Genomic DNA, 72,089 nt, shown 5'->3' on the forward strand with positions numbered 1-72,089 from the left:
GAGTGTCAAACTCAATTTCATTGAGGGATGCATCATGGTTGACTTCGGAGGGGGCTAATGGGGACATGGTCGACTGGGTGAGGCCAACTGGGCATGGCCAACTGGGTGAGCATTGCCAGCTTGACAACACTCCCCAAACTGCTGGCATGTTTCCCCTTCCCATTGGGTAGACTGGGCTGAAGCCACACTGGCCCTATGTTTCCTTTTCGCATGGGGTAGACCGTGCCAAAGCCATGCTGGCCTGATGTTTCCTCTTCATATTGGGTAGACCAGGCCGAAGCGATGCAGACTGGCCCCTTACATTTTCCAGGCTGGCCTGGCAGGCAGACTCCGACTACACTGCTCACCAGATCCGGCTCACGAGCCTTTTATTTGACATCCCTGATCTTGACCATACTTAGATTTGGGGCCAAACAAGGCAAATGTATACCTAAATTTATATGAAGTACTCTGAGTATTTCAGAATGTGCTATCATTTTATATCTGTTTCATGTGCCTCCCCAAAAACCTGTTTGATTGGCCACACTTATTGGCGTATATATCTCGTAACTGAAATTTGAAGAAAGTTTCATGTTGTAAGTATATTATTGATATGTAGGTGCAAACATGAAGTAGCTATACAAATATGCTGGAATGTTTTTTCCCTACATCAATGTCATTCTAAATGCCTTCAGAAGAAATTGAACCTTGAAAAGGCAAGTGTTTGTTCCCCTAATTTTTATAAAAATGGAGTCACATAAAATGCAGTCATGCAGGATATGAAAGAAAAAATTGTTAAACATTCTGGTAATCTTAAAAATTAATGCAAAAATGATGGGCAACTTTGGAGGAGATGACCTATATGAGGCTCTGTGATGAGGTAATTTTCCAAGCATTCACCAGTCTAGCCTAAAATAGGAGATCAAATGGAAGGAATTACTTTATTATAGATAATGCTGCCATTTCCAGATAGTTGTGCTTCAGTTAAACCTATTGAACCAAGATGCTCTGTGCATTTCTGTCTAGAAAATTACTCTGTTGAAAGATATGCTATAGGAAAAAGCAAAATGACTAGACTGCAGACATTTTAGGCCCATTAACAAAGATGCAGTCAGCTGCAAATCAGATTCAGATCATGCTTTTTTGAAAAGTTTGTTTTTAAAGCAGTGGCTTGTCAGCTTTGGAAATATTTCTCTCTGGGGTGCAGAAAGAAATGAAATAATGATCCCAGAATACTGAAGAAATATGATTGGTAGCTTTGTAAGTAAGTACACTTTTGTTAGTAATTTTCACCCTTTTGACACCACCTTCATCTTTATTTTTTTATTTATTTATTTATTTATTTATTTATTTATTTATTTATTTATTTATTATTAAAACTGTATACCACCCACTCTTGAAAGACTCAGGGCGGCTTACAAATACGAAGGGGGGGGATATAAAAACAAAAACAACAATTACAAATTCAAGAACATTCATAACTTAGGATGGGGCTGGATAATTCAACAGCCCCAGGCTTGCTGGAACAGCCAGGTCTTGGTCGCTTGACGGAAGGCCGGAAGGGTAGTAAGGGTCCAGATCTCAATGGGGAGATCGTTCCATAGGGCCGGAGCAACTACAGAGAAGGCCCTCCCCCGGGGGGGTCGCCAGCCGACATTGGCCGGCAGATGGAATCCGGAGGAGGCCTAGTCTGTGCGATCTAATAGGCCTTTGGGAGGTGATTGGCAGGAGGCGGTCTCTCAGGTATATACATAGTCCTCAACTTATGTTCACTTGCTTAGTTCAAAGTTACAATGAGCCTCCTTAGGGCAACGTATGTAGTGGTTCCAAAGTTCTTACATCACCTCTCCCACTCATACGCCTACATTTTGAGTGCTCAGCAACTGACCCACATTTTTGGCTGTTTGCAGTGTGATGTTTTTGCTGAAAACTGGCAATTACTTCTGTTTTTTGGCAAAAATGGCCCATGGCAAACAATGGATTTGCTTTACCATGGTGTTCACTTTACAACCATCCCCCAAAAGATAATAAAATTGGGTCAGTCAGGTGGGTGACTGTCATGACTTACAACTGTAATGGGCAGGCTCTATTACAGTTGTAAGTTGAGGACCACCTGTGACGTCGACATCTCCAATGATGTTTCCCTACTTCTACTACTAAATCTTTTTTCCCTATTTTGTTCTATGCAGAGGTAATTATTGACAGCTAGGCTAATCAGTTATGGTTGTATAGCATTATCTGCAAGGCCTACTTAGCACAGAATGATTAACTACCTGCTCTTAGCCATGAGGTCACATAACTACAGCAAAAATGTGCAAATTATATTATGACTTATGTAATATGCAAATTCAGCCAAATGTAAGGCACTAAAGAGCTATCTACTTTTTATTATTATTCTGCTAACAGCTATAGAATGTCTTTCATGTTCAGAGTTTTCTGGAGTCCTGCTCAGTAGACCGAAACATAAAACTGTGATGCCAAAGGACAAGTTTTTCAGCAACTAGAGAAATAAGGAATTGTTTGATTGAAAGTATGCAGGAGTTTGCTGTTCAGAGCAACAAACTCTACAAAGAGTCATCTGAACAAAAAAATAAACTTGAAATATCACCACTGCATTGATTCAGAACAAGCGACGGAATACTAAAGGTGAATGTAAAGGCAAGCTTATATAATTTTAACTCTAGTGGCACAATTGTACTTCAGTTGTACTTTAGTAAAACTTGTTTATTAGCCAAATGTATCTGATCTCAGAAGCCTGCATGACAAGTTCATTACATATCAATTTAATTAGCTAATTTACATTTAATTTACATTTCAATTAATGTCTTTAGCAACAAACATTGCATTAATAGAGTAATTGCCTGTTAGGCAATATGTAATATGTAAAAGAATAAATAGCCACATTCTGAGGAAGCATTCCTATTTTCTACATTTTATTACCATAAATAACCTAAATAATTATTGCTCTTAAGGGGCTATGTCCCAGTTCCCTTCTGGGCCTAATTACAAAGACTTAGTACCTCATTAAGCAAAATGGTTTTGAAGTCACAAAAAAGCATTACTGTAATCGTGACTCATTAGTTTCAACAAAAGAAGGGTGAGAAACAGCAAAGCAGCAGTTTGGGATATATTAATTTTTGTGGAAGATAAGCAGAATCCTATTTATGAGGTGGTACTTAGGAGTTGTGTAGGTGTTTTCATCATAAGCTTTTTAAAAAACAACAACAAAGACTGTGCAACTGAGATTATTAAATTTTTAAAAAAATTGAAGGAAATGAATTTTTATTTATTCGTTTTAAATACCTGTCCTTCTCACAAAAGCGTGAAATCCACTGACATTCTGACATGGCAGTCTGTCATGTCCCAATAATCTTTTTTTTTCTGATGAAAACTGCAGTTAATTTGTTTAAGAGTTGAATTACAGAAGTTCGAAATGCATCAGAGGTCAAATTCATAGTACGTGAGAATCATGCAATTCAGGACTGTACTAGTCAGCCACAGACTTAAGAGACACAAGGTCAAAGCAGGGCTTTGTGGCAAAGTTGATTCTATAACTGACTTTTTTTTTCCAGGTGGACCTCTTCATGAGACAAAAGTGAAAGCAAGAGAAATAAGCAAAAGGGTGTCCTCTATTGTGATTGGGGCAGGAATAGTGAATTGCAGACAGAGAGAGGTTTTCATACTCAACTATCATACAGAAAGTTAGAAAATGAAGACAGGGAATAACAAGGGAAGGTCAAAAGGCATTCCCTTAAGGGAGGAGGGACAGTGAGTGCTGCCAAAGCTGGAGACTGCTGTGTTAGTTAAATCTAAATGGCTAAATAAGTTGTCAAGTTTGAAACTAAGAGTGGAGCAGCTGAGAGTAAACAGAGAACAGTTAACAGTGATTCAGGCTATTTCATGCAGAAGAAGTGAGAGTGAACATTGTGAAAAGAGTCTTGAGGTTTACCTGAAATTTGTGGCTGGGAGCACCCACAGGTGTTCTTGTCATTTGTGTGACTTCTCTTGCTGAAAACAAAGAAGCATGAGAAATTGGCTATTCCTACAGCAACATTGTCAAAATGTGAGACCTTGCGTAAGAAAAGACAGTGGCAGCACATCTGGAAATGACAGCAAGGATTAGACATTGAGGTGACATTGAGCTTTGGAAAGGGAGGAAAATTGGAAAGGGAGGAAATGAACAGGAACAAGTCAATGCAGTTTGGGGGCAGTGCTTTTTTTGAGTGACTTGCTAATATCTTCTTCTTAGGGATGAGTGTAGCTAGCCCAAACTGGCATACCAGTTTGGTGTACCATATTAGAATTCTTTAAATTCCATATCAAACAACTCCTTATAAACAATAGCAGATGTTATATTGCAGTCTTTGTTTCCAACACTTCCTGCTGTTTCCATCTTCAAAGTATTCACATTCAAGTGTTCTTCCCAACATTTCTGCCACCTTTCTTCAGTATATGAGCAGGTTTTAGTCTCTATTGCTTGTCTGCAGCTTTGCTACGAGTTTGGTAAGTTTTCCTTATTCTCTGAGCAATCATCTCCTTTTTCTAGATCAGTGTTTTTCAAACTTGGCAACTTAAAACATGTGTGAATTTCAATTACCCATAACTGGCTGAGAAATTCTGGGAGTTGAAGTCCACACATCTTTAAGTTACCAAGCTTAAAAAACACGGTTGTATACCATACCCAGGCCTCTCTCAAAATGCTTCTCTGTTCCTTTCAGCTAATCATCAGTACTCACTATCAATCACTGTTCTTTTCTTTAACTAAAAAAACATGCCCAGAACTTTTGACCATTTCAGATCTTTTACTGTAATATCTATAGATCTAAATATCTTTCACTGAAATTCCCAATCTAGTTTATTGATTCCATGACCAATCCAAATTTATTTTCCTGTCTGATCATTAATCATAAACACAAAGATAGGTTCTCTCTTTGATCGTTTTTCATTATGGCAATTTACTGCCATCTTTCCATAGCAACCATGTGTGCGTGCCTTCAACTTAGTGTTGGCCCCCAACCATTCCCTGTACAAGTCCCTGCACTTTTCTTGGCAGATGTGGTTTGCCATTGCCTTATTTTTAGGGCTAAGAGAGAGTGGTTAGCTCAAAGTGACCCAGCTGGTTTTGTGTCTAAAGCAGGAGTGGAATTTAGTCTCCTCTTTCTAGTCTGATGCCTCAAACCTGGGGTGTCAAACTTGTGGCCCATGGCCCGGATGCGTCACGCACTGGCCATGCCCATCCCGTTTTAGTGAAGGGGAAAAAGTTGTGATTCATCATGTGATGATGTGACAATGCAAGCTTGACTCCCTCCTCCCTTAAACTCTACACCAAATTGGCTTTCATATAACAACTGTTGCCAAAGTAGAAGCAACAGTCATGAACTCAAGGAGTCACAATAGTGTTTGCATGATATGCTAAGTAACCAAGTTTTAACCAGGTTTTGAGGACTACTGTAAAAACTGATCTCCAAAACCTTTAATATTTATTCAAGTCAGCCTATAGCAAAAGCTGGTATAGCAAAGGCTTGGGCATTAACGTTATAACTTCCCTTAGAAATCATCATAAATTCAAAAGGTTTACTATTCATAAATAAGCAAATCAAATACTGTTTCTTCATAAATATGTGCCCAAACCATTTCACCGGTGTTATTCTCAATTTCTTAATTTTTCTCCTACCTTTGTCCTCGATTCTTTTTTTCCCTGGTGGTTGTTAGCGGTAATACTGACTGTGCGGTGACAGAGATTCAAAACAAAACATGGAAAACAAAACCATCATTTTATTGTTGAATCATTACAGACAAGGTTTTTTTCCAAAATAAAGTCTATAATCTGGAGGTTACTTGTTTTATTGTCATTATACTTAGTATACCGTAGCCAGCCTGATAGGTTTTTTTCTGCTTTCAAATACAAAATAGCACATACATAAGAAATGAAAAACCTCCAATTTATTCTACAAAACTGTTCATCAAGTAATATAGGGAATTGAGGAAAAGATTAAGAGCTTACATTTTTCATTTGACTTACTTCACATAAAATTTTATTGAGCATAAAATGATGGAAGGCAAAGAAGCAAGGATATTTCTGTTTTATCTCTGTCTGAGGCCTATAAATCTTCTTGAAGTATCATTAATTATAACAGCATCTTTCATGATGCTATTGTAAAAAGTCCGCCTGCCTCTACATTACAGCCCCACTGTTTCCATATGTTTATAACATGAGTAAAAAACAATCATATCAGGCTAAACTTTGCTAACTCAGAAAATCTGCAGGAAAGAATTTTTTTTATATAAAGACAGACTATGTTATTAAATAGCAATAATAATCAAACTTACAATTTAAACAAAAGTTCTTTCATTTTTTTCAATGCAAAGCAGGCTCACTTTTGATGGTATATTTAGTAGCTTTACCATCTTATCATTTACCTTGGAATACACTTAAGAAATCTTGTTTGCAAGGTAAAGGTAAGATTAAAATCTATCATAAATAATATTTAACCTGGAGCTTTTTTGGTGGGGGAGGGAGGCTTTGAGTCAGTATTTGACTTCTGGCAACTGCCTGAAAAGCCCCTGCAGTTTTTTTGGCAAGGTTTTTCAGTAATGGTTTGCCACTGCCTAATTCCTAACTCCTAGGACTGAAAGTTGGTTAGGTGCAGTCTCTGAAACCTCTTTAAGTCCCTAACATAGATATTATCTTCCATAGTTTTTATAGGGTGGTAATTATTAGGCATTAGGATGCCAATTTTCTCTTAATTATTAAATATAAAGCATCTTCCTTCCTCCCTCCCTCACTCTCAATCTGTTACAACTTTGGTTTCTTACAAAACAAAACAATGTATAAAAAGATGTATATTATCTGTTAGGACTTCTTATAATAGTATCTATTAAAGGACTCAAAACAGCACAGAACAGGAAATAGAGCATTCCCAACGACTGGAGTTACCAGAGATTTAGAACAAAGTTAACATGTATATCTTAAAGGTTTCCCTAAATACTCCCTTTACTTGAATAGTTACTGTATACTTTATGGCAGAATAAAACAAAGCTTTGTGGCAAAGTAGCTGAGGGGTCATAAATTTGCTGAGAAACAAATGAAACAGTCAAACCCTCTCTGTCAAGAAACTTACAGAAGAGAATTATATGTTTCCATGATGAAATACTCCAATAATCTGCCTAAAGTCTTAAGAAATTAAGCAGTATTCTGTTGGAACACATTTCTGGCCCATCTAGTCCAGCAGACTATTCTCACAATGACCAACCACTAGTCTTCCAGCAGAAGATTGCCCTTCAGAGGCAATCACATTGTCATCAAATCTAATTATCCATTGAGCCTTATGTTTTCCATGAATTTGTTTAACCTTTTTGGAAACTAGAGCTAGACATCAGCACCATATATTGTGGTACTGAATTCCAAAGCTGAATTATGTGCAGCATAAAGAAAAGACTTCCTTTGTCTATCCTGATTATTCGAAGACTCAATTTCATTGGTGATCTCTGGTTCTACTATTTTGGAAAGGGAAAAATAGTTTCTCCTCGCCTATCAAAATGAAGCATAATTCTGTACATATCAATCATGACACCTTTCATTTGTCTCCGTTCTAGACTAAAAGGGCCCAAATTTTTATAACTTTATCTCATAGGAAAGCTGTAACGTATTTATGTTATGAGGATATTGAAAAGATAAACCAAAATTCCTTTATGTAAGAGGCATGTGTACTTTTTTCAAGTGAAGGATGGAATAAGACTTATGTAAGCATATTGGGGACCATACTCTGAAAAGGAAGCAGGGAACAAAACAAATTTGATCAATTTTTGGATCAGAACAGAGACAAAAGTATAAGATTTCCTTGCGTTTAGATTCAAATATGAAACATGGGCCTAAATTAATTAATCATACTCATTATTTCACTGATATTTTCCTTTATTTCCTATGATATAAATCAAAGACCAGGACAGAATGAATGATCACTTGCTTCTTTGGATCCTCAGTTTGCACACTTCTAAATTAGTCTTTGGAGAACACGACTCCTGACATCAATCATTGATCACTTGATCATAGATTTCTATAGGCAACTTTTATAGCTATCAGCATTATCTTTTTTCTTCAACAATTTGACAAATAAATTAGTAATTGCTCAGTGAAAAAAGTTAGTAAACGGTCCTGCAAAGTAGGAGGACTCAAGTGGCAGAGCTTTCTGAGGCGTCATTACAGGTAATCCTCAACTTACAACCACAATTGAGTCCAAAATTTATGTTGTTAAGTGAAAAATATGTTAAGTGAGTTTTGTCCCATTTTACAACATTTCTTGCCATATTTGTTAAGTAAATCACAGCAGTTGTTAAATTAGTAACATGGTTATTAAGTGAATCTGGCTTCCTCATTGTCTTTGTTTGTCGGAAGGTTGCAAAAGGGGACCTTGGGACATAGCAACAGTCATAAATATGAACCAGCTGTCATATGTAAATCACTTGACCAAAGAGATGCTCTCCCTTATGAGCAATCACATTAATATTACACATGTCAAATAATAATCAATCATTTGCTAGCTTTTATTTTCTGCTCCACATGTATTTTCAAAAAACTTTAAAAAGCCTTTATATTTCTATAAAAGGGATAAACAAAATACCAAATGCATTCTTTTCTTCACCCTCTTCCCAATATTACTATGTATCTGACAAGGGTTAGGGTTGTAAGGGTTAGGCTTAGATGTAAATGAGTAACAATGGCTTGCAAACAGTACCTTTCATTAACATATTTCAGAACATTTGATTATTTAAACAACTTATATTCATTCCTTTGTTCTGCTTATGGTACAATAGTTTACCATATCAATACCCAGCCCATGTGAGCAGCAGCAGATGGGCGTGGGAACAAATGAGCGGCTCACTCGCTCCCCGCCCATCCGCTCGCTCACAAGCTACAGTACCCAGCCCATGCGAGTGGCAGCGGATGGGCGGGGGAACGAATGAGCGGCTCACTCGCTCCCCGCCCATCCGCTCACTCACACGCTACAGTACCCAGCCCATGCGAGTGGCAGCGGATGGGCGGGGGAACGAATGAGCGGCTCACTCGCTCCCCACCCATCCGCCCGCTCACTCGCTACAGTACCCAGCCCATGCGAGTAGCAGCGGATGGGCGGGGGAGCGAGCGAGCTGCGAGTGCCAAAATAAAACGGGTTTTTTTGAGAACGGCCCGGGACGCGGGAAAAATTATGAAAAGGCGTGCCTGTCCCGCCAAATGCGGGATGTCTGGTCACCCTACATATCAATCAACTCTACTGTCAGAAGTCAGGGTAGCTTGGCCTTGCTTAAAATAAAGACTACCATAGATGGTTTGTCAAGATCATTTCTTACCTAAGGCATGAGCAGATTTTACTTTATATGATTACTTTTATAAATATTTTTATAAAAATATTTGTAATTCTTTTCAAAATCCACAGGTAGTCTTTAATCTGGGCTATCATTACACTTTGATAATTTGATTCATTTTGCTCCTTCTATATGCAATTATAATCTTTTTGCAAATTACATTTTCCCTGCCTGTTGGATTGATACATTTTGAAATTTTTGGCTACTTCCCTTGACTAAATACATTTTACAAACTGTAATTTGGTTACTGTGAAATGTACTATTAATTGGGTAATTAATTAATCAGGAATAAACAGATGAAATGCCATTCCACATAAGATAAATTGTCCATCATTGGAAGGCATTAAGACCTAGACAGAAGCACAGCAAAATACAAATAATAAAGATGCAGGTTAACAAATTGAAATAATGTTACTTCTTGCCATGGTGTCTAATTAAAATGGATATTCACATTTTTAAAAATGTCATAACACTGGATATAGTGAGCTATCGATATAATACTTGAAGAAGTATCACGTAATATGATACAATTAATACTGAAGACATGACTTAATAATTGTGCTTTGAAAATAGATTTGAGAATATTACTTTATCATAGACTATATATGACTCGGTACAATACAGGCAGTTCTCAACTTCCATCTTTCTTTTAGTGACCATCCAAAGTTACAATGGCACTGAAAAAACTGACTTATGACCATTTTTTCACAGTTACGACTGTTGTTGTTTGTCATGTAATCAAAATTTAGAAGCTTGCAAATGTTTCATATTTATTATGATTGAAGTGTCCTGGCATTTTGTGATCACCTATTGCAACTTTTGGAATCGGAAAGTTTTAAATTGGAACTGAGCATGCCTGGCTGTGGAATTCTGGGAGTTGAAGTCTACAAGTCTAAAAAATCTGAAAAATTTGTGTCAGTGCTTCACCAGCCATAAACCTCACCACACATCACTGTCAAGCCCAGACTTCTTTCTGACATTTCAGAATTCAGGAGATGGAGCATTTGACTGAAGATACAGGAAGGAAAATGGGAAAATGGATATTATAAAACATATCTTAGATATTTTATTGGATAGGTCCAATTTCTCTTTGAACACATTCATGGAAGGAAAGTCTATCCTCTCCTTGTAATTTTTTCTTAAAATTCAATTGGAATATATCTCCATGTAATTTCAATGTGTTATTACATAATAACACCCTGTAAAATAAGGACTAGGTCTTACCTTTCTTGCACAGGATATTCCCATGAGGTATCCTATCTGAACCAGTGACGTGCGGTGAGGTTTATGGCTGGTGAAGCACTGACACAAATTTTTCAACTTTTTTTAGATTTGTGGACTTCAACTCCCAGAATTCCACAGCCAGGCATGCTCAGTTCCAATTTAAAGAGACAGCATTTGTTTTTCTCCTTTGCGAAATAAGTTTCCTTCTTTCTTTTTCTTCTCCCTTCCCCTCCTTCCTCCCTCTCTCCCTCCCTCCCCCCTCTCAAACACACACACACACACACAAACGTTGGATTGGAGGGAGTCAGGGAGACCACAGGAGGAGGCCGGAAGCCAACCGAAGAGCCATACTGGAGCACACCACACTTTCCCCCAGCCCCGGAAGAATCCAGCCCAGCTTCACTGCTTACAGGTTTGAAAAGACACCGTGGCTCTGCCTGCAATCAAACTACACTTGGGGAGGGAGAGCACTTCCCTCCAGCCTTTGTCCAAAGCCCCGCACCAGGAGGATGAAGTTTGAATTCCTCCCCCTCCCTCCGACCCACATGTACCTTTTCCAGCTGTTTTAGAGAGGATTTCAACTCTGCTCTTGCCTGTCATCATGAAAAGAAAAAAAATGTAAAAGGAAAAAGGTGAGAGCTGAAGTCAGACTGAGCTAGTTGCTGCCTCACCGTGGATGACTCTGCTTAACTGTTTAAAAAAGCCTCTAAAAAAGCACCCACTATAGGGGGAGGCAGGAGACGTGCCTCACCTATGTCAGGATTTTTTAGGCTTCTAACCCTTGCTTAACTCTGCTCAAGTGATCATAAAATGCCTAAAGTCAGACTAGATGAGGCACATCATTCTCCTGCCTCCTCCTGTAGAGAGCGCTTTTTAGAGGCTTTTTTAAACAGTTAAGCACTAAGCAGAGTCATCCACGGTGACTCTGGCAGCAACTAGCTCAGCCTGACCTCAGCTCTTGCCTTTTTCCTTTTACATTTTTTTTTCTTTTCATGATGACACTGGTGAGGCTCTGCTTCTGATCTGAACAGTGTCCAGCAGCCACCACAGCCAATTATTATGCAACAATATCCGGCAGAGTTTATGCAAACAGTTTCAGACAAAGAAATGTATGGACAGGTGGTGGAAGCTCTAACAGCTTTTGGGGACTGATATAATTCTTATAATCACCAACATGAAATTTTATTTCATTTCACAACTTAGAGGCCACCGACTGCACCAGACTCTTAAATTTACTGCTCTGTAAATTTAAAAGCAAAAAACAAGATTAAAGGAATGAAGATCATAGGCATCTGGACAAAAGACAAGAGCAAACAAAAAATTATGCAAGGGCTCAACATCCAATTAGCCCAATGCCTAGAAGAATAGCCAGTTTTTCAGTGTTTTTCTGAACACCATCAGAGTGGGAGCTATACAAATCATGGCTGCCATTCTAGATGCCAGAGACTATGACAGAAAAGGCAGTTCCCAATTTCTGCTACATGACATTGTTTAATAGAAGAAGCATGAAGCATGGATAACTCTGCCTACCTATATTTTTATATAATGGGCAGAACTGCAGGAAATAGGCAGTCCCTAAAAAAAAAGACCAGGCTCTGTGACATGAAGACTTTATAGGTATAATCAGCAACTTGAATTACATCTGGAAGCCAATTTGTCCAGAATAATTGAGTCTGGTGATGGATTTCCAAGGAGGAGATCTATCACTACCTTTTTTAAAGACGCAGGAACGGCCACCTCCTTCAAGGAAGCTGACTGTTCTGCATGGAGCTCATCACACTTCAATCTCTTGGGGGCTTCTTTAATAACACCAGAAGGATATGGATCTAATAATCAGTTGGCTGTCCACTTCATCAGGAGTAACATACATTGGAATTGGAATTGGAATTTATTCGATTTTTAAGCCACCCTATTCCCCGAAGGGACTCAGGGCGGCTGAACAAAAGCCAAGGGAAGGGGAACAAATACAAAAAAGTAAGACAAAAACAGGACAACGATACAAACGATTTAAAAAACACAACCAGCACAGCAAATTCGAGTAGGGGGGAAACTCAACCCCAGGCTTGCTGGGACAGCCAGGTCTTAAGGGCTGTCTGGAAGGCCTGAAGGGTGGCGAGGGTCCGAATCTCCATTGGGAGCTCGTTCCAAAGGGCCGGAGCAGCCACAGAGAAGGCCCTCCTCCGGGTGGTCGACAGCCGGCACTGGGCGGCAGATGGAATTCGGAGGAGGCCTAATCTGTGGATCTACTGGGTCTATGGGAGGTAATTGGCAGGAGGCGGTCTCTCAAGTACCCAGGTCCAATACCATGTAGGGCTTTATAAGTGACGACTAGCACCTTGAAGTGTATCTGGAGACCAAGAGGTAGCCAGTGCAGCTCGCAGAGGATAGGTGAACGTGGGTGTACCGAGGCGCACCCACAATCCCTCGCGCGGCTGCATTCTGGACCAGCTGAAGTCTCTGAACACTCTTCAAGGGCTGCCCCATGTAGAGCGCATTGCAGTTGTCCAGTCTTGAGGTCACAAGGGCATGAGTGACTGTTGTAAGATCCTCCCGGTTCAGGTAGGGACCCAATTGGTGCACCAGGCGGACCTGGGCAAATGCCCCCCTGGTCACAGCCGACAAATGGTGATCTAAGGTCAGCTGTGGGTCCAGGAGGACTCCCAAATTGCGAACCCTGTCTGAGGGGCGTATAATTTCACCCCCCAGCCTGAGAGATGGAATACCTAGCCAATTTGTGGAAGGAAAAAACACAAGCCACTCGGTCTTGTCAGGATTGAGAGCCAGCCTGTTCACCCCCATCCAGACCCTCACATCCTCCAGGCACTGACACATCATGTCAACCGCTTCACTGAGCTGGCACGGGGTGGACAGATACAATTGAATATTGTCCGCATACTGGTGGTACTTTATCCCGTGCCATTGGATGATCTCTCCCAGCGGCTTCATGTAAATGTTAAACAGGAGGGGGGACAGGACCGAGCCCTGCGGCACCCCATAATTAAGGGGCCTAGGGGTCGACCTCTGTCCTCCAACCAACACCGACTGCGACCTGTCCGAGAGGTAGGAGGAGAACCACCGAAAAACGGTGCCTCCCACCCCCACCTCTTGCAACCGCCGCAGCAGGATACCATGGTCGATGGTATCGAAGGCCGCTGAGAGGTCCAGGAGCACCAGAACGGAGGCCTGGCCCCCGTCTCTGGCTCTCCAGAGATCATCAGCCAGTGCGACCAAAGCAGTTTCCGTGCTGTAGCCAGGCCTGAAACCAGATTGGAAGGCGTCTAGATAATCGGTTTCTTCCAAGGACCGCCGGAGCTGAGAGGCCACCACTTTCTCAACAACCTTCCCAACAAAGGGGAGGTTGGAGACTGGACGGTAGTTATTTAAAACGGCTGGATCCAAGGACGGTCTCTTCAGTAGGGGTCTCTACAAACTCAGTCACCCCACACAACTGTGCCCCAAGTATCTCCAATGGAATAGCCCAATCAGAATGCACTTCTGAGTGGATTTGAACAACTTTATCTAACAAAAAACCTAGAATATTCTTCATAATGTCTGTAGAAGTTCATATCAAGCCTCCAAGTTACCTTGAACCAGATTTAAGTGTGACCACTGATATACATCAGGTCTTTGATAGTTTGTACAGGTCCATGGCCAACTCCCAAGCTGCCTGGATACAACACAATCTGGTGGCAAGTTAAAATAGCCAGGTACCTGTGGCACAGCACCATGAGAGTGCTCAATGATCTATGAAAATCTTCTGAAAGTGAACATAGAATAACATAGTTAGAAAGGACTTTGGACATCAACCCCTTGCTCAAGCAGGAGACCCTATATCAGTGATGGCTAACCTTTTCTGTCATCACATGCCAAAAGTACGCATGACCCCCCCATGTGTATCCTGCACTCATGCATGCATGACATGCTGCACATGCATGCATGATCTGCCCCTAGTCCCCCACACATGTGCCCCACTCCCGTCCAATTTTGGCTTCTAGGTTGGTGCAGGAGGCCTTCCAGGCTCAAAACAAGGTGCAGGGAAAGCTGTGCAAGGCCCCAAAATGCATTGTGAGCACCCGCTGCGTATGCGTGCCACCCCCCCACACATGCAGGCATGCATCCCCTGCATGTGCCCTGCCCCTGTGCATGCACGGCAGACCCGAAGACCAGCTGGCCGGTGGGAGGTGTGTGTGCATGCGCAGTGTAGCTGGGCTAGGGTGATGGCTGGTCTCTGCGTGCCACCTGTGGCATGTGTGCCATAAGTTCCATCAAGGCTATATATCATTTCAGACAAATAGTGGTCCAGTCTCTTTTTGAAAGGCTCCAGTGATAGAGACCCTACTTCTGAAGGCAAACTATTCCATTGGTTGATTACTCTCACCATTCCTTCCATTGAACTCTAGATGATGCCAAACTTCAAAGTTGAGCAGGTACAACTTCAAGACCCCCTTCCTACCAATCCTACCTAAGTGCTGGTTATATACACCAGATCAGGCACCTCATCCAATTAAGTCCTACTTCCATCTCTACCACCACTCACATGGGCTTTTTTATTATTATTATTTTTATTTTGTTACTTAAACAACACATGCCCACACCAGTGGGAAAAGAAAAAATCAAAAAGTCAAAACACAGAGAAGACAAAAGAACAAAAAACAAGGCAGGGGAAAAAAAAAGGAAAACAAAAGAAGAAAAAAGAAAAAAAAGAAACACAGGTATATATTATAAAAAAGTATCAGCTGGTTACAACATGTTTTGGTGCATCTCTTCCATTAATTCATATTAATTCAAATATCTTAACTCAAATGTTTACCATATTGACATCATTATACCTCCACTTTTAGTTGACTACAGTTATTTAAACATCCTTCATCCTTAACTATGCCAAAGATTTAATCCATAACCACATGCTAGCATTTCATTTACTTGTTTGTAAATCCTCTATTAACATCAAATCCTCATATCCTGTTTTAGCTGAACATCCATAATATTTAATACCAAAATTCCATCTTCCATGCATATAGTTTATTATCATTCTCCCTTCTTTATGTAATTATATCGTATATCGTAACATTTCCCCCATATTAGTTAACATCTACCTGTATATAGTTTTATTTTATTTTTTAATAGTGATAATTATTGTGATTAATAACCTTTGTATATGGTCCAAAAATATTTCCAACCTTCCCTTCTCATATCCAATTATTATTTATCATATCAACTCCACATTATATACATTACTATCAATATCAATTATTATTCAGCTATGTCTATTACAAATAAGAATAATTAGGTTTAGCTAATTTTGAATTGTATTCTTCCATCTATCAGCCTGTGTCTCTCCAATAACAAAGCCTCCTTAATCCAATTACCATTCGTGGATCAAATTCTACAAACGTCTTTATAAGCAAGTCCAAACAGGAATATCTTCGCACCTTTTTGCTTATGATGCCTCTCATATAATGTCCTAGGCATTGTCCTACGCTTGTTGCACTTTTCAGCTTGTCTTTAATTCTCAGTGGTGGTATTGGAAATTTTGCAAATGATGTTTCATAAAGTATAAATTCTTTAATGCTTCTCATTCCTCCTGCACTCTGTCTTTTGAAATAAATCTTCTGTATAGCTGCCCCCCTTTCAAATGTTGCATCTCTTTCTCCCTCTGAAGTAAACCAGACGCCCGAAGTGTCAGCAAGTTGAGAATCTTTAAACCAGATGCCCGGAATGTCAGCAAATTGAGAAACTTCATTTCTGACATTCTTCATTTGTATTTCAGGAACACTCAAACATTCAACATTCTCACTTTTTTCTTCATATTTTGATGTTAAAACCAACAAATAGTCCAGCTTTTTTTCAAATCTATCATATGTATCAAGCAACTTTTGTAACGCGGAGAAAATCATTTGAAATGAATCATTTGAAGCTTGTATAGACGCCATGTTTGTGACGCAGCTATTTTCCCTTTAGAAGCTTTAAGATATTTGCAAGTAAGAACACGCTGGGAGCTGTGCAATCTTATCTGATCTTAGACCAACACAGCCAAGCAATAAAAGTGTCAAATTGTAAGGAGCCAAATTATAGTAAATTGGTTTACAGCCCGCTTAAGGAGAGTCAGAGGAGATGTTGGAGTAATCTTTCCTTTATCCATGTAAGTAGCATTTAAAACATTTAAGTAATAGGGTAACCACCGGCCATAAACCCTTAAAAAAAAAAAAACCAATTCGCCGCTAGATTCTTCTGTTCTTTGGTTTCAATTAGCTTAAATTTTTATGCGGACCGTATTTCTTTGAGTAATAAAATCAGCTTACCAGTTGAAAACACTCTCACCATCCTTAGGGGCAACCTGCAGTTTCGGTTAGCTTACAGCTAATCCAGAAGAAACTGGCAAAGGAGGTTAAATTCCAAGCCCCCCAGAGACTTTGCGAACGTCTCTGAGGTCACTGGATCTCCTCCAACCTTTCACTGTCTCTCCGGGACAGCTTGGGTCCGAAAACGAACCGTCCAATTTCCTTCGGAATAGGGGAATTTCAGGAATAGCCTGAAACTCCGTCTTCTCACTGCTAAGCCCCGCCTTCTTCCCACTCACATGGGCTTTTAGGCCCAGAGACTTAAAGGGTTTTCTGTGTGGCATGCTGACTTCGCCCATTAGCCCCCACCACCACCAAAAGCAGCTAACAAAGATCTAACAAAATTTAAAAACCGTTTGTTGAACACCATAATGAAAAGCAATCCTTAATATTCCCTCTTTTTAAAACAGGAAGATGTTTTCATGAGGAAGTTAACATTCTAACTGCATATTGGCTGGCAGAGGGGTGGTCGCAGGAAAGAGACAATGGGCAATGTACAATTTACCCAAGCAATGTTGATTAAATTGCTATTAAGACCATGCAAAACTATAAATGAAACAAGTCATGTCGATGAGCCAAAAACAGTCATCTAGTCTGCTTTTTAAGACTGCTGTTAGCTCTAATTCTATTTCTTCATCTACGTTTTTTGTCAGTGTTGAAAGAAAAGTCCATCTGGGTTCAGTTCCAAGTAAGGAGAAAGACATGGGAAACAGGGAGGCTTTGGAAAGATGGTTTAAGAGTGGACAGGACCACATGGGTTTTTGGGATCTTAAGAGTTTCCTGTTTTTGTGTAAGGGCAGGTATACTGATTGGTTGTCAGACTCCCATGGGCCCATGAAGGGGCAGCTTTGTAGGTTGTCTTGAGTCCCAGTCTTGGTTGAATCTTGCTAGGTGATGATGTAATGAAGAGGGTTTTGGGCAATTCCTATTATGGCTGAGGGCTAATCCTACTTTTGTTGGATCTTGGGTGAGGTTATTTTCTTATGAATAGACCTAGCCATCTCTTTATCTCTTAAGTGCTGACATCTATTGTGGGCTCATGAGGGTGGGGCTATTAAGAGTGAGTCTGCTTCCAGCCCCCCAAAAATCATGTTTCTCCATTTCTCATCCAGGGAAACATAATATTCTGTCTTTTTAAATATTTCCTAGAATATTTCATTCTTCTAGAAGGGTGGATGTTAACTTTAGAAAGTACCCCTGACTTTCTATAATACTTGGGGGGAGGGGAGAAATTCGGTGATTCCAATGTTGTATGCATTGAAGCTTCAATTTAATGTTTAATTACATTTCACCTGAATTACGATAAGGTCTCCAACTAGGATTGCTACCTTGGCATAAACAAGCTTCTGGTTACTCAGTTTAGTTCAACTATATTCTGCAGTGTTTATTTTCTAATGAAGGAACTGTGTTCATCTTTGAAGACATTATAGTCTGCCAATTAAAAGATAAAGCTGGGAAGTGTTAAGAGTCTCTTCTGACAACACTTACAACACTTGAACCACAATATTCCTTCACTTAGTCTTTTAAAGAGGCATCAGTTGTCTCAATTGTAATTTAAAACTTTTCCACTGATTTCTCTATTAATTAGCCAATTAGAAGGCTGATGACTAAACAAGCCAAACCATTTTTAAAAAGCCTACATATTTTAGGAGGCTGAATCACAGAAACAGTCATTTGGATATCTTTTTTTATATAATTCTGGACACTTTCAGAATTATACTTTCAAATACTCCATCCAGTGTATCAAAATGGGAAGAGGCTTCTTTTCCTTCCTCATCTGCCAAATTAAAAGCCATTCAAACCACAAAACGTCCTTATCCGGCCACTGGACCTAGGTAGGCGGCAATAACGCCTGCCATTGGAGCCGGAAGTGACGACACTTGGCCCTCTTCAGTTTTCTCGGCCCTCTAAACCTGCCCGTGGATACGTTAGCCACGCCTTCTCGCTCCTACTACAGTCAGGGGCCCTATTAGCGTTCCGGCGCTATGGCAACAGAGTCTGTCTGGAGCGTCCCGGGCCTAGCCAAGCAACGCGTCCTATGAAGGGCCGGAACAGGAGGGTCCCGCCCGTCCGCCCCTCATTCCCTCTTCAGCCTGCTCTTGTCATCTGGCAGCCGAGAGTCAAGGCGGCCCCATGGCGCCCTGCAAGGGTTTCGTTTGCGTTCTGGAGCTGCATATCCGCACGGTGAGGAAGCCTGGGGAGGAAGGGGGGGGGGGCCTGGACGGAAGCTCCTAAAGGCGCCTCGGAGGGCCTGCTCGCTTTTACCGGGGCGCTTGGTCTCTACGGGCGACGGGCCTGGTGGGCAGGGCTTAGTGAGGGGGGGGGGAGATTCGAAAAATGGGAGAACACGGCCTTTTCGACCGTCAATCTAATAAAGCTAACACGGCCTGACCGAAGCGATGTGGATGGGAAAGCCTGGAAGGATTGTCCTTCTTGTCGAGAAGAGACCGACTCGAGGCTTGGCTCCTCTTTCAAGAGCAGCGCTTTGATTTAAAGGCCGGTGGAGGAGGAGGCAGCAGCCTCCGGGAGTCTTTTCTTTCCGCCTTGTTTTTATTCCCTCTCTCCCCGGCATTTACTAAGCAGCCGATGATTCTTCCACAGAGAGAACGACGCTCTTTAACTTCATGATTCCCTTGGTTGCCGTAATAGAGTCTCTGCAAAATAAAAATAAAAATCAGGACCACCACTAAGCCTTCAGTGAACATCTGGATTTTTACAGCCAAGTTCTGGCGCTTTTGTTAGAATCTGTGTCCGTTAAAAAAATTGGCTCTCCCCCCCCCCCCATCCTTCTTTCCTCAGGGGTGAACTAACGGTTAGACTACATCCGGGGAACTCTCTTGTTTCTGGCCAGTTACAGTCTTAAAATACAAATATCAGTGGGTAAAATTGAGTGCTGTTCAGGTGTATTTTCATTTCTATATTTGAAAGCCTTTCAGCATTTATTTTATCTTTCATGGACTTCAAAACACACACACACACACACACACAAACACACACACACACACACACACACACACACACACACTGTTCACATGTGCATTTCATGTGAACAGTGTTTGTGTGTGGTTTGTGTGTGTGTGTTTTGCACTACCGGTAGAAATGCTCTACCGTTCAGTTTAGTAGGTTGTAATCTTCACTATATCAAATCAGATTCACATACTCATGCTGAGTGTATTACAGTATCACTTTCCAAAGCAGAAAGACTTGTTTCTAAATGTATCCAAACATTTAGAGGGGGGGGGGAAGTAAAGTCTGTTTCGAATAGCTGAGTTTCTGCTGATTGCATGGATTACTATTCATGTGGTTTTCTTGACATAATAAAGAAGTAGTGCCATTCTCTTTGACCAGGAATTTCCCCCCAATTTCTCAGTCTAGCCTATAGATTTTAGATTTCCTGTTTCGATTCAGATTGTAACCAAGCCTGCCTTGTTTAGTTTCCATGCACAGACATAGTCAAATGCTATTGATGAGATACCAGCACACATATAAAAGATGAAAAAATTTCATTCTGAAATAATGTTTTGTGAAATTATCTACACTTAATACTGCATAGAAAGACCAAGAGAGCCAGTTTAGTGTAGTGGTTAAGGCACCAAACTGGAAACTGGGAAGATTGTGAGTACTGGAGAGACTGAGTACTGCCTTGGACCTGTCGTTCTCAGTCCTAGGAAAAAGGTAGTAAGTAGTAAGCCACTTCTGAAATCTTGTCAAAAAAGTACAGGGACTAATTTAGGCAGTTGTCAGAAGTCAACCGTGACTCAAAGGCAAAGGAAAAAAAAGACCAAGCATGAAACATTCGAGTGTAAATTTGAAAGTCACTGAATTCTATAAGTGTATCTTATAGATTAGTTCTTGAGTATTATTGCAATTCAGATGTACAAAATAAAACACTTGAAAAAGCAGCATTTCCTCACCAAATCATTCCAGATTGAGTAAATATTTTCCCACAGTTTTTTTTAAAAAAATTCATTGCTTTATTTTAACTTTGATTTTTCATTTGATTGTTGTTCTTTTATGTCGCCCAGTAATGGCTTAGAAATCTTATTCTCCTAATGCAGTATTTCTTAACATTTTTCTTCCCAGGATCCTTTCCCTTTTAAAAATGCTGAGGACCCCAAAGGAGCTTTGTTTGTATATGGGTTATATTTATCAATATTTTCTGTATTAAAAATTAAAAATAGCTGTTACTACTGTTTTTCATGATTGTTTGAGGGGATTTTAATATTGTATTCTTTTTTTAACATAGGCTGATAACTAATTTTGATTTCCAATAAAAGAGAATTTGATAACTAGACAGATTATTTGGGTATTAAAGTTTCTTTACCATGTGGAATGGGAAAAAGGAATGATTACCTTTAAGATTAGTTGTTCTGTTTGCTTCACCTAACTAAAACAAATGAAACAGGATATTTGTACCAATACCCCCTGTGGGGAGGTAAATGAGTAATGAATGTCCTATCTCTATTTTGGAAGATTGTATATGAGGTCTACGTGACACAGGAAGGCCAGGTACTTTGGGATGATCGGTATGTTGGCTAAAAGTATAAAAGACTGTAAACTGCCTTTCGGGGTTCAGATTTTGCTTGATCAATCGCTACTGAACCTTTGCGCAAATAAACCTCTCCCTCTGACAAAGAGCTGGTCTTGTCTCATTTTCTGCTACACCAGGACCCCTGAAAGGGGTCCCTCAAGACCTCCTCAGACCACCCTTTGAGAATCACTGGCCTAATGGTTTATATTTGAATTATAAAATTAATGCATACTAACTTCAGTAACTAAAATCATTGCTGTTCAGAAGTTGGTACTATGCTTGGTTTCTCTCTTCTATAAAGTGGGGATACTTCCTTTTTTTGTTAAGTTTTATATATTGTATAAAAATGAGAACTATCCACCCCTCCAACAACTTAGCAAGGCTAAGCTGATACATAAAATATCTACAAATATTAGAGAAATTGGTTCTCAAATTGTGGTCTTTATCTTTCTAGTTTTTTATTTATCATATCTGCTTATCTCCATAATTGTCAAGACATAGAATGGTAAATCCACAACATGTGCCAGTAAATCAGAAATTGGAACATTCATGGTAAAACAAGGAGATGACATATTGAAATAGCTCAATTTCAAGCAGAGCAAGAAACAGTAAACATAAGTAATAATCTTTGGTTGATAATCCCTGTTTAATTCCCAAATACACTATCTTCAGCACTTCCTTAAGACTACCAAGAGAGGGTTAATATAGCTTCAAGTGAGAACCATTCCAAGCATAGAGGTGATTACAGAAAACAATGACTTATTTTGCAAAAGTGGGGAACCACCCATGATTTATCCCAGTATGAATGAGTAAGTAAGCCATAATATGGTTTGTTTGGTTTGACATAGTGGATTGGCTTATTCAAGAAATAAAGGAATGTTGCATAACTTCTTTCACACCAAATTTAATAGAGTACTAAGGACCAGGCTCCAAATGGGTGGATTTAGACATCCACAAGATCCACAGCTTTCATCAAAATGCTGAGAGCTGTGTTCTGCATTGTGATTACAAGCTTTTTTTCATTGAATACTTGGGTTCACCATGATGACATTCTGCTATCACAAAGCTAGTGTCACGGTGTAATACTTAAGTTGTCATTTAACCAATGAGAGTGGAAGTGGGACTGCGCTTTTTGGGAAGTGGTTTCAGGTTTTTAATAGACAGCTAGTAGCTTGTACAGATGTCCAGATACTGATTTCCCACATTTACTCTTGAAATTATTATTACAGATTGCTAATGTTACCTATATCAGCAAGCATTTATCCATCCACTCACCTTCGATTAAGATATATACATTCATTTCAAAGAAGTAATAAACCAAATTTTTTTTTAGCAAAAAGCAATAAATGAACACATCAGAAATAGCAGTGTTCTGCAAACAGTGGAAGAAAATTTCAGATTCCCCCAACTTTTGCCTTTGACTTTGAAATAGCTATTCTTGACCAAGGAATGTTCAAAGGAGGATGCATAGATTGCTTAAAACCATTTCATTGCAATTTATTTAAAAGTTCAGTTATTTTTTCTATAACTTGGATTATAATTACATGGGTTTATCACAGTGTTAGTTTATAGGTACCTGGAATATTTGCATTATCATTACTATTGTTTTTTCTAACCGTGCTCATCAATTTTACTGTGCATTTCATGGTGGACTATGGGGTTTAAGTGTTACATACTTAATATTCATTAGTCATAATTATTATGAATAATTGCTCTTTCAGGTAACATGCCCAGGTGTTGCACTGAAATCCAGAGAAGATGTCTATGTCAGTGCATGTATTTTTGGACAGCATAAAAAAACTTCATGTGTTCGTGCAATATTTCCCCTGATGTTTAATGAGAAATTAATGTTTGAAAAAGTAGGTACTTATAATATCATGGCTAACATTTAACATATAATTCATATCCAAGCATTTTGTTTGCTACATTCTTATACATATTTCTGTAATATTTCATTTTCAGCTCACTTTATTTTTGAATTAATGCTTATGTAAGTATTAATATTTATATATTATAGGTTTGCCTGTATTTTTTATTTTAAAGGTATAGATTTTTTTTTAAATAGCTGAGGATATTGTTTATGGAAGAATTGCAGTATGAATTATTCAGGAATATAGATATTGACTACATACATTCTATTTGTAAAAATAATAATTCATTTCTACAGTCACTTGGTTAATAGAACAGTTCAGTCCCTGAATGGCATAGTATGAACTATTGAAAAGAACTTTTTAAAAAAGAAAACTTTTGTCAATATACATATAGCAAAACTTTATAGATATGGCTTTATAGACACTCTGTGCATTATGCTTTATGTTTACTAAATAATATTTTTCTGGTAATCTTCATTTATTTATTGTTCCTTACATTGCAATGTATATTTTTGTATGAATAAAATTTTCCATCAACATGGAACCATCAACTATAGATGTGGCTATTGCATATAAATGGATAGCGTCAACATCAGAGGCCATAGGGAAACTATTGAACATGGGATTGTTTGTGTTTGGATTTAAATTGTGAATTTTAAAGTAAAAGTTCTTTAAAAATCTGTTCTGTGAAACTTACATTTTTTCCAATTTGTGTAATCCCTCCTATGTTAGTATATTAATAAATTCAGCAGGCTTCATTTTGTCATGGTAGCTGTAGTAAATAAAGCATTCCCTCACTTTGTCAGCACAGCACAGAATTGCAAATCTTGACATAACTGCATCATGATCTTAACAGACCTTTCAGCCTTGCTTTTTGGGTTCATACTGGGTTCATAATTAAGGTCAAACCTTAATTATGGTATCTTAAACTTATTCTCACTGAACAAGTCCCACTCAGTTTATTGGAACTAATTCTGAGTTGGTTATACTGGCCTAGAAATTCATGTTCTTAAACTTAGCAGGACTTACTTCTAAGTAGATATATATTGAATGAAATTTAACTCTCTGACAGTATAAATATAAGTGATGTCCCATCATTTACTAGAATGAAAGAAAATAACTGCTCACTTTCTAACAAGGTGGTTATGTTTTTCCAGGTTGAAATTAAGAGACTCTATTATTTATGTCAATTTTTAATTTAAGAGTCAAAGACAATACCAATACAGTTCAGAAGTCAACAGAAAAAAATAGCTGCTGCTTAGAAAAAAGATTCTGTTGCAGTGACAAGTTGTTGATGTTGACTGTTTATTCTCTTAAAGAACTTACTACTCTAATTATTATAGTGATCATATTTATTAAATATCCTCAGGATTGTTTAGCAGAATTGTTCCATTTCATTTTCTAAAACTTTCATTTTAGGTATATACTGATGTAGTTGACCCAGGAGAACTTGTTGAACTTTTGAAAGTAGGTTTTTGGATTTTGGTTTTTTGATTACTTTTTATTTCATGTACAAATTATTTTACAGTATACAACATCAAAAATCAATTGGAGATTTCAGAAGATGTTGAGTCATAGTCCATAAATGCACCAGAAATTTCTCTGAAATAATGGAAATTCAAATTAAATTATTAAAAATAAGAAAAATGATTTCATTGGAATATCTCAATGTTTTTAGATGATTATATATACCGCTAGATCTATTTTGTATATTTTCTAAGAACATCTGCTACTTTTAAATAATTGAAGCTTTCATGATTTTAAAGGTTTGTCAGAGGCCCCCTTCAATTTCTTCAGTATTCTTAAATAACAAAAGGATAATTAGAAAGAGAATGATAGGATTTAAGACAATTATAGCATATTCAGTTTCATTATTTTTTTTATTTGTTAAGGTCCTCATCAGTTTGTTTTTTAGCAAAGGGCATAAAAAATAGGTCTGAGTCTAGTTAGTATTAAATTAGAAGACTTTCTGCAGATACTATGTAGTTTGCTTTGAGTATCATTAGGACTGAAATATTGGGTACAGGTGTACTAATTAAATACTTAGCTCTTCATCCTACTCCCTCAGAAGTAAGTTTCACTAAGTTTTCAAACTGATACACAAAATCATAGTCGAAGTAAAATTATTAGACCTGATTTGAGCTGGAAAAAACTTGAAAGCAATAACATTTACCTACCACCTGAAATATGCTACATTTATGTATTAAAAACAGCTAAACTGAGAAATTAGCTCCATGTTCTTACTGAATAGTGATGAGAAAAACTATATTATTATTTAGAATGTGGTATACATCTATATACTGAGCAAACTGCTTGAGCTCCACTCAGTGCAGAACATTCTCCAACTCCAGTCATGATTCTCCATGGTCTCATATTTTAGTCCTGGCAAGACGGGGTATTTTGAGCTAAAGAAAGACAGGGCTTTGGTCCACAGATCAAATATCAGTTGTGTTTCCAATTTCTAACATAGACTGAGATCTGCAGCTTTCAGTGTGATTTCCTAGCTTATTGGAAAATTCTTTGGGTCTTTATCTCTGTTTAATGTAGGGTAGGAAATATCTCAATCAGGAAAAGAGCACTACTCCTTGAAAAAAAACCTATGTAAAGGATTTTACTTCAAGAGTAACAATAAATTGGCATTTAAATCATCTGATTCATGATAAGCTCATTTTTGGTCAGTAAATCCAATTTACGGGAATCCTGATGGTTAGAAGTTAAACTCTGCCATCTGTCTCTGTCTGTCTCTCTCTCTCTCTATCTGTCTGTTTCTCTCTCCCAGAAACCAGTAAATGCCCATGATAATAACAAATGCAATAAATTTATTTATTTATTTAGGTACAAAGTTAGAGATAAACTGATTTGTTTTTTTTAATTTTGTTATCAAAATGACTTCTGATTATAATTTTCCCCTTTTTCTAGCTGATACATCAGTGGTTCAGTTAATACAAACTGTTCCTCCAGGTATAGTATCAATATTTTCATAAAACAACATAGTTCTATGGTAAATTTCTGTATATAATAATTTATTCCATGCAATATAGTTGTTCAGAAAATGTTTTAGGGAACAACTTTTGCCCATCAATAGATACTAGCTGTGTACAGTTTTTACCCAGCTTCTCTAAAATTGTATTTATTCTTCGGTGCATAATCTCTGTACATAGATTTTATCTTGTGATCAGTATCCTACAGTTTTTCAAATATGTATGCAAATTTTATTCTATATGTAAAACAACTTATTTGAATGTAGCGCCCAAGAAGAAGTGCTGATCAAAGTGTAGAGAACAGTAGTTATAACCAATTCTTCTTTATGCAGTATTAAGGTAATTGGTTCTGCAGTTATTCACTTTTGACTTCCAAATGAATTAAATAGAATAGAAATATGAAAACCCCTTTACAGTCTTCCTTGATTTCTTGTGCATTAATTTGGATCCATAATTTTAAGTAAGTTTTCCGAATCACTGCACAAATATACATACAAAATTGTTGAATTTTACAATTTTGGTTGATAATGTTAGCTCGTCTCAATAATTTTGTTTTCTTTATTGCATTTCAAAAAGCCATGATTTTTAAGAATCCTCATTTTCATTAATTTCTACATTATATTGTTGGTGAATTCCAAAATCAAAATAATATGTTTAATATTTTACTTCCACCAAAGAATGCCATATTTATTGTTGATTTTGGATATCATCATAAAAAAATCCTAAGATAGTTTTTTTTAATTCCATTTTGAATTAGTACTATCATAAGCTTTTGTAATCTAGTGAGATATTGCTCTGTGGCATTAGCAGGCAAAGATGAGATTTCATATTTCATATGTTCTGTTGGGATCAAGGGAATCTAAACATTCTTAGCTTTGTTGTATCACTTCCTTTTTTTGTATGCTTCAATGCCTGCATCTCTCTTATGTGTAAACATGTAGTTACTGTTTTTCAATTAAAACATATAATTCACTTTTAGTGGGTGAAATTTTGTCCAGATATGAAGACAATACAAGAGATTTCCTTTTTCCTGCTCCTAAGTTTACCCATCAACCACGAAATTCAGTTCGTGAGGTTTTAATGAAAAAGGCCTATGAATTTACAGTAAGTGCACTTTAATATAATACATCACAAGAAACATACAAATGTTGATCTATATTTGGGGTTTATTTGACATATTTCTTTTTTTAAAAAAATACATTATTTATTTATTTATTTCCAAGACAAACATATATTGTTAAAAGTATATCAGCTGGTTACAAAAAGCTTTTGTGCATCTCTTCCACCGTCATCAAATATAATTCATTAACTCAAATATTTACTATATTAACATCATCATACCTCCACTTTTATTTGACTACAGTTATTTAAACATCCTTCATCCTTAAATATACCAAGATTCAATCCATAACCACATGCTGGCATTTCATTCACTTATTTATAAAATCCTCCATTAACATTAAATCCTCATATCCTGTTTCAGCTAAACATCCATAATATTTAATACCAAAGTTTTCTAATCCTCCATATATATAATTTATTATCATTATCCTTTCTTTACTTAACTATATCCTATATCATAGCATTTCCCCCCTATTAGTTAAAATTTAACTGTATATATTTTTATATTTATTATTGTTATTAATAATCTTTATAGATAGTCCAATAATATTTCTAACCTTCCCTTCTCATATCCAATTATTACTTATCATAACAACTCAACATTGTATACATTACTATCACTATCAATTTTTATTTATACCTATTACCAATGGATTTAACTAAGTTCAGCTAATTTTGAATTATACTCTTCCATCTATCAACCTGTATCTCTCCAATAACAGAACAGTCTTATATCTGCTGCCATGTGTGGGTCCAATTCTCCAAACATCTTTTTAAACGAATCCATGCGAAGAAATCTTTACACCTTCTTGTTTATGGTATCTCTCATATAATTTTGGCGCCCTCTTTTTGCTTCCTTTATCAGCTTGTCTTTGATTCTCAGCAGTGGTATCAAATGTTTTGCAAATAGTATTTCAAAGTCCATAAATTCTTTGATATTTTTTCCTCCTCCTATGCCCTGTCTTTCGAAGTAAATTTTCTCTCCATTTAGCTCCTTTTCAAATATTCCATTCTTTCCTCCCTCAGAAATAAACCAATTGTCACGAATATCAACAAGCTCAAATTCTTTATTCCTTTTTCCATTTTATTTTATATTTGATAGGCATCCTCAGTTTTTTCCTCATAATTTTCCTCAAAATTTGTTGCCAAAAACACCAAATAATCCAATTTTCTCTGAATTCTGTCCTCTGTATCAGACAGTCTCTGCAAAGCTGAAAGCTTGAAACGACGCCATGTTTATATGCAGTTGTATTTTTTCTTAAGAGCTCTGAAGCATTCGCAAGTGAAAGCAGGGAACGGCTGTACAATCTTATCAGATCTTGAGCCACAACAGCCAAGCAATAAAAGTGTTAAGATGTAAACAGTCCAATTATTTATAGCCAGATTACAGAGAATCAGAAGAAATGCTGGAGCAATTTATCCATTTATCCATTTGAAAAGGATTGCTTAGCATCCATGTGAATAACATTTAAAAAGTAGGATAACCACTGTCCAAAACCATTAAAAATCAAAATCGCCGCTAGGTTCTTCTATTCTTTAATTTAAATTAGTTTTAAAGTTTTTTAGGCAGTCCGTTTTTTCTTTAAACAATAAAAGGTTCTTACCAGCTGGAAACACTTCTTTTTCAAATTGCCTGACTTTGGCAGCCTTGAAAGACTGGAATTTTTATTGCCAGACGAAGACTTTAAACCTGCTTTTCCTGGAGATTGTGCAATATCCCCAAGATCAGCAAGATATAACCTTCCTGTTCACCATCTCTTCGGCATGATTTAGGTCTGTTAGAACCCCCCAGCAATAAAAATATCGAGTGCGATCTCAGAGCTTTGAGCTTGCACGTCGTCTTGTCACGGCATCCGGGCTCCGCCCCCCCGACATATTTCTTAATGATTAACAATTTAGTACCATTTGTATTTTTTATTATTTATTATGAAATTTATCCGTAGGTAGTCATGGTCATTCAAAGATAGTGCTTGGATGGGAATGTATCGGGATCCCAGAGCTGCAGCTAAGAGAAGAAAAAAATCTTGAAAATTGCAAATGGCAAACTATTATGGCCCAGTAGGCAAAATATTATTTATTTCTTGTTCTCTGTTGGAAAACTAGTCTCCCCCACCCTTAAATAAACTTCCTTCTTCTTGCTCACATTAAATTAATATTGCTAAATCAGTGAGTTGAGATGTACTTTTATATTTGTATTTCTCGTTTGTTTTTACTATCACATACTGTAAAGAGCAAAGTGAAGTATCATAGCTTACAATCAGATATGTGTTTTGCATTGAAAAAACTCAAATTCAAAACCTACTATCTTTGATCCAAAGGATCATTAACAAGATAAAATAGTTCTCTGACACTGTTCAGAGTAATAGTAGTGGGCTTGGTGAATAAGCCATATGATTAGATATAAATCAGGAAGGCAAGACTTTCCCTCCTATTTACTTATTTCCATAATATTCATGAATCAGAAATTTAATGATTTGTAACTACATTGACTCTACCTTTTATGAATTCTAACTTTCCCTTCCTTCTTTACATAAGCTTTGGTTAAAGACACTATGCCCATGTTCAAGAAGGGAAGTGCAGCACACTTTACTGCCATTTTATTTAGGTTGTTTGTTTTACAAATGTGAGAACGTAAACAATTTCTTTTGTTGCCATTAATATGCTTAATACAAATATAGAAGAAATGGTAAATTATTAGACAGAAAGGATATCCCATTTAGAAGGGATGTGACTGATGGTTGAACAGAATTAGTATTATATAATATGCCATAAAAATTCCTGAGAAATGCTTTTGACAAAGCAACAAGTGGAAATAAACATCAGACTTTAATAGTTGCAGAAAAGCAATATAATTGCTAGTAATTGAATTGTCAGAAATGCAAATGTTATCTTCTTGACATTTACTATTGCTGTTCTGTCTCTTCTAATTATTTTTATTAAAGGCTGAAATTAACAAAGGAAATTATTCAAATTAGGGATAGTTCATTACAATGTATAACATTTACTTCTTTGTTATCATGTATCTATTCAGTTGGAGCTTTATGTTCAATTATTTTTTCTCTCTTAGGGAATTGCACCAAAATTGAAGTTTCACACAACTTGTGTTATTTCAGAAAGTCTGTTAAGTTCAGCAAAAGTTCAGAAGCAGAAACAGGTTAGTATAACTTAAATGGCAAATAGTTCCCATAATATTTTGTTACATTTATTCTTAGGTGATTTGTTGAAATAATTCTTATGAAACTTCATGTAAATTTCATTGTTAAATAAAAGATTTCTTCAATTATAATGTTTGCTTGAAAGCGAAAGACTGCTGAATAAACATATGCTTTTTAAAACAGTTAAAATATCTAAAAGTATTCGACAATCATGTATGTAACTGATGTTCGCAAGACAAGTTTTATTATTCCTGTGATAAATGTTTCTTTCACTCTAGTATTTGGAATAATCATTAAGTAGAATGTTGGTAGAAAAACCTTTGCTTTTTACTATTCATTTTTCTTTTTTATCAATAAATTTTAATTTTATTCAAAAAATTAAAACACAAAATCCAAGGGGAAAAATTAACAAAGATAAAACAAAACTAGAAAAAAACATTAAAAAAGAAAAAAAGTTGTGAATTAAAAGCATAAAAAACAAAAACATATATTATCCTCCATAGTTGAACACTGGCAAATATATTGCAAAAATAATAGCTTTCCCCTTCAAAACAAGTCTAAGATTTATAAATTTCTGCATCTATTTGCAATCCAATTTGACCTGTATTACATTACATTATGTTACATTACATTACTTACTTGCATGCATGCATATATGTATGTATATGCATATATGTGAAGAAGAAATAGTTAGCAGGTTAATAACAGCAAAACTAAACTTCGAAGCCCTCTGTTAACCATCTGCTATTATAATTAACTGAAAGTCTACAAGTTTTTCTTATGCATCTAGAGCTGTGGTGGCACAATGTTTTGAATGCACTATTGCAGATTCACTCTCTTAATGACCCTGACTGGGTCAAGGTTGGCTCAGCCTTTCATCCCTCCGAGTGATAAAATGAGGACCCCGATTGTTGGCAGCAATCTCATCCTGGGTTTGGTTTAAAGCTGTTGTAGACCCATCATTTTTTAAATTTATATTTAAGAAAAAACCTGTGAGTTGGAGAGCATTATTTTTGCAAATGCTTCCCAGAAAACTTTATCTCCATTTAAAGACATTATGAAAAACATTTTCCTTCCAAGGACAAGATAAGCACATAAATCATAAACCAGCATCCACAAAGAAAAGTTGAGATGAATTTTTTTTTCCAAAATAAAAAGTGATTACAAGAAAAGGAATTTTCTCATTAAAAGTTAAACAAATAAAGATAAGAGCTGTTCTTTTTAAAGCGCTTAAAAGACAAAAATTGCAATATAATCCTGTATAAATGTATGTCCAATCAGATGGCTTTCACTGCCAGAGAATGTATTTTCACCTCTGACTTCATTACAGCGAACGTGAAAGTGGTTTAGAATTCAGTGCTAAAGAAATTCAGTGCTAAAGAATAAAAGTACAGGAAAAAAGTAAAGTTCAGCAAGGAGTTGTAGGATAGATGTACAGTCAACTAGTACATCTATCCTACAACAGGTTATCATATTAACCAATAACTAGTTGTTTAGAATGTAGATTGAAGAACGAAGGACTTTAAAAAGTGGAATTAAAATCCAGGCATCCTTTAAAAAAAAAAAAAGAATATCTGAAAGGAAAAGATGGTAAGAGACATGACCTTCTGATCGTTCCTTACCAAGAATTGTGATCTTATAGATCCCTCTTCTCTGTAGGTACAAAATTGCTCTAAGGTCATCTTGGGTCCTTCCTAGTCTCCCCTTCAAAAACAGGGAGCAAGACACCACCAGTTTTGGCCATGAAATCAGCTGTTTGTCAGAAAAGAATTGCCTGCCACTCTTCTTGGATGCCACTTTTCAACTAGTTGAGGTAGATTTGCTGTTCTTTCAGATCATGGAAAATGGGTTTTACAACGTAAGGATCAATTCAGATGTAGGATTTCTTAGACAATAAGTGTCAAACAGCAGAAAAACATGGTGGGTTAAAGAAAGAAAAATTGGCTCTCTTTCATTTAGAAGCTAAGATAATAACTTATTAAACTGATTAAAGTTTGCGAAACAGTTGGAAACTGTCTAGTAATAGTAGTAAAAAAGAGTTATCCTAATAAAATTATTGCCTCTTGGGTTTTTTTCCCCTTGTCTTCCCTTTTTTTAATTGTTTGAGAAGGATTGTTTGAGGTCTAAATGTAAGGAAAATATATGAACTGAGAATTATTCATTATCTTGCTAATCATTAATTAGCAAGATAATTATTGATTATGATATGTTCAATGGTGAGACCAAATACTTTGAAGCTTTTTAGTTTTAATAATTTCTTCCTTTAATTCAGGATAATTTAGATGGGCTGTTTCATTCATCTACAGAAGGAATCCGACAGATCAAATCTTCAAAGAAGAACACAGCTTCATCTGAGAGAAACAGGCCCTGTTTAGCAACCAAAAGTTATGAGCAACCCACAATAGCATCTCTTTCTCGATCTCCTTCTCCTTATACAAAAAGACGTATGTGTGAGCTTCTGCAAATCAGTCAACGCCTGGCTCACTTGGACCTAGGGCCTTTTGATTTTAGGAAAGAAACAGATAGACCTCCATTTGTAATTCGTCATGTATGTATCCTCTAATGGTAACAGTTTAAGCATAGATCAAATCTTGCCCTTGCCCATTTTAGAAAGCTTTTAATTAATTTTACTCTTTTGTGACTAGTTCTTTCCTAGTCTAAAGGAAAGATTAAGTAACGTTAAAAGTTCTTTACCTGACCTCAAAAAAATTAAGCAGGATCAGATCTAATTAGTACATGAGTGGGAGCTCATCAGAAATTCTAGGGGTTTAGGCTAGAGTGAGATATTAGAAAAACATCTTGAACAAAAGCAGTGGCAAGCCATTTCTTTATTGTTGTCAATAAAATTGATTTGAGGATGAGATTCCTAGAGTTCTGGTGGAGTAAGAAAGACAAATAAGTGTGTTGGGACTAAGTAAAAGTTTAAATCCAAACCTATGCCATTATAGTAAGTTTGAATCTATCAGTTCTCTGTTGGAAATATAGGCTGAAGAATTGGCTGCTGGATCATTGTAGCATCTAGCATGTTAAAAACATCTTGAAAAATGTAGAATGGTGCCCCTCCCCAAGAATTTATTGCTCAACCTAGCTATTCTGTTTCCAATCTTTCTTTTTTAGGGAAGGTTGTTGAGTAGGGATTGAGATATAGCTTCAGAAAATCTTGAATTAAATAAATTACTTGGAACCTTATCCATTAGGATTCTGGATTAAATATGAAAAAAAAATTGCATCAGCCACCATATTAGGTGATCTTTGTCAGAAGTGGGAAGGTACATATCCTACTAAACCTTTCAGCAACTTTCAGTAACATTGTCCATGGTATCCTTATGCATAGGTTATAGTAGATGGGAGTGGGGCACTATGTTGCAGTGGTTTCTTTTGTGGCAATGGGGAGGTAGAAGTTGAGACCCAAAGTTATTTTGTTTGGTACTGTCTGAGGAGTCAAACCTCCTCACTTACAGTCTTTTTTCTAAAGAATAGCTTACTTCTGAAGATTAGACTGGTCACAGCCTGAGTTTAGGGAAAACTAAAAACATGGCTTTTTAAGAGAGCCTGGAAGAGGAACTCATATAAATTAGGAACACCACTTTTGGTCATGCCTGAATGTTTATTCTCCTTTTGTGGCCATAATTTTCTTAGTAATTTTCTTTGATGGTGTTAGACAACTTTTTGTCTAACGATTTTATTTTAATGTTTTTATTGAAAGTAAGAAATATTTGCCAGTCAAGGTTTTTCTGGATTGGAATAGCATATAAGTTCCAATAAATGAGTCCACTACTCTAACTATTGTATCCTGCAATACTTGAAGCTTTCCAGTGGCTTTCAAGAGCAGTCACATGTAGAACAAATTGTAATAGTTTAGCTGCAATGTGACACAATCGTGAGTACAAGGGGGATGGGGGAAGCAAGCAATTTCTGTAGGCAGTCTCTCTTTTGTTTGATATTCCCCACCACCATATTTACAGAGTACTGTAAATAAGTGCCATAATGCACTCATGGCTCCCAGCCTTAGGTTGCAGCATGATTGCATTGGTTTTGATGTGTATAAGACAGTAAGCAGACTCTTGAGCATTACAGAGTATGGGCAAATGTGTGGTTTCATAAAGATATAAAACTGATAGCCTTGTCTCTTTCCAGCTGGAAAGCACCATTGCAGTCATGTGATTTTCACATCTATTTATCAAATTTATATGCTGCCTATGTCACTATCTAAATGACTGGGCAGCCTACAGATAAAATCCATAAAACTATATAAAAAGACAGTTAAAAACCAAAGTTAATAAGGCCGAGTGAGTGCCTTCAAGCTACCAACTACCCCAAGATTCCATACCACTCTTGGTTCCCTTTATCAGTTGGCACATCCAGGTCTTGATGCTTTTCTGGAAGGCCAGAAGAGCATTCACTCTGAGGGCAAGATGTTCCATAGGGCGGAGACAATAGCAGAGAAGAGTCTCCTCCTAGTCCATGCCAATAGAAATTCTTTAACTGACTCGGCTGTTAACATACCCTCCCTTCCTGACACTTAGTGACAGCTTTGCTTATTGGTGCAATTACCGGATCCAAATATGATCATTAAAAGAGAACTACCTATATTAAGTAGTTTTAATAATTATTTAATTTTAGGTTGAGGAGTTGACTCCCTCACCTGATGTTCATACTTGGTGTCGTTCTAAGGACAATAACAAAGAAGGAGCACCCTATGGCAAGTATTTTGTTAGCATTTAAAACCTATTTTAGTGGCCTTAATTATTTTTTTGCTTTGTCTCCTTCATTGACATTTCTGGTTCAGGAGCAAAGTATTTGATTTCTTACATTTTCACTGACATTACATGTTTTACAAAATACTGCAATTTAAGTGTTTTATAAAACTACTAATGCAATTCCCTTTAATTGGCAGCAATTTCTTAGTAAAAATTTTAAAAGTCACTACATTCAGTTTCTTACCGTGGGAATTTTGTGACTTGTGTCACCCAGTTGATATAAAAACATAGCTCTGTAGTCTTACAAAATAAACTTATACTACTTTTAGGAAGTTCGATCAGTATATTACCTCTTGTTTCCCATTCATATCTCATGGATTATGTGTTTCTATTGCTTCCAGTAATTCCTGTTATCTGTTCAGGGAAAGCTATATTTTTGCATAGAGTTTTCTTATAGCATTTGCCTCTTCACTTGCCTACTTTGCAGTTAAACTATTGTGTGTCCTAGAAGTATTTTTGTTTGTTTGTTTCTGTTGCTATTAGGATGCATAGTTTTTAGCAATCAATATATGATTCTGGTTGTAAAACCTTCAGGAGTCTGAGAAGGGAGAATGATTTCATTATAGTTAGTCCTCAGGATAAAAAATAATTTCTAAAAATGGACTGTTCTGTTTGACAGTCAAGCCTTTTTACATTATCCACATCCTGTATAATGTTTTAGACTCTGATGTATACTAAGCCATTTCCATTTTAGCTGCACAGATAACCCAAAATCTCTCCCCCCCACACACACCATTATTTTTGGAGATGTGGAAGCTGTTTGACATTTCTTTCCATGTTGCAGTGGTATGGGAGAGAGGAAGAGTTTAGCGTTTTATTGGTTTTGTATGCCGCCCGCTCCCGAAGGACTCCGGGTGGCTTACAATAAAACAGGGAGAGGGGATAAATAAGACAGTACAAGACAATACAACAATTTAAAAATACAGCAACATTTACAATTGAAGTGGGTCCGGATACTTCAACAGTCCCCAGCCTGCTGGAACAGCCAGGACTTAGTAGCTTTACGGAAGGCCGGGAGGGTGGTAAGGGTCCGGATCTCCACAGGGAGCTTGTTCCAGAGGGCCGGAGCAGCAACAGAGAAGGCCCTCCCCCGGGGGGTTGCCAGCCGACATTTGCTGGCAGATGGAATCCGGAGAAGGCCAAGCCTGTGCAATTGAAGACATGTCCCAGTTCTTTGCATAATCACAAAAGAGATAGAATGTAAATCACAGCTTTTCAGTGATATCTAATATGGAAAAAAGCATGAATATGAAAAAGCACTAAATTTCTTTAAATAATTTGATTTTGTTCATATATGTTATAGTATAAAATTGATAAAGTAAGATAGAAATAGTTGCTTTGCCAATTGTGCCGTGTTCAATAACGTTAAAAGATTATCACAAACCAATACACTTAAATAAAAGCTTTGTGGTTATATTTTAAAAAAAACTTATTGGCTACATTCTACTTCTATAGGATCTGGTATTTTGCTCAAGAGTTGGATGGGTGGATGGATGGATAGATACAAACATAATCAAGCTACTTCTGATTATTAGAATTAGATCTGAATTGCTTTCATGCTGATATGTCTTGTGGGACTACCCACTTCTGAGGAACTTATTGTAAATGATATAATTCAAGGGTAACAGTTCCTGAATGGGCTGCAACTAGACACTGTTTTGGAAATCAGGAGGTGAGATAAGGGCAGGACTTGGATGCCTCAAGAGACCTTGCATGCAGAAAAGTGATAATAAAAATATTAGCAAGGAAGAAGATCTTTAGCTAAAAAAAATGGAAAAGAAAGTGGATGACTTATCAATCTTTCTTCCAGTTGAGGAATAGAGCTGCTGACCACTATATAGAAAAGCATTATTCAAAAAGAAAAAAATCCAATCTTGTAGATAAGCTTTCTAAAGCAACAAAATTAAGAATCATAATATTGAAAGGTAAAACTGAATATCAAAATGCACATTCATACATCATATAACAGAATACATGCTAGGATCTTACTTGTAGTTGATCTCAGCTGTGTTCAGCTGTGTCCTGAATGGAATGCTAGGTGGAATAAAATTGTATCTAACTATCTCAAAGTTCCTGGTTTTCAGTAGTAGAATAATTTACACTTGTGACTATTTATTAAGGGTATGGCATACAATGTCAAGAGAATCTACAAATGCTAACTCTACAGACCTCTCAGCCTAAATTGCCAGTTCATTCTGTTCAGTACTTATGTGCTTATCCTTAGTACACCCCAGGGAGTGAACTACATTATACTGGCTGACTAGTGGTGCTCAGGTTGCTGGCTCTTCTGAGCTACTTTGCCGGGCTCACTTCACCTCGCCTTGTGTTGCGTTGGCTCATGTCTGGCCAGGTGAAGCGCCGGCTCTCCGCACTCACGAACACAGCTAGGTTTTTCATCTACTTGCAATATTGCATGCTTCCGAAGTGCTGGGTGGGCATGAACCAGGGAATGAGCAGTGGGAACTCACCTTGTCTCATGGAGCTGAGCTCGAACCGCTGGAGTGCAGACCATTTCTGGCTGGCAGTTCCCATGTCATTAAGCCACTGTGCCACTGCATTCCCACAATTTTGATTATTCAAATTGAGAATGCTGCCTTATTTGAGTCCTGATAATTGCAGAGCTGTATTGTTCCTGATCCTGCCTGGCAGCATGCAAGAAATCTATGCAGGAGATGTGAGAGCTGAAGAAAGATTAGGAATAGGAATTGAAATAGGCAAGCAAAAATATATTGTGCTTCTTTCTGGATTCTCCTCCTACTGAAACTGAGTACACCCCTTGCCTATTCCTAGTTCCTCTTCAGTTCTCATACCTGGATCACATACATATCAAAACACAATTTTGAGCAGCCTCCTCTCAGATGTTGGAATGGGAAGGCATGTTCAGTTGACTATAGCTTAGTGGGATGGGAGGAAGTCTCTGAAATCTCCCTATGTTTCAAGTTTCAAGTTTATTAGAATTTGTATGCCGCCCACTCCCATAGGGACTCTGGGCGGCTCACAACAGGCAAGAAACATTTAATTTTAAAAAATAGAGATAAAAAATAAAAATACGGTATTAAAATTCATGTCACCCATTCCATCTAAACGGGGCTGGATATCAATCAACAGCCCCAGGCCTGCCGGAACAGCCAGGTCTTGACGGCTTTACGGAAGGCCAGGAGAATGGTAAGGGTCCGGATCTCTGCAGATAGATCGTTCCACAGGGCCGGCGCAGCAACAGAGAAGGCCCTCCCCCGGGGAGTCGCCAGCCGGCATTGTCCGGCTGACGGCCACCGGAGGAGGCCCAACCTGTGCGATCTTGTTGGTCATTGGGAGGTAAGTGGCAGGAGGCGATCTCTCAGGTTGCCAGGTCCTAAACCATGAAGGGCTTTAAAAGTAACGACTAGCATCTTGAAGCGCGTGCATTATGATGGTTGCTTGTTTTAAGAGTAGAAGTCCAAAAAGAGGGATTTTATTGAGAAAAATATTTCAGAGATACTGTCTTGGAGCCAGAGGCTCTTGTATTGATTTGAATAATTATGTCACAAATATAAATTCTTATCTAAATACTAGTTTAAGTGCTTTATTACAATTAACATTGTGGTATTCCAGCAAACTAGTGTTCTCAGTCATTATTTAAAGGTTTAAATGATTGTACTTTTTCAAAGTACTTTGTGTATTTTTAAAAAATGATTTTATATCTGAATATTCTAATACTACTATCATTGTAAATAAAAATGCTTTAATTTTATTAACTTTTTTTTCTTTTTAAGATCCTAGCCTTCTTGGCAGTTACAAACCCAAAAATAAAGTGAGTACAGAAATAGAATACTTTTTTAACTACAATTAAATCTCTCATTACTTTTTTATTTCCTGAACAAAATTGTCATTCAATTGTCAGTGAGTAATTTATATGTTAGAGTTAAGATATGAAAATTTCACAAAATTAAAGGACATTTTTTATTTCTTGATTGAACATCTGATATACTCAAACCTATCAAAAAAAGTAGAATGTAAGATTTGGAACTTGGAAATCATAGCCAAACCCCCTACTTAGCTGAAGAATGCATTACTGCAGGGCTGTCAAACTCCTAGCTCGCAGGCCGGATGCGTCAGGCGCTGGCCACGCCCACACCTGGTTTAGCTAAATGGGGCAAAAAAGTTCCGATAGTCATGTGACACTACCATGACGACATCCCTGCTTTACTTTATCATTCCCAGCAGGTGGACTCAAGTCTTTGTTTAGAAACCACTACTCTCTTCTGAAATAATTCATTATTCAGTAGCTTCATATCTTTACAAATATTTTCCTTATGCTCAATTAAAATCTACTTCATAATAATTAAAACCCATTGTTTCTTTCATGTCACCTGGAGAGAAACATACTTAGAGCTTCCAACCACATTTCAAGTATTTCTTCCAGGCTCTTTATGATCTTGACACTCTATGACTGTACTCAAGTTTGCAGTGCCAGTCTAGAAACACAGTTCCTCAAACTAGACAAAATATCAGACCAATGCAGATCTGTTTTATACATACTGTTGCCCAGTTCAGTCCTTCCCATACTTGGTGTTTTTGATTTTTTTCTACTCAAATGTAATATGTTACGTTTGTCCTTGTGAAATTCATCTTGCTAGTTTTTGCCCACTTATTTCCTGTTGCCTAAAACAAGGAAATATATTCAAATTTTTGTATAAAACAAATTTAACACCTCTCACATAAATATCAGAAATTTAAAATCTGTGATAGTAATATCAAATTACATGACTTGACAGAAAAAATAGCATTGGCAATGAAAAGGATTGAATTTTCATTTCTGCCTTCACAGTCATTCTAATATATGATGAAATGTATTTGTTACATTGTTAACAGTGAACTATGAGATCTAACCAAGACATTAAATGTATTATATCTTCTACAAATATCATTTGGGATTTTGTATGTGTGTTTCTAAACAGATTATTGGATCGCATCATGAGAAATATTTTGATTATTTTCCCGATGCCTATGAGAAGCACTTCCTCACAAAAATGAGCAGTAGGCAGATTTATTCAAATCGTCTGTTAATGCATTCAGCACCTGCATCATTGCCGAAATTTTTTTCAACTCCTATGTTAGATCGCTCATCTCTTAGAGAAAGGTAATGACACATATTTTTGGAAAATTTAAAATAGCATGCTGTCTCCAGGTTTATACTGAATGTTTAAGTTGGTTTGTGCTTTAATCGGGGTCTTACTTTTTAAGAATATTGGCCATTGTTTAAAATCTGATATGGCAATCAGTAAAAAGTTAAGTTTGAATTGTACCTAGTATTATTCCAATACAGCAGTGCATAAATCAACATTGGTATTTAATCAGCATTAATTTATCAGTAAAATATAGATAAATTCCTTATTAGCAATGTCTACTATTAGACTAAGGAGCACCTGATAATAACAGTCTGTATAGGTCAACCACTGTCGTGTCCAAATGCCTTTTATTCAAATATATACCTCAATCTTCTACAATTTGATACCCTTTAAGATAGGAGTTCTCATATTATGGGTTGCAGCTCTGTTGTTGCAAACAAATTTGATGGTGGACATTAAGCGGGTAGGAGGTGTGGAGAACTTTCTGAGGAAAGCCAGAGCTTTGATAAATTACTTCCACTTTACGTGGACAAGCCAGCTGTCTTTCTGTATTCTCTGAATGATTATTTGGTTGTCACAGTAGCAGCCTCTATCTGGAGTAAACCTAGGCTTCATGATCTCTTGATTCTGCTGCTATACATTCCACTTGCAAGTCCCACCAATTGCCACCTTCTTTTTTTCTGCTCCACCAATCAGTGGAGCAGCAGCTAAGAGCCTTGAATTCTGATGATTACAGCAATAGAGGCAGAAAAGAATTAAAAGAGAATTTGGGTTTTATGGATTTTATTCTACAATGGCAGATCTCACAACATCAGGGATGTCAAAGACAATTCATAGCCGAGAGTCTTTAAATGATGGAAATAACAGCCTTTGGATCAGTGGTGGGTTCCGGATCCCATTGCAACTGGTACGGTTGCAACAGGGCCCGGTGTCCACCATATTAACCTGTGCAGCGTGCACGCACACACGCGCAGTGCACACATGCATCCTTATGTCTTGTGACATCTCTGCGATGCTCCAGCTGATCAGTGGAACGTCATACAGGGGCTGTGCAGTCTGCGCGTGGAAGTGCTGAAGAGCTCAAATACAGGTAAGGAGCTCCGCCAGCCGGATGGGCCCTCCGGAGCACCATACTGGAATGGTACCCGATGCTCCAGGTAAGCACCAATATGCCCATACTGGGGCGTACCACCTGAAACCCACTACTACTTTGGATGCTGTTCCATTGGTGGGAGAAAGGAGAAGGCAGTTGGTGGAAAAAGAAGATGATAACAGAGGAGGTGATAAGCAGAATGGAGAGCAGCACACTGGAAAGTTCTCAGAAATCCAAAATCTACCATGGACAAGGCATGCTACTAGGAAAACCAAAACAATCAGTTGGAGAATAAAAGAGACAATCAAGTTTTCCAAACACAGCTTGGAACTTGGACATGGCACTGACCAACCTGGTGACTTATACACAGAGTAATCTAGTAATTTATTTATCATTTAAACGAATAAGACAAATTCATGTATTACTTAAGGAATCATGGAGCACAAAGTTTGAGGGCCCCCACCTTACGAAGTACTGAGCTATCCTGGTCCACATGGGATAAACTAAAATAGCAGAAACTGAAGTTTCATTTCAGTGTTATTTCAAGATTCATTTGTCTCTTAACGCAGTACCAAACTATTTTTTGTAAACACAGGATGAATTCATTATATTTTAGGATGATCCAGATATCAGAAATGAATTCTGCAATCTGTTTTTAGTGTGCCAGATTTTCCGTATTGTAGCAAATTATGATAATACTGCTTTTTAACTACTCTGATATCCTGGGTCATTCACACAATGCATAGAGTATTTCCAGCAATAATGTATAAGATATCTATTTTTCCCTCTAATCCCAAATGGACTGAGAGACAAGGAAGACTGCAAATCACATACTGTCTGACATGAAATTAAGTTCATGAGTTATTTCCAGTTTAGGAGAAATTGGAAATGTCTTTGCTGATGGATTTGAAAATTAGAGTAATTCTTTATGGATGGGAGTAAGGAGAAAATTCATATGTTGACATTTTCTTCACCCTTTTTCTATTTTGCATTTCCCTAAATTGGTACTAAAAATTAATATTACAATATTATTTATTCATTTGTTTTAATGTATATAAATAATTGTGCTTGAGTTTGGATACATTGGGTGTTCTTATTTTCTTTCATTGTGCAACTTGGTGTTGACAGATTACTGTCACATGGCTACAAGGGCAGACTCAGATTTATTTGGCTTTCAAATCCATTCTTCAATATTCCTTTCTACTCTTTGTGATCTACCAGTATCTTTTCTTTCTTTTCTTAGGTTCAGAGCCTTGAGAACCATGTGGTTTTCAAAGTTTTTTTATTCTTTTTTTTCTTAGTTGCTTTTTCATAGTTTTGTTGCTTTTATTTTTATGTTTTTGTGTTCAGGTCAGTGATCATTTCTTCTCTAAAGGATTGGAGGTCATGTCCAACTTGTTATTCAGGGTTTGAGAAAGGGCTGTTTTTTTAAATGCAAAGTTTGTTCAGCCTTACAAAATAATGTATCATTTTATACCTCCTTATTCTGGCTGCAAGATATTAACACTTGTCATTTGTGGAAATCACATCCTTACAATGAAGCCTTCACTTCATTGCGAATCCATTTCTAGAGTCGGGTGAAGCTCAACAAGTAGGAGTGGTAGATCAACTGAGAAAAGTTTTCAGAGAGTTTGCAACTGGCTTGGCTCCAAATGCCCTGCTCTCTTGCTACTACCTAGTTATTTTTCTACTCTGATGATGGAAGGGATCAGAAGCTTGCCCAGTAGCTACATTTGTGTAAAAATTTACAAGAAAGATTAATTAAAGAAAACATCTTCTATAGTAACCTTCCTTCAGGGGTATCTCCCAATAAGGTGGACTTTCTGAGCTCAAGTTGGTAATCATCCATATTTTTGTGAAAACCCTTAGTTGTTTTAAAAAGAAAGTTGCCGAGGATTCTAAGAAGCTACAAAGCTATATTATAAAGCCATGCTACTCATTTCTATTTATTCATGTATTTATTTATTAATTACAGTAATTGGGGGAGTAACTTACTCGGTATTAGTTAACATTACTTGATAGACAAAACTACCAGGCTGGCCTATAGATTAAGAAAGGTATAGCTCATCACAGTTACTCTTGACTTTTACAACGTATCTGTTATAGTTCATCAGAACTTGATTTTGTCTATTAAAAGTTAAAATAATAGATCTTTATAGTATTTTTGGAGAAATTAATTTCTTAATATGTGGATCAGAATCTCTCAACTTATATTCAAAATACTCCAAGATATTTATCCGAAAAGACATAATTACCTTATTTGAAATCACTGTTTAATCTGGTAGCCTCCATTTATATAATACCTCAAAACATTAAGCACATTTTCAACTACACACACACACACCAAGGCAATTCAAAGAAATTAAAAAGAGGAAGAAAAGGGGAGGGGAGGAAATTCCAAAGATACAGCTGAAGATACAATCTATGAAAATGTATATAGTATAATTTTTTACATAAATGAAAAAATATAAGTTACCATACATCTTTTCCTTAGAAACAAGGACTAATATCATGCTTCCAAATATACTTGTACTTGTTTATCATTTTTAAAAAATCAAATGAGTTGTTACTGGTTAGTGAAGGTAAGGAGCTCAAAGGGTTAAGTGATGGCCTGGCTTTTAGAAGATAGTGGATCAATTGATTGCTACTGAAAAGTGGTTGTAAGGCATAGAACAATTAAGCTGTAATCTCATTTTCTTTATTCTCTAGTATCTTGGGGCACTTGCATTTAGTTTATTGAAGTTAGCCATTCACCTTGTTGTTTATCGGTATTTTCTGGATAAATAGCTGATGGTAAGACTTGCTGCTCAAAATACTTAGGACTTCCCAGTATAAGTCTTGCTACGGTTGATAATTATAATTGATCATTATAAGTTGCTCTTTTTAAATGTAAACTGTTGTTGCCATAGTAGGTAGCCAATTAGACGAGAACATTTTTAGGGAAAACACAATCCTTTATTCTCCACCTGCCAACTTACTCACTTAAAAGAGAGAAAAAATGGACAAGGCAATCTTTCCCTCACAGTGGCAAAGAAAAACTGCTCTTGAGCATAAGAAAATGGCTTGCTTCTCCTGCTAGAGGCACCTATAAAAAAATCTTTTTTCACTTATGTTTTCTCACTAAAAGGGTTACATGTAAGTCAGGCCTATCTTCAGCAGAAAATGACGGTTTTTTAATATAAAAATGATTTGACATTAGTTTTGTTACATATATATTTATACATAATACATTAATAATTTCAGCTGTGCTTTAGACTAATTCATAGATCATTTCTCAACATATAGTTCAACTACACAAGGTGAACTCCCATAACCCCCAGCTGCTTTTTGTTAGCACCTTTACATTAAGTTAAGACTTTTTTGGGTGCAGAAATGTGAACCTTGCTGAGTTCAGTGGAACTTACAATTGTGTATAGCATTGCTGTCTTAATGCGTTAAATTCAAGCTTTTTTCACTGTTGAGTTCTCAGAAATTCATTTTAGCTACTTCAGTTGTAGAGCAATTTCTTTTTAGCCATAAATTTCTTTTCACAAGACTCCACAATAGTTGCTTGCACTGTAGATGTGCATGTGTTCCTGTATTATATTGATCCCCCCCCCCTCCTTTATGGTAGTTTGTCCTTGTATGTGCACTTCCTTTCTCTTCTCAGCACAAATCTTTTGCATTTGAAACTGATAAATGTATGGTTGAATTTGTGAGGTTTTTTTGGAAGGGGAAAGGAGTTAATAAAGAGCCACAGTGTTTTGCAGAATATATTTGTGATAATTTTGCTAATATAAAATAAAATATATCATGTTTTGTGCTAATAAGCAAGCAGGCATTTGTTTGAAATTCTCTGCTTTGTGCCTACGTATATAATAGTAGTACTGACTTGGGAATGAAATTCATTGAAATGAAGTGGAATTTACATATGAGTAAACAGGCATAAAACTGTGTTACATAATTTCCCATCTTCTATTTATAAATATGGAAGAGTTAAGTAGGCACATAAGTTTTCTTGATTTTTTTCCAGTTTTTGTACAAAGTATGCATTTAAATCTGCATCTTTTTTTAAAAAAAACTTTCCTACAAAAAGAATAAGTGCTTGAGCTACAGTATGTTATCAGATGCAATCATATTGTTGATTTCTATCAATAGAGCAACTTTAAAATAAATTATGATCAGTCTTCTATTGATCTGGCTTATTCCAGGTGATGATGTCCTATATACAGTCCTTGTTTAGCAACCCAATTAGGATTGGCAATTTGTTAAATCAAGCAGTGATTGAAAAGATCACAATTTTATTATCTTCAGCTTTCCATCACCACCATAACTGCTAAAACGTAGCAATCACTGAATGAGGAATACATACAAAATGTTTAAATAAGGTATAGGAGTCAATAACAATTTAAACAGATATAAAATGTTTGAAACCATGACAGAAAAAATAGTTCTAGAGTTTTGTTTTGTGAAAGTAAAGTCAGAAAAATAATATATTCCAGCAGCACTAGAAGAAAATAGTGTTCTCATAATCCTGTTTCTAAGATCTAGGCAGTGATAATCAACTGTTGTTAGAGTCTTTGCATGATGGGAATATTTTTATTTATAATTTTAAAAATACAGTTTAAATATAAGCTTTAGAAAATGATTCCTATAGTCTTTGAGTTTTTATAACCTACAGGTTTTTTCTATGGTATCTTGTGCATGGTATACATGCTACCATAATGATTTGAAGGGTTGCCTGGTTTTTCTAATTTCTAAAATCATGTATTTACAAAGTAACTGAGATTAGCAGAGCAGAGCTCTATATAAAAATTTCATTATCACTGATATAAATATTTTCATTAATATTATAAGTAAATATATTCATTTAAAGGAAAGTTATCTTAAATAATACCAAGTAATACTTGTTTTCGTTCGGAAGATTAATACAAAGTGATCAGTAAACATTTCTTAAGCTATAGCGCACACTAGTGGATTTTTCTGTCATTTCAGAAAAAAATAAACATTTTATAGAAAAGGATTTTTGTATCATATATTACAAAATTAAGTGTGATTAAGTCATGTGCATATCATAGAATTGCAACATGTATAAAGTGGAAGGGATATTGTAAGTCATCTGGTTAAACTTTATCGCAGGAGTCCTCTAAACCATCCGGATCCACACTAGTCTTAGCAGATTTATTTCACTGCTAACCAGTTTTTAACGTCAGGAAATGTTGCCTAATATTCAATTTGCATTTCCTTTTTTAAAAAATTAATCCCCTCATCCTTTTTCTGTCTTTGGTTTTAAAAAAAACCAGAGCTTCCCAATCCTGAATCGACTTTGATCTTTCTGTAGGTGCTTATATTTGTCACCATTGAATATCAACCAGTCAAACTAAATTTGAACTATTGACCGTATTATCGTAAGGTGTTGATCAATCCCACTAATATCATTACAGGGTTAATAAACACCAGTTTAGTTTAATTCCATCTTCTATGTGATCTGTAAAGCTGAATGGCTGGGGATTGCTCTTGGGAAACCTCATCAATACACCTTTCCTGAAAAAATGGAAAATAAATTTCAAGCACTTTTTGAATGCAACTGAGCCAGTTAAAAATCCACTAAACCTTAGTAACTTGCATTTATCTATTTTGGCCACAAGTCCAGAGGAGACTACAGATAGCCTCAAAGAAGGAATTCAACAGCTGTTAGATATACAGCCACTTAGCCCTGGAAAGGAAGAGGGGTGAAAAAGAAACTCAAGATTGCCCTATCTTGATTCTCTTTCATATAAAGGCAGAGAGAAATTCTGTCAAGTTTTCAAGATATTGTTAATATACTCTGCATCAGTGAAGAATTTCAGTAGATCATGTGGAGTCTGTTTCCTGATCTGGCCTTGACACTAAGATACAATAATCCTCTATATTGGATGCTTTTTCGAGGTCAAATAACAATAGCTCCACAACATTTCCTGGTCTAACTAACTAGGTACTTTATCATAAAAAAGGATAAGATAAGCTGACACAGTTTATTATTGACAAATCCAAGATGACAACTGTTAATGATAGTATTCTTTTCTAAACACTTGTATATAACTGGTCTGAATTTTCTTGGATCCTCCTGCTTTCCCTTTTTGGATCATCTCTGCTCTTTTGCTATATTAACTAACTTATTTTCATTGTTACCTGATACTGTTCTGATACTATAGTGGCAAAGATGGAAGTGAGTGTAACCATCTGTGGTATGCTTTGCAGCTGTAAAATATTATATTGACTATATGCTACATATTACCAAAATTAAAACTGTCCAGTGTTCTCTTTCTACAATGGCCAAATATGTGCATTTATAAAGTGCAATTGCACTCTCCTGTTTGTAATCCTCTCCAATTGATACTAAGAGACATAACCTCTTTCTTTCTTTCTAAAAATAATATTTGGCCATGATAACAAATAGCTATTTATAGCTTTATCTTTCATATCTATTTATAAAAGTAAAAATAATGTGTTGTACTCAATATGTTAATCCATGCTTATAATTTAAAATCTTCATATAAAGTGTCATAACTCGTTATGTTTATTTTTGAATTTTAGGTATTACACAGGTTGGAGCACACCAATAAATGGGGATGAGATTCATAAACGAGTGAAAAATATTTTAAGAACGCACAGTGCAAGGCAAAAGCTAACATTTGTAAGTCTGAAAATCAATTGGCATCTCTGTTCCTTCCTCAGGTTTTAAGCAACAAGGTTTATTAACCATTTCATGTAATTGCCAAGCTTTCAGCTATAGCAAACAGAGGTTCACTATTCAGCTTGCTAGTTCCTTCAGGCATTACAGTTTCCGCTCTCTGGATGCTAAGAGCATACCTATAACTTCTAAGAAAAGGCCGGATGAAACAATTTTTCAGGAAATATCTTCCTCTTTCCAAAGCACCATTCAGTATTACATGGAATAGAAGGGCAATAGGAGAATAAAGAATGTAGTTCTGTCTTCTAATTCAGTTTAAATTACTATGTAAATATACAATTTGTTCATTGGTATGGGTAAATAATTCAGGGGATGGAGCTCTCTCTTGCTTTGTGCCAAGATTTAGAGAAAAAGGAAGCACATTTAAAGAAAAAAGAAATGTATCTATTACAAATTTAGTTTGTCCAAATACCAGCATAGTGGCATGTTTAGAATTGGTGGGTGAATCTCATTCTTAGGCAGCTGGGTATTCCTCTGTTGTCAGCTACAAAATAATCCTCCTCCTCCTCCTCCTCCTCCTCCTCCTCCTCCTCCTCCTCCTCTTCAATTCATACAGAAGCTATAAATAGGAGGCTTAAAGTATATCCACCTTAGGAACTGGAAGCCATTCATATTTGGAAAGGTGAAGATAATTCCATTGCTGAGATTTGTGCAACCTTATCCTCTCAATATTTCTTTGTTATAGTAACTTGGGAAGAATCTTGTTTTCTGTGGAAGGGGAGGTTGTCAAGAAATTGATAATGAGGCACACAGTGAGGGATTCTACTTTTTTCAGCTTTTTGATTAGGACTAAATAGAAATAGTTCATTTTCTATGAATTATTCACAAGTGCCTTTCACTTCTAGTTTGGCATCTAGGGAAAAGTTGTCTTTGTAGACGTCTGATATAGAATAATAAATAGCTTCTAATTATTAAAAATATAGGATGTAGATTTTAATGTCCACATATATTATTAGTCTTAAATAAATCCTATAAAAGTCAATGTTACTCCCTATATTGCTGGGGGAAAGAGTAAACTTAAAAATAACTTAAATACTTTTTAAAAAGTAATTAATATGTTTTTACTATCAGATAAAATTAATATTTTTTAATTCTTTATTTCTTAGGATGAGACTTCTTTGTCAAAGGAAGAGTCTGCTAAGACAAGAGACTCCACTAGGACATTTGATTTCAGAAAAAGAGATTTTTCACATACAGATTCTTTAAACAGTAATTTTCAGAATAGGTAAGGTCTCTTTCCATTATTGTTTCCCTCTTCCCATTCCTCCTCCACCCCCAGTTCTCAGTCCAACCCCAGATTCTCTCTGAAATAACTTTAGACCTTATATGGTTAATATTATGTGCATACCATAGCTATTGGAACATCTGTTGCTTTTAGTAGATGCAATTTTCTGCCTTTCTCCTTGTCTTTTGCTTCTTCCTGCATAACATTACTTTAATGGCATAATAGCCATTGTATCTTTGTAGCTTTCCATGTCAGTGTTATAACTGGGATAACTTAATAATGCCCAAAATTATGTAGATGTGTTTTTGATGCAGGTCATCCTTATATTACTAAGTATTGTTTCTTTGTGCGTATAAATAAAAGCCACACTACTATGATTTAGGGGTCTTTACTGGGCATTGATGTCACTGGAAGAATAATCCCTTTACTGTTTCAGTGGGAACATATCAAATTATACTCACTCCGACTGTTAAGTCATTTAAATTAGCATCAGTTACATTGATTAAAATTCAGAATATTAGGCTGGAGTTTTTCCAGTCGCCATTTTATACCAGGAATCGAACCAGGGATGATTTGTTTTTTATATTAAAGTTTCTCCTTTTAACTGAGAACCTAACCCATACTTTGATATTACCAACCACTCACGTATTCTGAATTTTTCTGTAATCCATATATGTATATTCTGATGCAGTGTGGGAGATGCAACACATTAATAAACAATTTGCAACTCTTACAGATACAACATCATTGAGAATAATTGACTTTGAAATGTTAATATTCAAGTAAGGTCAGGGGCTGATGGCTTTGTCTCATCCTCTAGGCCAGTCAAGCGAGTTGGGAAATAAGGAGGTTCAATGATAGTCTGACAGTTTCAGGTCTGAAGATGTCCTTATAAATAGCATGCTAAAGTAGAGTTCAAAGGAGAAAGTAATTTTGCTGACCAAATGTTCACACTAAAATAAATGATTGAAAACCTCTGGGATTTCCCAGTAGATATGTAGTGTTGAAATATTTAGTATGAAAGTGACTTTGAAAGGAACTTGTGAAACTCTAAAGGATATGGAACAAAACCATGTGATAAGTAGATGACAGGTATTTCTGAAAGTGGAGTCAGTGCCATTATCCTGCTCTTAATACAATTTCTGCTTGTAATCCCCAGAAATGCTTCACTTTAGCTTGTCAGAGTACTTTTCAGTTAAGATAGCATTTTTTCCAACATGGATGTAGATCTGTCCATTTCATTGTGGGATTCCTTGTGAGGAAGGGATGGCCAATGGCCCTGCATGAAAGTGAGTGCTGACCTTGTCAATATGCTGATCTGAAACCAACAAAAATCACTGCCACTCTTTGTAAGTAAGTCTTAGGGTGTGTTGTGATGACTAGTTTTATGTGAAGGAGCTTGAATTTGTTAGAAGCCGACTGAGTAATATGTTGGCAAATCCAGATTATTATGGATAGTTTCAAGTAGCTTGTTTCAAATGCAAGCCAGGAATGAAAGTGTGAAAAACTCAGAATTGGCTCGTACAGATATGTTTAGGGTGTAATCAACCAACTGTTGTCTTGATTAATACCTTACTGGTAAAAGCTATTCTAAAAATGTGGTTCCCCTGAGTGAAGAGTGATGAAACCCTTTATATGAAAGGGAGGGGCTAGGAATGCTGTTTCTGTTTCTTTTAAGTCACACACGTGCTAACTTTATTTATTTTTGTCTTCCTTTCTTACACTTCAATATCATTTCCTATCTTGAAATTTGTAAATAAAATGTATTTCAGTATAATGAAGTGATATAAAATGGAAATAAAATGTTTAAAAATCCCTTTCTATAATATTTATATAAGAAAGACAAAGACACATATCTTCAATAGGTAAGTGTTGTGACTCAGCAGAAGTTTGCTGTGAGTTGAGTCGGGATGCAGGAATAACAATGCAGCTGGGGCTCGTTAGTGTGGTTTTCTGGAGATAAAAGGACTGATGGTGCCACACCCTGGTTGCAGAAGTCAACGTTCGTCGTTCGTTCATGGTTCATTGTTCATCGGTCGTGGTTTGTTTGTGAGAGTCACTTGGATAAGTGATTTGCTTTCTGTAACCCTGATACAAGGAGACACTTGGGGGAAGTGATCTGCTTTCTTTCTGTACACCTGGTTTGGGCCGTAAGAGATCTTTGTTTTTACATTCTGTTATCTTCTTGCCAGAGACTTTATTTATGTTTATTTTGGGCTCGCAGCCAGTCTGAGCCGAGGACTGATAAAGTTATTTCCTTTTAAGTCTGTCTGCCTGTCATCTTTGAACGAGCGAAGAAGGGGGTTCAGAACAGATTGACTTCTGCCAGACAAGCCTCCATTTGATTAATTATGGAGCAATTAATTGCTGAAAATAGGCAAATGGCTCAACAGATATCAGTGTTGGCGGATCAAATTGCACAGCTGCAGAGAGCTGCAAAAAAAACCCAGCCAAGGAGGAAGTGCCCAGTAGCCATGCCAGATAAATATGATGGGAGTCTGGCTATGTTTGCCGCGTTTCTGGGACAATGCCAGCTGTTCCTGAGTTTGAGAGCGGAGGACTTTCCCACTGACCGGACGAAGGTGGAATTTATTATCAGTTTGCTCTCAGGCACGGCTGCCCGTTGGGCTACCTGCTTCTTAACTCAGCCGAGCCCTTTGTTGGATGACTTCCAGGGCTTTTGTCAGTACTTTAAACGGATGTTTGAAGATCCTATCAAGGGGGAAACATCAGCTAGAAGTCTGAAGTCACTGCAGCAGGGGAGTGGTTCATTGCAGGACTATGTTAGTGAATTCAGGCTGCATAGCCAGGATTCCACGTGGAATGAACCAGCTCTTATGGACACATTTCAGGATGGATTGTCTGAGGCCTTGCAGGATGAACTGGCGAGGGTGGACAGGCCACCGACATTCGACGCGTTGGTCCACTTGTGCCTCCGGATAGACGCCCGGCTGCAGAGGCGAAGGCCTCGCCATGCATTCCAGGAGACCACCAGCATGCCGGTTCAGCAAGGGACTGCAGTGGACTAGGAGGAGTCCATGTAGTTGGGTGCTGTCAGACCTAGAGGGTCACATACTGAGATGGACAGACGACATGCTGAGGGATTGTGCTTCTACTTGGGGATCTTGGACACCTGGCAGGGAGTTGCCCCAAGAAGAACAGAAGGGTTGCGCGGACTGCAGCCGACCCTCAGCACCGCACTATCATGTTGGACAACCAGCACGTTTGTGCAGCCGTGATACCCCCTTCGCACAAGGTAGCATGCATTCGGGGTGTGTGGAATCCCAGGGCGAATGCCCTGCCTAGTAAAGTAGAGAACTCTGACCCTGCGAACTCGCTTCCACCTCTGACTGTTCTACCCGTTGCATCCTGTGCTGCCGTTTCTCATCCTGTGAGCATGCAGTCTCTGATACGGGATGCGCAGTGGGGTGACGACTGGGTGGAGCGATGAAAGGCGGAAGTAGGGCTGGAGTCCCCATGGACTTTGGAAGGGGATCTTCTGAAGTATCAGGGCTGGCTCTATGTTCCCGCAGGGCACATCCGTCGACGGGTGCTCTCGCAGGTTCATTGCGCTTCTGCATTGAGACATTGGGAATTTTTCTGGACGTTGCACCTGGCCTCCCGTCAATTTTGGTGGCCCCATCTGAAAAATGACGTGCGGAGGTGCGTGGAGTCATGTGCCCAGTGCCAATGGGCCAGGTCTGCAAGGAGAGCTCCGCCAAGATTCCAGCCTTTGTCAACCCTGGTCCCTGCAGCACTGGACTTTGTTTCTAGGTTCCCGGCGGGGTACCAGTGTCTTGGACTGTGTTCCATGGAGGCCGTCACCAACCCTTCTGGGCCGCACCCCGATCGTTGGAACCGGGGGAAGGGCCCTGTGGGAGGGGAGTGTGTGGTGGCTAGGCAGGAGTCGGTGGAGCTGCCGCCAGACTCCGACGGCAAGGGGTCATGTGGGTTGGCCTTGGAGAAGGTGGAGGACCCTGGACAGGGTGTTAGGGCTTGGCCGGAGCTGTTGGAGGGGCCGCCAGACTCCAACAGTACGGGGGCTGGTGGGTCAGCCATGGAGAGAGGGTGGAGGACCCTGGACAGGGTGTTAGGGCTCGGCCGAAGCTGTTAGAGCTGTGGTCAACCTCCGACAGTACGGGGGCTGGTGGGTCAGCCTTGCAGAGGGTTTGAGGACTCTGAACAGGGTGTTACGGCTCGGCCGAAGCTGTTAGAGCTGCCGTCAACCTCCAACAGTACGGGGGCTGGTGGATTGGCCTTGCAGAGGGTGGAGGACCCTGGACGGGGTGTCGACGCCGTGAAGGGCGGAAGGAAACGTGGTGACCACCGGATACCTGGGGAGTCTGGCTCAAGGGGATTGTTCCTGCAGGTATTAGGGAATCACGACAGAGGCACCACAGGAAATGAGTGCGGGCCATATTATGGACAACCCATTCCGACTGCATCCAGACCGTCAGACCCGGGGAAAGGGCCCTGCGGTGGGGGATAGTGTTGTGACTCAGCAGAAGATTGCTGTGAGTTGGGTCGGGATGCAGGAATAACAATGCAGCTGGGGCTCGTTAGTGTGGTCTTCTGGAGATAAAAGGACTGATGGTGCCACACCCTGGTTGCAGAAGTCAATGTTCGTCGTTCGTTCATGGTTCATGGTTCATCGGTCGTGGTTTGTTTGTGAGAGGCACTTGGATAAGTGATTTGCTTTCTGTAACCCTGATACAAGGAGACACTTGGGGGAAGTGATCTGCTTTCTTTCTGTACACCTGGTTTGGGCCGTAAGAGATCTTTGTTTTTACATTCTGTTATCTTCTTGCCAGAGACTTTATTTATGTTTATTTTGGGCATGCAGCTAGTCTGAGCCGAGGACTGATAAAGTTATTTCCTTTTAAGTCTGTCTGCCTGTCATCTTTGAACGAGCGAAGAAGGGGGTTCAGAACAGATAGCCTAATAGCAAGCACTTCACGGACGTTCTAGAGCAGAGTTTCCCAATCTTTCTTGCTTTGCAGACTGGGTGGCCGGAGGGAGAGAGGGGATGGATCTGTGTAAGTGGCGTGCACACACGTGCGCACATGTGCAGCTCTATTTGCACAAATTGTGGGCATGTTCACCCATCGCTCGTGCAAGTGGGGATGCATGCGTACACGTGTTCGTCTGCCACTTCCACAGCCCAGTTCCTAAGAGCTCAGGCCCAACAGTGGGCCAAAGCACAGCTGTTGGGGACCCCTGTTGTAGAGAGAAAATTTCAGGAACAGGACCCGTAACAGAGGTTTCACTTATGAATAATTATAAGGTTACATTCTGTTAATCATGCACATCCAGCCTCAAGTCTCTTTGGTAGTCTTCCTGATCCCAAAATTAATCATGCAGGAGAAAACTATTAAAACACTGTCTATGGAGGTTCTCAGTCAAGATTGTCCCAGAAAGTGCTTTTTTTCCCAACGGCAACTGGTTTTCCTTGATTTTTCTTGATGTTTCACTTCTCATTCAAGAAGCTTCTTCAGTTCTAACTAATTGGTAAGGAATGGAAGGGATTTATATTTTTTGCAATCAGTCAGTTGTTAACGTTCTGAGGGTTCTTGGAATCAGCTGGGGGTTAACCTGTGTCCTCATAGTCACCTGAATTAGGGAAATCAGGAACACATTAAGATAGAAGACCAAAACACCAGACACAAACAGGGCAACGTATATGCAGTGCAGTGCAAAATTGTACATTGGGGAAATGAAACAACTACTATGCAAATGCATAGCACAGCATAGGAGAAACCAATGCAACAGGGATAGAAATTCAGTAGTCATTCTGCATCTGAATGAAAAGAATAGTAAAGTTCACATTCTGGACAGAAAAGACCACTGGTTTGAAAAAGGAGTCAATGGGGCTATCTGTGTTAAAATTAATACCTCTTTCAAGGATGTGTGTGTAATGACAACAACTCCTGTTTACAATGCAGCCTTTCAGTTTGCACTCTGATTCAAGTGACTCTGAGTATACAGATTAACTCCCATCTGGTTTCAATAACCTCAGAGTGCTTACTGCAAAGAATATAAATCCTTTCTATTCCCTACCTGTTAGTTAGAACTGAAGAGGCTTCTTGGATGAGAAGTGAAATGTCTTCAAGAAAAATGAAAAATGAAGGAAGCCCAGTTGTAGTTTGAAAAAAAGCATTTTGGGGGACTATCAAAACTCTGAATACAGTTCATTCATGAGGATTTGTGTTTAGAACATATTTTTATGAATAGAATTAAGACTATTAAGTCTTATTAACTTAAAAACAATTTATCATTGTCCTGAGTGTGGGAGTCGGCTGTCTAGGGCTGCAAAAAGGCAGCTGCGAAGAACTGGCTGGAGATAAGAGCTCAGTTACGCTGGGTCTATTCTCTGTTCGCAGCCCAAAAAAAAAGGAAAAGGGCTGTGAACTACGAATAAATCCTAACACCTGAGCTTCTGCCTGTCCCTTTCTGCCAGAAAGGGATGATATCTATTGATCTTAATTAGATATACAGACCAGAACTCTAAGAGGGGCTCCGTTGAGCTCCTCGGCGACAGGCTCCTCCCACAGGAAGCCTCTAAGTCTTATTAAGACTTATTTAGTCTTATTAAGACTATTAAGACTATTCAAAGTTCCTAAGAACATATGCGTAAAAGCAACTAAAGTTTATCTAAAAAGTTACATGTTATTATGTACGCAAGGTCAAACACAGGCATAGCAAGGATTTCACCCCAAACCAGTGGTGAAATTTTTGTGGGCGTGGCTTGGTGGGTGTGGCCGGGCAAAATCCCTATTCCCTTCCCACTCTTGGGGGAAGGATATTGCAAAATCCCCATTCCCACCCCACTCTGGGGCCAGCCAGAGGTGGCATTTGCCAGTTCTCTGAACTACTCAAAATTTCTGCTACCGGTTCTCCAAAACCAGTCAGAACCTATTGAATTTCACCCCTGCCCAAAACTCTTTACTGCTTAGGATAGAATAAGAGTTTCTCTCTGCCTCATCTTATACCAAACCAAAACAAAGCAAGGTTATTTCGAGTTTCTTTCTCACATGTTCTTCTTTCTCAGGACTGATTAATCTTTTCCCAAAGTCTCCCCTTAACGTACCTACCTCCTCTACTCCCAAGGCAGGTCTACATTTCTTCAATCTGCATCTCTAAGTTTTGTATCTTCGCAGTGAGGAGAGGAGAAGGAAGTACAACTCCTGTGTAAAATAGACTAACAGGGATGTGTTAAGGGTCATCCAAAGGAGAACAACAACAACAAAAAAAAAAAGAATTTGCCTTTAGTAGCATGAAAGGTGCAAAGTATTGATACTTTTGGAGCTGCATTTCAGCAGGCTAGGGCTTTTTATATAAAAATAAGCACGAGGTAAGGAGGCTCCCATGTTATTTGAAGTGTGAAAGAAGTTGTGCAATGTGTAATCTTCAGGCATAATCTGATACTGAAGTGAGAAGCAGACTGATAAGCAGAAGCTCTAATCAGGTAGATTAAAATGCAGGTGCAGATAGAAAGTAATAACATCATACACTATTCCTGGAAAAAGATCATCATCACTGTCTAGAGTTTTCCAGACTGGCAAGCAGCACATCTTATTTTAGCATTATGTGCCTTTTTCTAAATGTTATTTCATATAAGCAAATATTTGCCATAGACATTAATCCTAGTTTATGAGTAATTAACACACAATGCAAATTATATAAAGTGTAATAAATAAATGATAAATGCCTGTTACTCTTTTCTGAATTTTGAAAAGTAATGATTTGCTTTATTTTTATTTTTATTTATTTATTTTGGTCTGGGTGCTTGTGGGCTTTGCCAGTTCATTCAGCCAGCCAAACGTCATGGTTCATTTGGATAATGATGAATATTGGACCAGTCAAGTTTCGGAATATAAAAACAAGCCCCACAGAGCCATCTTTGAAGAAAGCCTGGGAAAAATCTATCGAAACATGTACAGAAAAGCTTCCAGCTCACTTTCAAAGAATAAATCAAACTAAATTCCTAATAAGTGCTATAGAAGAAAATGAACAGTGTACAAGATCAGTATTTTTTAATTATGAAGATTATTATTTGTCTAATGACTGTATTCTATTTTTTAACGGAACTGTTTTTACATAAGTATGTGAAATTTTTGAGGCTGGGATTTTCAATACAAAAATAAAATCTGGAGGATTTTTATTACGATATATTGTTTTGTTATGAATTTATAGGCATGCCATAGTTTTAGTTTCTCATTCTCAAACATCAAATTTTCAATTAAGGAAAATCAAAGTCATTTGTCCGTGATTTTGCACTTGCACTATGCACAAATCAGTGATGTGCGGTGAGGTTTATGGCTGGTGAGACACTGACACAGGGGTTTCAATTTTTTTTAGACTTGTGGACTTCAACTCCCAGAATTTCACAGCCAGGCATGCTCAATTCCAATTTAAAGCAACAACATTTGTTTTTCTCCTTTGCGAAAAAGTTTTCCTTCATTCTTTTTCTTCTCCCTCCCCCTCCTTCCTCCCTCTCTCCCCCCCTCTCAAACAGACACACGCACACAGAGAATTTGGATCCCTCTCTCTCTCACTCACTCTCACACAAACACAAACACAGAAGTTGGATTGGATATTTTTTCCAATGGCTTGAAAGCAGCTCCTCTGCCATACCCCCCCCATTCCCCTGCTGTCTTCTGATCCGAGCCTTTGATTGCAGGTGGAGCCATGTTGCCTTTTCAAACTTGTAATCAGTGAAGCTGGGCTTATATACTTTTATCCAGGTGTGTGTGTGTGTTTGAAAAGGCAACGTGGTTCTGCATGCAATCAAACTACACTTGGGAGGGATCTACACTTGAGGATGAAGTTTGAATTCCTCTCCCTCCCTCCAACCCACACACGTACCTTTTCCAGCTGTTTCAGAGAGGATTTCAACTCTGCTCTAGTCTGCCATCATGAAAAAAAAAATGTAAAAGGAAAAAGGCAAGAGTTGAGGTCAGGCTGAGCTAGTTGTTGCCAGATGACTCTGATTAGTGCTTAACTGTTTAAAAAAGCCCCTAAAAAAGTGCCCTCTATAGGAGGAGGTGGGAGAACGACGTGCCTCATCTACATCAGGAATTTTTTGGCTTTTAACCCTTGCTTAACTCTGCTCGAGTGATCATAAAACACCAGACTAGATGAGGCACATCGTTCTCTTGCCCCCTCCTGTAGAGGGCGCTTTTTAGAGGCTTTTTTTAAACAGTTAAGCACTAAGCAGAGTCATCCACTGTGACTGGCAGCAACTAGCTCAGCCTTTTTCCTTTTACATTTTTTTTTCTTTTCATGATGACAGTGGTGAGGCTCTGCCTCCCCTGACTGCACGTTCCTGGCGCAAATATATGAGGTCTTTCCCTGTTGCTTCTGGAATTGTATTTCTAACTCTGCTGCTGAAATACATCATCATCATCATCATCATTTCTCTCAGTCTCTGAGTCATGTCATTGTATTTGTGCTTCATGTATGTGAGTGATGACAAGAAGAAGATTGTAAAGTGGGGCATCAATTCTTTCAGAACTGTTACATTGGAAGTTATTACACATTCCAGAATTTTAAAAAATTGAACTATAATTAACCACCTAACACAATTATATAATATATGAAATTAATGGTATATACAAGGTGTACACAAAAAGCAGATGGGAGTCTCTAAGAATTTATAGCAAATTACTCACTTCAGTTAGATAAAGGAAAGATTTTCTTTAAAAAAATAGATGAAATAGAGAAGTCTGTTCAGTTAAACGGGAAAGATTAAAGCAGGAGTTCAGAGAGTAACAGGTGAAATGTTGGTTTCAAGAAGTTCTGTGGTTCAAAAATGATAAACTGGAGGGAGTTTGGTGGACTAGCAAAGTAGCAAGGTTCTGAAAATGAAGTCCCATGAGGAACAATTAAATTATTTTTTATAAACTGGGTTTGCAGAAAAAAACAAATGAGGGAAACGATAGCAGCTTTCAAATATCTGAAAGATAAGTCACACAGTCTTCTGTAATTAATATAATATCCATAGTTCTAGAATATAGGAATGGAACCAGTAAGTTATAGTTGTAAGGAAAGAAAGAGGTTCAGGCTTCATATCAGAACAGCCTTTCTGATTAAACGAGCTGTCATCCAATATCAAAGGCTGCCACATGAAATGTTGAGTTGTCCACTAGAGATCTTCGAACAGGTTGAATCATGATGTGTCAGATTCTGCACTGAACATTCCAATTTGATAACTAATTTATTTCAATTTGATAATGATAAAATTTATTTTGCTTTAGTGTTCAACTAAAGAAGAAAGAAAAGGGGGGGGGGAATGCTGTTGCCATCAAAGTAAAGAGGGATAGGAATTTACAACACAGACACATGCAAAGGAGGGTAACTTTTTGCACAAGTATTGCTTTGTTTAGGGATGAGAATAAAATACAACATTTCGGAATTGAAGAGGGAGAGAGAGAGAGAGTGACCAAGGGAAGGAGTAACTTTTTCTATGTTTGTCACACATATCTGCCCTGATTTACAGGGGATGGATGGGTAGAGGGTGGAAGGGAAGGGAAGGAAGGATGGATGGAAGGAAAAGAATAAAAAAAGGAAAGGAGGAACAGATTCATTCAGTTTGCCAGGCGAGCATCCTGGAACCATCTAGCTCCTGGAGCACTTTTATCATGTTTAAAACAAACAGACAAACATCTGGAGATGACTGGATAAGAACATTTCATCAAGCACTTGATGATAATTCCAGGCAGTGGATCCTCTGCAAGAAACATTTGTAAATAAAACTGGATACTTAATAGACAGCACCTTGGGATAATCCAATGACATTTCTGGCCCATAATTTGAGAATGTGGATAACTAGCCTACTGCCAAAGATAAGATATTTCTAGCAACCATCACCTAGAGATGGTCTGATCACTTGTCTGGTCAATAAATTGGGAATTCTGACCCGTTGCTAAGAATATGTCTATGAGAAAAGTGCAGAGGAGAGTGATATCTGCAAAGCTTGCTAAATAACTTTCTAAGTGCAGGTGAAAGAATTTACACACATTTCTGCTTCAAAACATGTGTTTCAGGTATTTAAGTGTGAAGAAAAAAAGGATTGCATCATTATCAATAGCCCTAGTCAATTCATTGCAGGGTGATGACACATTCAACCTCTTTCTAACTGCTTCAACGCACTGCAAGTCATTTCCAGTTAACATCTTGAAGTGAGTTGCATCATCTGCTAAATGTTTCTTTGGTTGTCCAAATCTTTTCAAGCCAATTGGATGTCCAAATCAAGGATTGTGGTTGTCCATAGATTTGTTCATCAGATGTAATAAGCTAAGTCTCTGCCATTCCCATGAAGCTGCTTCCTTCACACATACATATAAGTAGCTCTTATGTGTATGAGTGGGAGACAATGTGGGATTTTTCAGTGTTAGACTGCAAAAAAACTCAGATTCTAGTCCTTCCCTTTCTTAGGCTCAAAATCAAGCTCAATGATTTGGAACAGTTAGACTCCCAGTCTGGAAGTTGAGAACTATCTATGTACCAATCTATAATGCATTGATTTGGACTAATTTTTTGTTTGTTTGTATAAACAAACACATGCATTCATGGCATACTTGTATGCTATATATTATATTGTTATACACTGCATCCTGCTTTTCGGATCCTGTATTTAACAAGAGATTACACTGGAAGACCTCCAAGATCTTCTAAAATGCTCTTATTATACTTGTTCCCAAATTTCCCTTGAGAGCCCAATGTTACTGGAGATGCCAGTGCGTTGTTTACATATATGAAGAAAAAAAAAAGTCAGGCATCTTGGGGTATCATATCCACACAAATACCAATGTTTAGCATATTCCTTGCTTTCATCTGAACAGATTTGGATTCTGTCCTTGCAAGCTTAAAGGATGTCTTGGCAGAACTGTATTGGCAAAGCTGGCATCTCATTGCTAAAGGCCACCAAATGTTCACCAACCATTTTGAAACTTCCCCCGAGAAGAAACCTTTCTAGCCTTCCACTAGTATATCCCACACGAACAAATCAGAACAAGCTGCCCACTTTCATCAAGCATCACAAGATTTAAAGCCAGGAAAAAGGATATGTTGTATTTTTGGAACATTTCTTCTCAAAACACCCAGAAATAGACTCTCAAAGGTAATTTCAGCTGTATTTTTTCCAGACTCTATAAAGCACAAAATACATCATATAATACTGCCATCTGTGCCCATTTTCTACTGATGAGTTTATCCATTTTTTTAAAAAAATGTTTCTATAAGGATTCAGATATAAAATTTGGACAGATAAGCGATCTTATTTATTTAGGTCTTCCCACTAGCAACCTTTTTAGGATGGCATGTAATGAAAATCATAATGTGTCAAGATAAAATGTAAGTGGTGCCCGAAACTTTAACAAAACAGAACATCCAAATGACTCAAGTAACTGGAAAGTAACCAGATAAATAAATACCTTGGTGTGAAATGTCAGCTAAGTTGCCATGAGGCAACATCCTAACAATCCATTCCATAAAAATGCCAAAGGGCCTCATTTTCTATCGCATCTGTCTTCCTTTAAGTTGTATTGTAATACAAAGAAGTATTCTCAGCTAGCAATATGCATATGAAAAGTAATACAGTCCCAACAATGTTATTTTATTGGAATATTACATCTTTAAAAGCTACTAAAAACTAAGTTTAATGGCTAAATGCCACTAACAATTTTTATATTCTTTTCCAGAGCAGTTGGTGGGTTTTAAGGTTTTAATGGTTAAGGTTTTAATCATTGTTATGGAAGTCAAATAGGTTATGTTCTATAAGAATCCTTTAAAAACCTATAGCTTTTTGATTTTTGATTTTGATTTTATTAACATTTATAGGCCGCCCTTTTCCCTGAGGGGACTCAGGGTGGTTTACATAAAATAGGGAGGGGGGGGTACAAGACAATAAACATAAAACAATGCATGAGAGTAAAATAGTACACAACATTCATTCATCATCCGGGTGGGGACAGATTATGGTCTTTATCCCCAGGCCTGACGGGAAAGCCAGGTCTTAAGGGCTGTGCGGAAGGTCTGGACGGTGGTGAGGGTACGAATCTCCACGGGGAGATCGTTCCAAAGGGTCGGAGCTACTACTGAAAAGGCTCTCCTCCGTGTGGTTGCCAGTCGACACTGACTGGCAGATGGAACTCGGAGAAGGCCTAATCTATGCGATCTTATTGGTCGCAAGGAGGTAATTGGCAGGAGGCGGTCTCTCAAGTACGCAGATCCACTACCATGAAGGGCTTTATGAGTGGTAAGTAGCACCTTGAAGCGCACCCGGAGATCGACAGGTAGCCAGTGCAGCTCGCGGAGGATAGGTGTTATGTGGGCGAACCGAGGTGCACCCACAATCACTCGCGCGGCCGCATTCTGGACTAGCTGAAGTCGCTGGATGCTCTTCAAGGGCAGCCCCATGTAGACCTCCAAGATCTTCTAAAATGTAGCCCCATGTAGAGCTTGTTTATATTGACTGTTTAATTACTAATTGAAAATGTAGATGAGCCAAGGAGAAAACAAATCTATTTGGATGAATCTAGAAGAAAAATGGATATAGTTAATACAAATTATTGGTGATTATTTTGTGAAGAAATACTGCATTGTCCCTTTGCCATATTCTATTATGACATCTGTGACTAGAAAATAAAATATCTATGGACTCTCAGTCATCCAGGTCATGACTGCCCCAAAGGTGCTTTTTCAAAAGTCAGCTGGACTTTTTCCTTGAAGGCATTTCACTTTTCATCCAAAAAGCATCTTCAGTTGTTCATTTAGAAAACAAAACCTGATTTATGAGTGTAAATAAGAGATGAAAAGCTACTAGATTATTAGGTTGCTCCACTTTCCCATTTCAAAATGTTTGAAAACAATCTGGTTGATTTTTATCTCCTTAAGACTCCATGTTTTCCTCCCTCCCTGTAGACCAGGGAACTCTTCCCTCAGAACTTTACTCAACAAAGTTCTGAGGGAAGAGTTCCCTGGTCAAAAGTGATTTGAATGCTGTTAGTGCAGTCTGTGTATATCTACCTACTATTTATCCAGTTCTGAAAGTACATTGCTTTTAGGCTTGCATTCTACACAGCATAGTAAAGGGAAGATAAAAGGGAAAGCAAAGTGCTCCTAAACCTTCTGGAACAAGTCACCCACTTGTTAGATTAGATAGATATGTTAGATTACAGAAAATGCAGTCTGATTGAACAGGACTAAACCTGTCTGAAGCAGCATTAATTCACCTCTTTGAGGTCCTCTGCAGTGCACAAGCACTGCACTATGTTGTATTGAGATGAAGATCTGATGCAGTCCATGTTTCATCATTACCTCCCCTGGAGACACTTTCAAGCACTAGAAGAGGCATATGCTTAAAAGTTTTTTGAGCTATCATAAGTATTAGTGCAGGCAAATGAAGGGTTTGCTCTTCCTTCGGTGAAATGAAGTGCCTCCACAAAGATCAGCAACAGCCCAATGTTCTGCATAATGCAGTGTTTCTCAATCTCAGCATGCTGGATGTGGAATTGAGGGAATTGAAGTCCACAGATCTTAAAGTTGCTGAAATTGAGAAACATTGACATAATGTATAAAGCTGCTTCTTGTTGCAGGATTCATAAATATCCAGCCTCTTTTGACTCAGTTAATGTTTTCTAGTTACTATTATGGAATATCATTGTATTAAAAATGAGCCAGAGATTAGCAGAACCAAAAGTTGCAATTACTCTGGGTAAATTTGTTCAAGTTTTATCCAGTAAGACTGGGAAATATTTTTTGCAAGAATTTGCACCAAAAGAAAGGTGCTTCAGCAGACACAGGAATGTGAAAGAAGCATCTCTTTCCAAATAGTCAAAACTAAGATGCCTGTTTCCATCCTTGCTTAAATGAATGTCCTAGTGGTCTTGGTAAATGTGTGGATTCTCAACCACTTCACATTTTCCCAGCAAAGTGAAGTGACTGTGAATGTTTTCAACTTTAATGTCATCAATTTGGCTTGTTAAGGACTATTTCAGATGTGAAAAACAGGTAAAAAGCCTGCTATCCACTCACGGATAAGCCTCAAATCATTCTGACTCTCTGTTGGCTAATTTTCTGTGAGTTGGCAAACAGCTTGCTCTGGCATCACCTTTTCCTTGACAGCGGTGTGTGGTAACTGATGTTAGAGGCAAATGAATCAATGTAGAAATAAACAGTGATTATTGTGTGTACCTTGCCTTGTGATGCAGTTTCCTTTCTATCAAATGTAAATGTCTTAAGTTCCTAAGTGGGGTTTTAAATAGTGCTTTCCCATCCTTATTCCTTATCTTGTCCCATCCACAAAGCAGTCTGCCAGTGATGGGGGAATGGCACAATTCCACCACCTTTGTTTTGCATTGTTAAAAGAGCTGCCTGTTTCAGGGAAATAAAGATAAATGAAAAGAGCCAGGATTTACAGAGCATTTCCTTTCTTTAAACAACAACAAAACTGTTGTATGTCCTGCTGATGTTCTTGCTATATAATGCAGTGTAAGGAAATAAAACAATTGAAAAATGTATTGAGACGGTGAGTTGGTCAAACTGTTTTTATTACTTGCATACAGACAATGACGCATTAATGGTAATTTCAAAGTTTTCCAATAGGTTAATACTTAAATATTTCTAAATCTGTCATAAATAGAAGGTGAATAAGAATTTGCCAATTAAAACCCTATTATGATGCACCAGTCTTGTTTTTTAAGTAGACTACCTTATATTCTCTGTCCAAGAAATAAAATGCTTTAAGCCCCTGTGAAACAGCTAGCCAGAAACAAAAATGAGCAAAACAGTGGAAAGTGATTAGGTCAATTGGTAAATTACCACTTGATAAATGGTTTGCTGTGTATAACCTGAGTTATATACTAAGAAAAAGCTCCAGAAGTTTACTGGTCAGCAAGTAGAGGAAACTATTGATTCCAACTAGGGATACATAGATCTGCAGTTGACTTTGGGTCAAAAAGCTTAAAGAAGCAAATATAGATGGTCCTAAACCTCTGGTTATAATGCTGAGATGTTACAGAAAATCAGATCTGTCTGCAAAGTATTTTTTGCATATTTATTCCAATATAGAAAATGGTGCTAGCTAGAGGAATTGAATGTTCACATATGTACCTTATAAATGACAGAACACTTCACGCTAGGGATCTCTATTCCCAAAATCTCTTAACTTTTTGTTGCACTTTATTTTCTACCCTTTGTTAATGACTCAGTAATCTGAAGGGTTTGGCAGAATCATGGAGATCTGATGTTTGTGGCCAGTTTGGGTTTCTAATTTCTCCTCCTAATTAGCCCTCCTTTTTTAACCATGTTTTTCTTCTACTTTCAGGTTATTTGCTTTGTGTCCTTATTCATTCCAAACATTCTGATCGTTTCTCTAGAATTTAAATTGCATTTTTGTTGTTTAATCAATAAATGTAACATACATCTTATAAATGAATGCTTTTTGTTACAATAGCAATGACATCACTATTACTTATCCTCTTATTTTTGTTTTGAATCAAATCCTTTGCTTATTTTTCTGTTATTTTTATATTCCAGAAGTTTATTATTATACTAGTTTTCTATTTTAATTTCATTGTGCTCAGTAGTTTACGTTCTCCAGCTTTCATTTGTTATGCATGAAGTTTATTTCACATACATGAATCTACTGTGGTGCTCTGTTACTAAAATTTGCATTGCAGATTATTCAAATCAGCTGTTCAATATTGTACTGGTGAATCATAATATGTTTCTAGAAGAGATAGAGGAAATAGGCCAACCTTCATCTAACAGGAACTGTTTCCTATATCAGGAATGAATTCTGCCAGGTGTTTTAACACCTGTAATTCCACTTACGAATTTGGGGTTTTGTTTTGTTGTATCTTTTCTTTTACTGAGCCAATGCAATTTCAATTGAGCTGATATATAACCATGTCTGTCCGTCCATCCGTCTGTCTGTTTCTCATCTATCTATTATTTAACTTCACTTCCCCCAAAATTTAAAAAGCTGCAACCTTATTGGATTTTGAAGAACCCTAATGACTTGACTCTTTGCCCAGACCTTTGATGATGATGACTGACACCTCTTTCTTCCTTTTTTTCCTATTGATAGTTGCTATAAATAGAAATTGCAGTTCAAAAATCTCAGGGAAGATTTTCATCACGGAAAAGTAGTGTGCTTTATAGTTTTCTTCAATGTTTTTTTTCTTTTTATTGTTTTGAGGCTCTCCCTCCCCCATTGCCTGCCCTTCCCCTCCCTAATTTGGCTCAATCAGGAGATTAATTTTACCAGCAGGAAATCTTTTAACCTGTTCAATGTTTGGGTTTGTGCTTTGACTTTGCAAATAAAAACAGGGAGCAATGTCTCTGCTCCATTCAGGGTTACAACAATAACAAAAGGTATTGTTGGTGATGTTTTGACAGTTTTTGTCACAGAAGTAATCTATCGCTACATTAAAAAAAGGTACTGTTTTTAAGAGGCCCAGCATCTAAAAAAATAGCATTGTGGCCTTCTTGGTTTAGGGATTTTTAATCATGTAGTTGTCAGAATTAAACAGCTGCTGTTCCTCGTCTGATGGAACTGAATGTTAAATCAGTCAGAGTCTGCAGAGGCCCAGCATGGCTCATATTTTATGGGTTCTGTTTGTGGTCTTCTCATTTTTTCCTGAATTAGAGCTCAAATAGTAGTCTTGTTCCTGCACACCTGAAAAGTGCGGTCTTTTAAAATGACTTGATGATGTTCAAGATATCACACTCCTGAGTTCTATTCAGCCCCTCGGTGCATTTCCAGAGCCTATCAAAATGTTATTTGTACCATTGCATTTCTCTATGTCATTGGAATAATTAGGGAGCATTAAAGAATGAAATACGCTTAAACACAGTGAGCTGGGCTGCAGTTGAGCTCAAAGCCACATATGTCAAGAACCAAGCAGCATCTATGTGGAAATATCAACTCTTTCCAACCATCTCAGCAAGAGATTTGGATGAAGAATGAAAACAAGGCCTGTAACTCCCGAGAGAATGCACATCAAGAATTACATCTACCTCAGGCGTCCTTCTCTAGAATTATTCCAAAGCTTTTCTTTTTGTGTAATAGATAGATAGATAGATAGATAGATAGATAGATAGATAGATAGATAGATAGATAGATAGATAGATAGATAGATAGATAGAGAGAGAGAGAGAAAGAGAGAGAGAGAGAGAGAGAGAGAGAGAGAGAGAGAGAGAGAGAAAGAAAAATAGAGGTAGAAATTGAGATAGAGATATAAATAAAAAGTAAGTAAATGGGTGGAAGCTCAGTTTTGCTTATCGTAAGCAGCTCTGAATAAGCCTTTTGACCTCCTTAGAACAGCAGACTCCTCTCTTGTAGCAGCCTTAGAATCCAATAATCTCAAAAATCTGATCTTCAAAAAAAATGAATTTAAGTGTAATGGTATTAATAATCTGGGTGAAACTATAATCCGTACATAGATTCTTCTATGCTATAGTAACAGTATGTACTATTTGTATTAAAATGTTTATTTTGTTTTTCTTGGGCTCGGGATCACTGGCTTCAATAGTTTATTTGCCTGTCTCTGAACTAATATATAACATGAAACACTGTATTGACTGCTGATGATATGGTAGAGAGCACCCAACCCTAGAGAAAGTAAATCTTAAATTTGCAGAATTCCTGCATTTCTGAATGTCCGTTTGACCTACATTACAGTACAATGGTGCTTCTCTAGCAATTATAAATTCATTAGATTTTAAAGATTTGCTAAAGTTGATTTATGTTACAAGTAGCAAAAAGGATTTAATAATGTCCAATAGGAAAATTTAGAGAGAACTATTAAAATGGACTGGACAAAAATAAATGTACTTGAACAATGGCCTTCAATTAAAATCCTTAATGGAGACAAAGTATGAGGTTGTCTACTAAAGCAGAAATATGCCCCGAGATTTTGCCAACTGACAAAAAGGAAGAGTTTTAGGCTATAAGCAATGATGTGCAATGCCAAGGTTTTGCAAAGTTTCCTTTTAGTCCAAAGATGGCAACCCAATAATAACAATAACAACTATTTTACTGATTATAAGATGTAATAATGAAGATGGACTGCACCTAAGATCTCCAAAAGAGAATTAATTATATACTTGTACATGAATACAAGGCCACATGAATATACCCATGTATAATCATAGAAATAAAAGTAATTGCTTTATTATTTGATCTGTTCTTCTGATGCTCATATACTATGTCTACTTACAAGGTCACATCTTAAGCCATCACTCATTGATTGCCTTCTCGGAAGCATTAAGTATTCCTGTAGCCAAGCATGGTAAACCTATGGCTTTCCACAGGGACGTGCAGTCACTAGAGGCAAGGGAGGCGGGGCCTCACCAGTCTCCTGAGGGAAAGGAAAGAATTTTAAAGATTTTTTTTAAATAATTAAAGCCAGGATAGTTGCTACCAGATTTCAAGTCACAGTGGCTTGGTGTCTGCTCTCAGTGTTAACTAGGAGGAGGCCAGAGAACTCGGGGCCTCCTTTGCATAAGGAATTGTTCGCCTTTTAAAAGTTAAGAAAGAGTTAAAAAGCAAAAAATTTAATATGCAAAGGAGGCACTGATTCTCCCGCCTCCTGATCTGGGAGCAGCAAATCATGTCTTGCACTTGAGCGACTGCGCAATTGAGGGTGATTCTGGAGAGGTTGCTCTGGGCCACCAGCTGCCATTTCTTCAGCAGCAATTTCTTCTCTGCCCGGCATTTTCTACTGGGTGGCTTGCCCCGGCCTGCAGCCAGCCCAGCACCGAGCGGGGAGGAGGAGGAGGGGGAGGAGGAGGAGGAGGAGAGTGGTGAGTCCTTGTGCCGGCTGGCCGGCCAGGTGGGGAGCAGGTCCAGTGGGGGGTGGGTGGGCTGGCTGGCTGGGGAGGGGGGATCATTGCCGCTCAGGTGGCCCCCACCGCCAGCAGCTTAGGTGTCCCAGTTCCGTCCAAGCTGCTTGCCGTCGCGCTCCACCGCCTTGCCCCCCCGCCTCCTCCGACAAACAATCCTGCTGCCCCGGCCTGCAGCCAGCCCAGCACTGAGCGGGGAGGAGGAGGAGGCAGGGGAGGAGGAGGAGGAGAGTGGTGAGTTCTTGTGCTGGCCGGCCAGCTGGCCAGGCAGGCAGAGAGCAGGTCGGGCGGGGGTGGGTGGGCTGGCTGGCTGGGGAGGGACTCACCGCTCTTCTCCTCCTAGCCAGCCAGCCCACCCACCCCCGCCTGACCTGCTCCCTGCCTGGCCAGCCAGCCGGCACAAGGACTCACCGCTCTTCTCCTCCCAGCCAGCCAGCCCACCCACCCCCGCCCGACCTGCTCCCTGCCTGGCTTTTCTTCCTTGCCTCATTTTCCACACAATCATGTAATATTTACATACATCCTAGCCTCTGGTTTGTTTGTTTTTTTTTAAAAAAAAGATTTTATTTGTCTCATCTTTTTTATTGGTGTGGGTAATCATTAAAATGTGAAATCTCATCTGTGTAGCATATTGCCTAGTCAAGAGCCAAGGTGGCGCAGTGGTTAAATGCAGCACTGCAGGCTACTGCTAGATCAGCAGTTCAGCGGTTCAAATCTCACCGGCTCAGGGTTGACTCAGCCTTCCATCCTTCCGAGGTGGGTAAAATGAGGACCCAGATTGTTGGGGGCAATATGCTGACTCTCTGTAAACCGCTTAGAGAGGGCTGAAAGCCCTATGAAGCGGTATATAAGTCTACTGCTATTGCTATTGCTATTGCTATAGTCGTGTTGAAGGGTGAAACAACTTTTTAATTAAAATTTTATACAGCACTTGTAGTTCACTTTGTCCTTTTTTATTATGAAACACTTCAATCTTTTATCTCAAACACATATGTCTTGCATGCTGCAAGATGTTCCTTGCCTTTCATGCAGAACTGGTTTCTTAGCTCTCTCAGCTCTCTCCATATGCTCAGAGTTCAATTAGCTTCTTTCCCTGACATTTATGGAAGAAGTATCTTGGTAGCAATGCAGCTCAACTTACACTTCTACCCCCATTATTCTATTTTGGGAAACTTGTCAAAGATAAAATTAAAAAAGAAACCTCCCAAATGCTGGAAGATAGTCTAGAATAGATCTTACAGTCATAAATAATCTATGTTAAGTTGACCAGTTGGATAATTGGCTTAATAGGCATATGGGGGTTTCTTAATAATGCTGTGTGAAGATGGTATGTGGTGGATGAATGCATTAGCATCAGACTCCAGGGCTGAGGGTTCTGGTATAGATAGTCCTTGAGTTATGACCATAATGGGGCCTGCCTACGGTCAAACTAGGGGTGAAATCCAGCAGATTCTGACAGGTTCTGGAGAACTGGTAGTGGAAATTTTCAGTACTTCGGAGAACTGGCAAATGCTACCTCTGGCTGGCCCCAGAGTGGGGTGGGAATAGAGATTTTGCAGTATCCTTCCCCTGCCACACCCACCATGCCATGCCCACCAAGCCACACCATGCCCACCAAGCCACACCCACAGAACCAGTGGTAAAAAAAAATTGAATTTCACCACTAGGTTAAAGTAATGATTGTTGATTTTTACAACCTTTTTTCCAGGGGTCATTAAGTCCCTGATTTTAAAGCAAATCTATGGTTCGCTATAGGCCATTTTTGCCAAAACCCAGAAGTAATGCTGATTTTGCACAAAACTTGTAAAACATGATCATGTGATTAGGGGATGCTGCAAATAGCTGTAAATGCAGCTTGGTTTTCAAGCACCCAAACGTGCAGTCACATGGCTGTGGGGGAGGGGCTGATCATCAAAATTTCAAATCAGAATCATAAGTAAACTCACCCAAGGTAGTACTGTGGTATTTTTCATAGAATATATATTGTGATGCCCCTGTACATAGAGAAAAGACAATAGTCTCTTATCTTTGTGAAAGCTGAAGATTTCCTAATGGACATTAATATTATTGGAGAATGCTTCTTTGTTTATCATGTTCTTGATTAGATTCCATTTCCTGAAGTGGGATGCCATTCCCTTCACAAAGCTGTAAAAAGGAGTGGTATGAATTGTTGAAGGAGAAAACAGTGAGGCTTCTGGACAACCTCCTAATTTTGAAGACTAGATACCACGTTTCAGATTTTTCTGATTCCAGGATCACATCCACCTAGTACATATGTTCCCATTGGTCCACATCTCTAAGATGGAATATTTTGGAGTCTGTTTACCATAGTTAAAACAAGCTGTATCTTTCCATAGGACTCTATTTTCTTTTCTTGTTGAGTGCCACAAAGTCCATATAGCACATAAGATGACTATCTGAAATTTTAGGACCACTAGAATTTGCTTCCATAATATGCCTTCTTTCTAACACATGAGTAGCCCATTTTGAGATGTGTGTAAGAATTATTCATTCTGGATCTTCTAGTGAAAATGTTGGGGCACACTGATGTGCATGTTGAACATAAGCTGAATTTGCACAAAACATGTTTGGAAAATCTGCCGGAGACATACTGTAAATAAGAGGTTCGTGGAAAATCAATGATAGGAAGCAAAGAAAAATAGGCAATACTTTTTCAGTATGAACCTGATTGCCCCTTCCTTCCTTCCTCCCTCCCTTCCTCCCTCTTCTTTTCTTCAGATTAAAGTAAACCAAGGCTTCTTCAACTGTCTTT

General features: G+C 38.0%; 1 protein-coding gene across 1 annotated transcript; it reads left to right on the forward strand.

Moving 5' to 3' along the window:
• The first annotated feature begins 18,815 nt into the window (after positions 1 to 18,815).
• SPATA6 (spermatogenesis associated 6) lies at positions 18,816 to 57,632 on the forward strand. The gene is made up of 14 exons (XM_032217820.1): positions 18,816 to 19,091; positions 23,160 to 23,297; positions 24,729 to 24,776; position 25,931; positions 26,229 to 26,270; positions 27,270 to 27,394; positions 30,480 to 30,566; positions 32,840 to 33,115; positions 35,191 to 35,269; positions 39,080 to 39,117; positions 40,265 to 40,446; positions 48,084 to 48,183; positions 49,347 to 49,465; positions 57,268 to 57,632. The coding sequence occupies exons 1-14, from the start codon at positions 19,041 to 19,043 to the stop codon at positions 57,443 to 57,445; spliced, it is 1,464 nt and encodes a 487-aa protein (XP_032073711.1). The 5' UTR covers positions 18,816 to 19,040; the 3' UTR covers positions 57,446 to 57,632.
• The last annotated feature ends 14,457 nt before the right edge of the window (positions 57,633 to 72,089 follow it).

This window comes from Thamnophis elegans, chromosome 5 (genome assembly GCF_009769535.1).
Source record: "Thamnophis elegans isolate rThaEle1 chromosome 5, rThaEle1.pri, whole genome shotgun sequence".
In the NCBI taxonomy this organism is placed as follows: domain Eukaryota; kingdom Metazoa; phylum Chordata; class Lepidosauria; order Squamata; family Colubridae; genus Thamnophis; species Thamnophis elegans.

Excerpts from the sequence above, each read along its gene's own strand:
- SPATA6 (XM_032217820.1), top strand. The coding sequence starts at position 19,041 with ATGGCGCCCTGCAAGGGTTTCGTTTGCGTTCTGGAGCTGCATATCCGC. Across the intron at positions 39,118-40,264 it reads GTTACAAACCCAAAAATAAA|ATTATTGGATCGCATCATGA; the intron begins GTGAGTACAGAA and ends GTTTCTAAACAG. Across the intron at positions 40,447-48,083 it reads CGCTCATCTCTTAGAGAAAG|GTATTACACAGGTTGGAGCA; the intron begins GTAATGACACAT and ends TTTGAATTTTAG.